The 72,089-nt window shown below is 45.3% G+C and overlaps 1 protein-coding gene across 4 annotated transcripts; it reads left to right on the forward strand.

Annotated features, from left to right (window-relative positions):
* Nucleotides 1-26,001: 26,001 nt before the first annotated feature.
* LOC144109452 (uncharacterized) lies at nt 26,002-49,505 on the forward strand. 4 transcript variants are annotated; one of them, XM_077642249.1, is made up of 9 exons: nt 26,002-26,252; nt 28,730-28,919; nt 29,490-29,564; nt 32,725-32,789; nt 33,079-33,237; nt 43,639-43,822; nt 44,358-44,509; nt 47,292-47,406; nt 48,477-49,505. In XM_077642249.1, exons 1-5 carry the CDS (start codon nt 26,211-26,213, stop codon nt 33,205-33,207), a joined length of 501 nt encoding a protein of 166 aa, XP_077498375.1. In that variant the 5' UTR covers nt 26,002-26,210; the 3' UTR covers nt 33,208-33,237; nt 43,639-43,822; nt 44,358-44,509; nt 47,292-47,406; nt 48,477-49,505. The 4 variants fall into 4 exon arrangements, with proteins under 4 accessions (XP_077498375.1, XP_077498377.1, XP_077498376.1 ...); XM_077642250.1 differs by lacking the exon at nt 26,002-26,252 and having other exon boundaries at nt 28,642-28,919; nt 47,295-47,406; XM_077642252.1 differs by lacking the exon at nt 26,002-26,252 and having other exon boundaries at nt 28,781-28,919; nt 47,295-47,406.
* The last annotated feature ends 22,584 nt before the right edge of the window (nt 49,506-72,089 follow it).

The following is a 72,089-nucleotide window of genomic DNA, read 5'->3' on the forward strand; positions in this document are numbered from 1 at the left end:
AGAACTTTTTTGGCGCGCGAGCGATAGTTATGTTGCTTATGTATTTGATTTCACTGTCCTGCAATGGCTGTGATGTTGATGCGCATGTCCTGTGAGCCGTACTGGGAAAGTGTCCAGTTCAATAAAGCACAGTTGCTAGTCCAGTCGTTGCCTTGTGAACTCCTCCTCTTGTCTCTAGTCTGTGTTTGACTGGTTTTGACGGGAAGTGAGACGGCATTTGTTTATGGTTTATTGGTGTTCAACGTCCCAAAGCGACTCAGGCTATGAGGGACGCCGAAGTGAAGGGCTCCGGAAATTTCGACCACCTGGGGTTAATTAACGTGCACTCACATCGCACAGTACACGGGCCTCTAGAATTTCACCTCCATTGAAATTCGACCGCCGCGGCCGGGATCGAACCCGAGTCTTTCGGGTCAGCAGACGAGCGCCATAACCACTGAGCCACCGCGGCGGCTCATATAGCATTTGTGTCGATGGCATTGTTGTCACGATACATACTACCCTGTAGCCAATTTCTTCCAGTCCACATATTTTTTCTCTAGGCAACTGCTGCAGATACTCTCATTCGGTTTTTGGACCAAGACGATGTGAGCGACTTTCTTAAATTGGAACAACATGATTTATGCTTGTTTCTTTCACAACTGTTATTGCTTGCTGGGGACGTAGAGACTAACCCGGGTCCCGACATGTCACAGCTTTCTAGGCAGCTGCAGAAAAGCAAATCGCAGACGACCTAAAGGTTATTAAAGAAGATAGGCTCACTTCCATTGACACCAAATTAGAAAGGCTTTCATTTCTAGATGACAAAGTTTCCACTTGCGTAAAGCAAGTTTCTGCCTTACAGGAAACAGTAGCGTCCCTTGAAAAGAAAATTGATGGACTAGAAAACTACTCGAGAAGAAATAACTTATCGTGTATGGCATTCCTGAGGACCCTGAGGAAAATAACACATCACTTGAAAATCTAGTTAACGAAGAGATATTCAGGGACACACTAAAAATTGAGCAGGTTGCAATTGAAAGAATTTATTGGCTAGGCAAACCAGAAGCTAGCAAATGCAGACCAGTAATACTGAAGCTTCTGGATTTTCGAGACAAACCTATAATTCTAAGTAACTGTACCAAACTAAAAACGACTGATTACTCGATTGGTGAAGATTTTTCAGCTCGAGTACGTGATATCAGAAGGAAGCTCTGGAAAGTTGGTAAGGAAAAAAATAATTCAGGACAGAAAGTGCCTCTTGTTTTTGATAAGCTACGCGTCAACAATGATCTGTACCGATGAGACGACGAGACAGACAGTATTGCTTTGATACGATCATATCCTCAGGCTGCTAACCAAAGAAATGAGATAGACAGCAATGCTTCGTCTGAGCCAGGTGATCAGACTAGAAACGACAAAAACGACCCAGCCGAAACTCGCTTGCTACGTCCTCGCCACCCAAATCAGCGCCCGAAATAACATTCGCCAACATGAACGTTCGTAGCTTAGTCAGCAAAACAACCAAGCTTGAATCATTCCTCCTTTCCGTCAGCCCAGACTTCATTTCAGTCACGGAAATATGGTTATCAAGCAATATTAAAGATTGCGAGGTAACTCTCCCCAACTACGCAATAGTCCGAAAAGATAGGTTAACACGTGGCGGGGGAGTTGCTATCCTGATAAAAAGGAAAATTCCATTCGTGGTTCTTCCTGAAGTCAAGGAGGTTGAAGCAATATTTTGCAAACTTTCGTATTCATCGCGATCAGTCTTTATCGGCTGCGTTTATCGCAGCCCATCTTCAAGCATCAACGCACTGCAGTCATTACATGCCTACATGCTTCGGCACTTCCTTGGAGTCAGATTAATCATGATGGGAGATTTCAATCTACCTGATATTGACTGGGATACTATGCAGCATCGTTCTAAACACGCAGATGTACTCTTTGATATCATGCTAACGTTCAATTTGAATCAGATAACAAATCAGCCAACGCGTGTACAAGGTAGCAGTTCAAACATAGTAGATCTAGTTTTTCTTAGTGATCACTATCCTACAGACAAAGCAAAGCTACAGCTTCTAGATGGTATGTCAGATCACAAAATAACACTCTGCAATATCGCCATTCATGGCCTGCCAACGCCCCCAAAATCATTCCTATCATTTCCGGATTTTTACAGAGCAGACGACACCAGCATACTCGACCACCAATCCTACGAATTCTCTTATTTTGAACAGCTTGCACTAGACAGTAGCATTTACACTGAAACACTGTGGCAAAGATTCAAACGAATTATAGCTTTTTGCATAACTAACTACGTACCAGTTAAAACTAATAATAATTGGTTTTTCGGGGAAAGGAAATGGCGCAGTATCTGTCTCATATATCGTTGGACACCTGAACCGCGCCGTAAGGGAAGGAATAAGGAGGGAGTGAAAGAAGAAAGGAATAGGTGCCGTAGTGGAGGGCTCCGGAATAATTTCGACCACCTGGGGACCTTTAACGTGCACTGACATCGCACAGCACACGGGCGCCTTAGCGTTTTTCCTCCATAAAAACGCAGCAGCCGCGGTCGGGTTCGAACCCGGGAACTCCGGATCAGTAGTCAAGCGCCCTAACCACTGAGCCACCGCGGCGGGTCCAGTTAAAACTAAGAAATTGAATACACACAACCCGTGGATAAATCGCGACATCATTCATGCCAAGCGAAAAGTCAAACAAGGCTGAGAAAATCTTTGAAGACAAAACCCAGTGTCAAAGGAAGTTCTATTCTCTCAGGTGCAATCAGTAATATGAAATCAAAAATAAGAGTCACCAAAGCGAACTTTTTTTCTTGCAATCTAAGTATTTTCCTGCAAGATTCTCCGCGAAAATTTTGGCAATATTTAAACCCTAAAAAACAAGATACTAAGGTGATGAGTACTGAATAAAGCAAATCCAGAGCAAACTTACTGAATAACTACTTTCAGTCGATCTTCACTACAGATGACGGAAACCTACCACACTTGCCAGCTCCCAACACGTGCCTCCAGCCCCTTACAGTTGACGAGGCTGGTGTACTCAACCTCTTGCTAAAATTAGATTCCAAAAAGAGATCTGGAGCCGACAGTATACCCAATGCATTTCTAACAATATATGCAGAATGGATGGCGAAATACTTATCCCTTATTTTCAACAAATCGTTATATTAATCTTCCCTTCCAACCGACTGGAAATTGGCCAAAATAATTCCTATCCATAAATCTGGAGATGAAGATCAAGTCTGTAACTTTAGGCCCATTTCACTTACTAGTTCTGCTTACAAACTACTGGAACACATAATATTTAATCATATAACATCCTTCCTTGTATGTAATCAAATTATATCGCCGTTTCAGCACGGATTTCGCAAAATAACTATCTACCGTCACGCAGCTCGTCGAACTTATACATAAGGTTTCTCTAAGCATCGACCATCAAAAACAAATTGACCTCATTTTACTAGACTTTTCTAAAGCATTCGATCGTGTATCCCATAAAAAACTAATCCTAAAGTTGGAATCTGCAGTTGGCGAAGGACCAATCATTAACAGAATTAAAAACTACTTAGCTAATAGATCACAATCTGTAGAATTTAACCATGAAAAGTCTAACATAACTGAAGTTACGTCCGGTGTGCCCCAGGGGAGTGTTGTTTCGCCTATTTTATTCATTATCTTCATCAATGATTTACCTGCTATCATTCCTATTCGAATGAGGCTTTTTGCTGACGATTGCATACTGTACCATGAAATTAACGCTCCAGATGACCATGTAACACTTAACAATGCACTACAGTCTGTATCTGATTGGTGCGCTAAATGGCAAATGAGTATTAATATCGAAAAATCAGCCATCTTGCGAATTACCAGGAGACATAACGTATCGGACTTTTCATACACACTGAACAATATCCCGCTTCCCGCAGTTACACAGCATAAATACCTTGGTTTAATTTTATCATCTGATCTGAAATGGAACTTGCACGTGAACTTCATTACGTCATCTGCATTGAAACGACTTTTCTTTCTCGAGAGGCGCTTCCGAGACGCGCCGTCAGACATTAAATTACTTTCCTACAGTACTTTTGTGAGACCTGTACTTGGATATGAGAATATAGCCTGGTTTCCGTTTACAGATAAACTATTAAAGAAACTAGAGGGAGTTGAAAGGAAAGCTGTAAGATTTATCTACAACAAATACAGACAAACTGAATCACCCACAGAACTCATAAACAACGCTGGAATACTAACGTTACAAAACCGCGCCAGGCTTGCACGACAGAAACTACTTTATCAACTTATTCACAATATGGTGAACATAGATTGTACAAGGTATATTTCAAAATCAGAAAAAAGAAAAACGAGACATAATCACTCACAAACATTGGAAGAATATCGATTCAACACAGACTGTTTTAGACATTCTTTTTTCCGTCAGCCATTCGAGAATGGAATAACCTACAATCAAGTGTAACCAGCTCATCTTAGAAAAAATTTTAGAGACATATGAAGCGCACCTACTAGCTTTACAATGTGCATTATAAACACCATTTCGTCAGCTCCAGTGCTCTGTTTGAAGTAATGAAAATTGTTTTTTCTAATGTGTAATGCATTTATGTAGTTCTTGTTTCTTTTCCCTTGTAATGTTGCTCCTATGTTATTTCTCAGCGATTATTATTATTGCTATCAAACCTAACAGCCTCTGTCCACATATAGTTGCAACGATGTGTTTCATGTACCTGCTTTGTTGAATACTTTTTTTGCCCTTCCTGCGATGATCCCGATTGGGATTGGCAGTATTTCTAAATAAATAAATAAAAGGGTATGCACCATAAAGAGAGGTTCGACGGTTGCTGCATCTGAGCTGTTCAGAGCAGCGCCTGCAATACTGCCTCCTTTATGGTCGAAATAAGGCTGGATGTGAATTACGTCCTCCATCAGTGTCCCAAAATAACTCGGTGATTCTTCCTACCATGTACCGGACGAACGATTCACTCTGATGTTCGATTTGAGGATTCATGCCGTACGATGAGCATATTGAGCGAATGGTCACTGGGTGCAGCAGAGTCATGATTCCACATCCGCGGATATATTTTTATGCGTGAAGCGCGCGGAGTTTTAATTAGGGCGATAAATATGTTCTTACACTTAATCGCTACTGACAGTTCAACAACGCCCGGACCCCACCCCGTGATCGCGTACGCTACTGAGCGCACGCCGACCACGGCGGGCCTCGCTGTGGGGGGAACAAAGGAACGACACATCGGCTGACACAAACAGGCATTTATTGCTACAGCAACAATAAAGGAATCGAGATCGTCCAACTCACCAGCAAGGTTACGAGCTAATGTTCGCCTGCGCTAGGGCAAGGGATACTCCGAAGCCGGAAGGGACGAGATACGGGAGCATGTCTCCTCGCCACTTCCTCGCCCCGCCGGCGAAGGGCGGAGCCGCGAACGACACGTCCGCTAGCGCCGACGGTCCTAGCCGAAGAGAGTGCTAAGTAGAACGTTCATTTGGGCAAGGTGGTATAGATGCATCTTTAGTAAAACAGAGCGAACAACGTAGGACAAGATGAAGGAGGACACAGGACGGGCGCTGTTGCCAACCTGTGTGCACAGCCGTTCAAGGCCAAGGTTGTTGAGAAGCGTCACGGCTTGCTTCTTGGTCTCCGCTTCCTTCAATGGTGATACCTCGAAGTTCTTGACCACTGCTGCTAACGCTTTTTCTTGGGATTGCTGTTCAGAAAAAACAGCAAAGCCGCCTTCTTTATCCGATTGAACCGCCCTTAAGTCATTCGAACACATCCACTTGGCAATGGCATATACCGGACTAGGCTTCTTCTTTTCCTCCTTCATGCGGTCAAGGACTTTCACACACTCTGTGATACATCGATGCCTTTCATTATCCTCCACCTGTCTTGCAATTGATCTTGACAATGAAAGTTTTTCCGCCTTGTCTAGTCTAGGCTCGAAGGCATGCTTGGGGCCGAGCTTCAGAACGTCAGTTAAGTCCGGCGGGACCTGTTCATCGCAAAAGATGAAAACCTTGCCTTCTTGGGGGTAGTTCCTTTTCTTCTTGGGCGGCAGTCGGGGACGCACTGTACTCCAAATGAACTCGATGAGCCGGTCCGACGTTGCGCACCATCCACGGAACGATCTCCCTGCTCTTTGTCCGTCCGTAAGCCCGCAGCTTACCCGCAAGCAATCCTTGAAATGTCGAGCCTGTCGCCAGTACTCCGAGGCCAAGATACGGCACAACCTTCTGCTGTGTCCGGCGGATGGTTGCAAAAACCCACATGCGGCAAGGGCTTCCGGGGGAGCCACTCGTAGCTTCCCGTACCAAGATGCTTTCCTGGCTTGGCAGGCACAAACGGCGATGAGCGGCGCGATCACTGCCGGGTTGTAGAAAGGTAAGTTCCCACAAATAACAGAGCCCGTTGCACAAGAAATATGGCTAAGTAGAACGTTCATTTGGGCGAGTTGGTATAGATGCATCTTTAGTAAAACAGCGCGAACAACGTAGGACAAGATGAAGGAGGACACAGGACGGGCCCTGTTGCCAACCTGTGTACACAGCCGTTCAAGGCCAAGGTTGTTGAGAAGCGTCACGGCTTGCTTCTTGGTCTCCGCTTCCTTCAATGGTGATACCTCGAAGTTCTTGACCACTGCTGCTAACGCTTTTTCTTGGAATTGCTGTTCAGAAAAAACAGCAAAGCCGCCTTCTTTATCCGATTGAACCGCCCTTAAGTCATTCGAACACATCCACTTGGCAATGGCATGTACCGGACTAGGCTTCTTCTTTTCCTCCTTCATGCGGTCAAGGACTTTCACACACTCTGTGATACATCGATGTCTTTCATTATCCTCCACCTGTCTTGCAATTGATCTTGACAATGAAAGTTTTTCCGCCTTGTCTAGTCTAGGCTCGAAGGCATGCTTGGGGCCGAGCTTCAGAACGTCATTTAAGGGCGGTTCAATCGGATAAAGAAGGCGGCTTTGCTGTTTTTTCTGAACAGCAATTCCAAGAAAAAGCGTTAGCAGCAGTGGTCAAGAACTTCGAGGTATCACCATTGAAGGAAGCGGAGACCAAGAAGCAAGCCGTGACGCTTCTCAACAACCTTGGCCTTGAACGGCTGTGCACACAGGTTGGCAACAGCGCACGTCCTGTGTCCTCCTTCATCTTGTCCTACGTTGTTCGCGCTGTTTTACTAAAGATGCATCTATACCAACTCGCCCAAATGAACGTTCTACTTAGCCATATTTCTTGTGCAACGGGCTCTGTTATTTGTGGGAACTTACCTTTCTACAACCTGGCAGTGATCGCGCCGCTCATCGCCGTTTGTGTCTGCCAAGCCAGGAAAGCATCTTGGTACGGGAAGCTAGAAGTGGCTCCCCCGGAAGCCCTTGCCGCATGTGGGTTTTTGCAACCATCCGCCGGACACAGCAGAAGGTTGTGCCGTATCTTGGCCTCGGAGTACTGGCGACAGGCTCGACATTTCAAGGATTGCTTGCGGGTAACCTGCGGGCTTACAGACGGACAAAGAGCAGGGAGATCGTTCCGTGGATGGTGCGCAACGTCGGACCGGCTCACCGAGTTCCTTTGGAGTACAGTGCGTCCCCGACTGCCGCCCAAGAAGAAAAGGAACTACCCCCAAGAAGGCAAGGTTTTCATCTTTTGCGATGAACAGGTCCCGCCGGACTTAACTGACGTTCTGAAGCTCGGCACCAAGCATGCCTTCGAGCCTAGACTAGACAAGGCGGAAAAACTTTCATTGTCAAGATCAATTGCAAGACAGGTGGAGGATAATGAAAGACATCGATGTATCACAGAGTGTGTGCAAGTCCTTGACCGCATGAAGGAGGAAAAGAAGAAGCCTAGTCCGGTGCATGCCATTGCCAAGTGGATGTGTTCGAATGACTTAAGGGCGGTTCAATCGGATAAAGAAGGCGGCTTTGCTGTTTTTTCTGAACAGCAATTCCAAGAAAAAGCGTTAGCAGCAGTGGTCAAGAACTTCGAGGTATCACCATTGAAGGAAGCGGAGACCAAGAAGAAAGCCGTGACGCTTCTCAACAACCTTGGCCTTGAACGGCTGTGCACACAGGTTGGCAACAGCGCCCGTCCTGTGTCCTCCTTCATCTTGTCCTACGTTGTTCGCGCTGTTTTGCTAAAGACGAAGAGAGTGCGCTCTCCCGCGAGCGCAGCAACGTCGTCAGTCGCGCTCGTGTCGCCCTCTCTTGTCAGTTACGTGAACCAGAGAGAGCCACGAGGCGCGCCCCGCATCGATGCGAAGCCGTTGCTACAGGGTGCATCGCGGGAAAGCCAAGAAAGAGGGGACCACGGGACGAGTCCCCACATCCCCCAACCTTAAGTAGACCTACGCGCCTGAAAGTACATGCTATGGAGGAGTCTCCTGGTTTTCATGTCCTTGATGCACGTCTTGCCGCGGAGGTCACGCCGACAGCGTCCACGTAGACTTCCGCGGTGTTCCGAAGGCGGCGTGAAGGTCTCTGCTCGGACGACTCACATGGTCCGCGGTTTACCGTGTCCGCAGGCCCGCGAAGAGAAGGCCGGCTGAAAACTACAGGCCAGGATTCTGCAGTAGTAGCCAGAATAACAGCAGCCAGAGGTGACTGCTGACTGGTCACGCCACAGCTGCCCCGGATCGATGCGGCGAACAAGATACGGGCCGCTCCGTCGCAGCAGGCGGAAGCCAGACGATGTCTACAGGCCAGCAAGTGTGGATGGCTCCACTGGATCTGCAAGATTGTCGAAACGCCCTCGGCGTGCCTTTAACGTTGGTCACGGTAGGGGAAACAGCGTCCGCAAGGGCCTCGTGTCACAATGCTTAACTCGTTAGCAAAACTTGTCGGGCGGCTGTGCAAACACAAAGTTCGAGTGAACAAAGCTCTTCTTGGGTTGAACGAGACTGCTCAGTTCGTCGGAGGTCACAAAGAAGACGGATGGGCAGCAAAGTGCGCCCCCTCTCAACAACAGGGTCCAGTGGTCGTGTCTCTTCTGACATGGTGCAGGCAGCTCCGAAATGTCTTAGGCCTCACTACCACTGACAACGACCGTGAACCAAGGAAAGACCTGACAAGGGTTACGTGCGCGCAGCCGCGAGGAGATATCAGCTTTGTGGGGTAGTCCTACCCAACACCCTCTAGAGAATTTGAGAACGCCTGAGTACTCCTCCCGTGACGTCACGAAAAGAGGCCCACAGTCGCCGCCACTTATAGTGGAGTTTGTGAAATCGCGGCTGGGACCACCTAGTAGAAATAAGCTTCCATCAATCAATCCACACTTTTTCTTCTGCTAACCGCTGGAATAATGAGCAGACACTTTACGGGGCATTTATTCAGGGGCATTAGCCATTAGCCAGCTTTGTAAAGGTTTTTTATAGGTACTAATATCAGCAACTCTGTCGCGTTCTCGTATTTTTCAGTAAACGTTTATCTTCGTACATTTCTGTAAATAAATTTACCTCTGTTTTAAAACCTCTAATAGTTCATAGAGCGCAGCTATAATGAGAAAGGAAACACACTCGATTAGCTTCACAGCTGCGTATGTAGTTTTATTGGGGACACATGTATTTATTATAATTTTGCTCTCAAGACAAATATATACACTTCCGCCGTCCACCTAATCACAACACAGCAAGCAGATGTCTTCGTCTGCGGATTTGGGACTTCGACTGGGGTCGACGCAGCTGTTCTCAATGCTCACAATTAAGTAGCTCCACCGCCCATTTCTTGCTGTTTTGCTACAGATGGAACAGAAAAATTGGTGCCAACTTTCACAATCGTCGTCTTTACAAAGTGAATTGTCATGATAAAGTCAGCATTAACTGCAACTGGATATTTGATGTCTGGAGCTTGGTCTTCAATAAGTGCAGTAAGTAAGACGTTCATTTCCTTAGATAATATGCCAGAATGTATCTTGCTGGTTACATATTCTCTCAAGTTTAGAATCTTATCCAGTTCCTACTCTTTTCGGAATACTTCGCCAGACTCTTAAGCGCTTTTTTTTCAAAACAGCAGAATCAAGACACGTTCACTTCAAGTCGAGGACATCCCTTGAAGTGCATGGCCTAGAAAGATCAGACGGGCATTCTGGAAACATTGTTGGGATTGTGACTGTGCGAAAGCGGCGCAGTTGTGATGCTCTCTGTAAGCTCGTCGATGTGGTAGGCCTCTCGCACGAGTGAAGTTCGCAAACCTAGACGGAAGTTCAATTTTGTTTAAATAACAGCTGTAACTTGGCTGAGAGCTCTCTCTTGAAGTGCTGGATTCGCTGCTTACAACTATAACAAGTTTCCTGGCTTACAGACAATTTACAGACACTTTTCTATAATAAAGCGTTAAGTCTATCCTGCTTTTAAGAGACTATTATTTGGAGACGTTCCAAACATCTTACCTTGGAGTGCGGCGACACAACGAAATTTGCTCGTGGTATAGCCCTAACCCAGGCATTCTGTTCTTCACCCCGAGGAAACTTCAAAACGTGGTTTTCGGGCCCTGATTTGCAATTAATCCGGCAATTGGGCACGCAGCACTTGTTAGGCATATCCTGGCAGGAAGGTAATCCACATTCCGCTCCAATGAAGGCACTGGCACATCACCTCGAAGGACACACAACCGCAAGCGCAGCGCAAGGCGTAGACACTGCATGCACGGGCAGCATACAGAAAAGAAGTGCATTCGGAAGCCTAGCATGTCGCGACGTGCCACGACTTTGCTTTCCCCGAGGCAATCAATCAAAGCAGTGTCACGTGTTTGGGGAACCGATTGCATTGCCGTCGCCATCATCCCCCACTCCCACCTCTCCGAATAGGCGGGTTTCACCATTGTACAACTTCCTGGCCTCATCTGCAACACCCTTACATTGCTCGTAGCTTCTAAACGTGCTGCGCGGAACTTCTATGTAGGCCTCTTTTGCGTGACGTAGCTCGGGGGGGGGGGGGGGGGGGGGGAGGAAGAGCCAGCAGGATTTAAGTTCTTTAGAGGGTGTTGTCCTCATTGCGCGAAGCAGCTTCTGAGCGGTCGGCGCTGTTAGGATGGGGTAGCATGGTCGTGCCGGAGAAGGGACGAGGAGCGTCGGAGACGTGGTTGGGAAGGGAAAGGCAAGGACAACTTTGTACAAAAACTACTCACTACATTTTGTACAGGTGAGAGCAACTGACAGTGCTTCTCAGGAAAGGGAGCCTCTTAGCGGTCGGGAGTCTCTCCCAGCAAAGAGTCTCTCTCAAGAGGGGGGCTCTTCTTGGTACCAAACCAGCAACTCGTTAAATACCCTTCGTATTCCCTAGATGCCTGGCTGGGGAATGCAGTTCGAAGAACGATGTCCAATCAGATGATGACACTGATGGTACCGCCCACGGAAGGGTAGTCTTGATGTTCTCTCCCAGTTCGGTCGATGTTTCGAAAGGGACACGGTCACGTTGTCGTCAACACAGCTTCCACGTGGGCGATCGCGTGGGTCCGGACTGCACCCATGTGGCCCAGGAATGCGCGTGCGTGACACAGGAATGTCAGGCTGTTTCCCAGCAAGGATTAAAAGACCTCGAACTTTCTCGTCTGATGACCGGAACGCGGATATCGTTCGTGCAGGCGCGCAACAGCGGTGGAGGCAGCCCCACTGAGCACCGAATATCTTGTAGACGTCTTGAAACGCCTATATTGGTGTCACAAAATTAGCCGCATATTCGAAAAATTCAATAATTATGGCAGGTATCAAAGTGTTACAATGGAATTGCCGTTCCGTCTTGTCTTCTCTTCCAGATCTAGACATACTTATTCACAAGCAAAAGCCTGATATTGTACTTTTACAAGAAACGTGGTTATCACCGTATAAATCATTTTCAATGAGAAACTTTCGAGTTTTCAGGTCAGATCGAAATGTTGGCAGGGGAGGTGGATTGGTAACCATGCTATCTAAAAATTTATGTCATATCTATCTCTAAGCAAATTCTTCTCCCTGACTGTGAGCTTTTAGCGATCAAAATTTCATTTCCGCATTGTGCTGATATTACAATTGCTAATGTCTATTTTCCTTTAGGTGTACACAGGATAGACTGTTTGGACAGCTTGGTGACTGGCACAAACAGTGCAGTCATCGCAGGAGATTTTAATTTTCACCATAGTCACTGGGGAAGCCGTACTGATTCCTGCAGCCAGCTTCTCCTGTCGTGGCTGTCTGCAAATGCTGCACGCTGCTAGAGAAATAACCTTTATGCGAGGGGTTGCTCGCTCAGCCATTGACTTAACATTATCAGCAGGTAGGCTAGATGTGACTGATTGGTCGAAAGTGGATTCGGGTACGTCTAGTGATCACTTTCCTATAACTTTCACTATCCGGTTATGTCCTCTTAAAACTTGTTGTGTAACCCATAAATTTGTCAACCACAAAATTTATAAAAATCTGATGTCTGCCTCACTTGCCTCTATAGTTAATAAAAGCCGGGATGACAGAGCTCAGCAGACGGTTTCATTTTTGCAAAATGCAATAGACCACTCAATATTCGCTGTGCCCGCAGCAGCCTCTAATAAACAGCCGTCTCCTTGGTGGACAGAAGAATGTGAGAAGGCCTATCGTCGCAGAAAAGCGGCCTGGAAGAGGCTGTCCTGCAACCAGAGTCCGGCTAATTGGTTAAATTACAAATTCTTCTCTGCATCTTTCAAAAGAACACTTGCAAAAGCCAACGAGGAGTACAACCAAAATTTAAACACATATCTTTCAAATCCTCGTCATCGGAAAGCCCTGTATAGATTCATGGAACGTAACAAGAGTTCTGCCGTCCCTCTTCTCACTAGTTCAACAGTGTTATCACCACAAAAGGCTCAGGAGAGCCTGGAGTGTATTGCTCAGGGATTGGCGTTACGCTTCCAGACGCAGAGAAACGTCCCTTTGCGCACAATCTCACCCTCTTCGGATTATACCGAGGTTGACGCATCAGAGCTCCTCTCAGTCCTGGCAATATTGCATCCTGCAGCTCCTGGACCAGATGGTGTCACTGTTGGTATGATTAAACTTTTAGCCCAGGAGTTTACAAGCGCCCTCTAAGATATGGTCAATGCTTCTCTGGAAAATGCATAGATTCCAAGCATTTGGAAGACGGCGAAAATTATTTTATTAATGAAAGATGTAGGAAAAGGATACGTCTTAGATAATATTCGGCCAATTGCGCTGACTTCAAGTTTAGTCAAATTAATAGAAAGAATAGTGCACAGTCGCCTCCCAAAACATGTTCAAGACATCAACGGTCTCAGCTCAGCCCAGATTGGCTCTCGTAGCGGATGCTCTATATGGTCCGCGCATGTGGATCTAGAGAGCAGAATCCGGCTCTCGCTGCGCAGAAGAGAAGTTTCAGCTTTGGTCACTCTTGATGTAGCAAAGGCCTATGACAGTGTAGAGCATACTATTTCACTTAACAGACTTGCTCAGTTACATCCTCCAACCTACATTTATGCGTGGATCTCTGAATTTCTGAAGGACAGATTCTTTAATTGCGCCGAGGGAACCCTATGTTCAAATACATATTATAAATCAAGAGGTATGCCGCAAGGATCGGTGCTATACCCTCTGCTCTTTAATATTTTGGTCAGTGGCATCCCCATTCGTCCTGATATAACAGTTTTTGTGTATGCAGATGACATAGCTTTTTTCGCCTAGCCCAGGGATATCCACTCTCTTTACCACATTCTGCAGGGATATTTGGATGTGCTTGGAGTATGGTTGCAGGGTATTAATTTATCCCTGAATGTAGACAAATGCGGAGTTTTGGTGTTTCCTCCAGACAGGCCTTTGCACATTTCATTAGTCCATCGCTCTCTCCAGATTCCACAAGTGGAATCCGTAAAATATCTGGGTGTTACTTATCACCCAGCATTAGATTGGAGCCTTCTTATAAAGAACAATGCGTTTAAAGGAGAACGCGCTCTAGGCCGGCTGACAAAAATCGCCAATAAAACGTTTTGGATGCGCCGCGACACGTTATTGTTACTATACAAAGCCTACGTAAGACCTATACTTGAATTTGGTTGCATTCTGTTCTCTGGTAGCGCAAGCTACAAGATTCAACCCTTAATCTTACTGGAAAGGCGCGCTCTCCGCCTCTGCCTTGGTCTCCCAAAATCAGTTTCAAACGCCCTGCTTTATCTGGAAGCCCGTATCCCTGATCTAACTTCCCGTTTTCAAATACTCACGGTGCGAACTTTCCTCAGGTCGATGGACCCAGTGAGTGATGTCAGTACTCCTATTTTTGTGTCTCAGCCGGCCTTATTCTTTTCTCATCATTGGCCACGGTATCAAATGCCCCATATTATGTTAACGCAGAACCTTTTAACACCGATTGGTGTTTATCTCAGTTCTTTGCAGTGGGTTGTTGACACGCCGAGAGCAGTGGAATTCCATTTCTACCACATCTTCCCATCTCATGCGAAACACATGCCCGCAAATATTTTAAACGGTATTCTCTCGGATCACATAGAGGAATACCCCCATCATACGGTGCTTGCTACCGATGCCTCCGTCAACTGCCAAAAAGCTGCAGTTGGCATCTTTTCGCAGGATTTGGCATGGAGCTATTCTGTCCGCATCCCAGATTATATTTCTATATTCTTTGCGGAATTTTTGGCTCTTGGAATGGCCCTTCACAAAATTCCATGCCATGTGTCTCATGTTATTATTCTCGCTGATTGTTTGTCAGTGTTAGTCTCCCTTGACACTTCACAAGAAGATTTCTTTAGCCGTATCCGGCGATCTTTTGTCCCATGCACTTTGAAGGTGGTCCGTTTTGTCTGGGTCCCTGGCCATGCAGGTATTCATTCAAATGAGGTGGCTAATTACTTAGCAAGGTCGGCTCTTGACGGGTCAGTGACACATCCCGTCCCGAATTTCAGCCTGCTGGCGATTTCCAGGTTTCAGCGGTTTCAGCCAGGTTACGAGATCCCTTACTAAATACCACTATCAGCACTTAGCATATAATTGGAACGTCCGTTCGTATAAATTCGGGCTGTGTGAGGTAACAATGACGCGGTTGCGGTGCAGGATTCCAAGTTTGAACTTATATCTATGCAGGTTTGAGTTGACACCGACGAACCTATGTGACGCATATGGGAAAGTTGAATCTTCAGACCATTTTCTCCTCTACTACCCAAAGTTGGCACTCCAGAGAAAGATTTACCTGGAGGTCCCTCTCTCCAGGTTAGGGCTCCCTTTATCTTTGCCAGTATTATTATCGTTTGGTGCGAACGCCAAGGGATTTGCATTGGGTTCTATTTGTGGGTTTCTCCACGATTACATAATTGCAACTGGTAGGTTGATGTGCTAATTCTTTTAAAGTTCTTCGAGCTCTTCTTTTTTCACCAAAATGCTGCCTGTTATTTAACTGTCAATATTGTTCTGTTGTTTTTATTCATTGATTTTTCAAAATTCACGATTGGTGCTACAATTTTGTCGTCATTGTCATGTCTGGCATCCAAGAACTGGGCGGCGTAGACGTAGCATCGAAAGAACGTTTATTCCTGCTACTTGGCAGGAAGCCAACAGGTTACATACTGAGCGATACATACGCGAGGTTACATACGCGATAACACGCGTGCTTGGTTTCGCGCGCACACAACATCTCCTTCCTCCTAATGAGCGCAAAGTCCTTTTGCTACATTATACAATGCAACTAATGCTATGGCTGATATCGATCAGGAGGTCGCCGGTCCCTCTGTGGATAGCGTCGCTCCCCTGGGGGGTCGTTCGTTGCCGCAGGGGCCGCAGCGGGAAGTGGCTCGGTGTCGCTCTCAGGATCCCTGAAATCTGGAATAATATCTTCCATGATGCTCTGCTTTGAGCTGTCGATGCTGAGCAGTAGCTGGTCTTGATGACGACGCCAAATGAGCACCCCACGATTCGTCCTAACTCGAACCTTGAATGAAACGGGGCGAGACTGCTGAATGATAGTGCCAGGGACCCATTTCTCAGGACCTCTGTAATTCCTCACGAGGACCTCATCGTTGATGTTGAAAAGTCGCTCACGTGCCTTGCGTCGCAACACATCGGAGAGCTGTTGCTGAGCCACTCTTCCCCCTACAGAAGGCTTGACTGCGTCGAGTCTCGTGCGCAGTCGTCTACCTACGAAAAGGTTTGCTGGAGTTTCTCTTGTAGTCGCATGCGGCGTGTTGCGGTACGTCATCAGGAACGTCTGTAAGGTTGCGTGCAAGGAGTCTTGGGGTCGTCCTTTCCGCAACGCAGATTTCATTGTCTGTACAAATCTCTCCGCAAGGCCATTCGTGCTTGGATGGTACGCTGCACTCACGATATGACGACCACCGAAGCCTTTGACGAAGCTCTTGAATTCTTCGGAAACGAACTGTGGTCAGTTGTCGGTCACTATGGTCTCGGGTACGCCAAAACGAGAGAACAGGTCTTGGAGACACTGAATTGTGTGGTACGCCGTAGTCTTCTGCATGACATAAACATCCGGCCATTTTGAGTGTGCGTCCACAGCAACAAGGAACATTTTGTCTTTCATGGGTCCAGCAAAGTCCAAGTGAACTCTTTGCCACGGCGAAGTCGGCCATGACCATGGATGAAGCGGAGCCGGTGCTGGTTCGTTCCGTTGCTGCTGACACTGCACATTTCTTCACGTGTTGCTCTAGGTCCGCGTCGATACCAGGCCACCAGACGTAGCTCCTCGCGAGTTCTTTGCATCTTACGATACCGGGATGACCCTGATGAAGTTCCTCAAGCAAGAAGGCTCGGTGTTTTGGAGGCACGACTATATGCCATACATTAAACACCCTTGATGAACTGTGAGCTCCAAACGCTTGTCGAAGAAAAGTTTCAACTCCTTTTCAGCGACATGCGACGGCCAGCCAGCACTTGTGAAGTTCAGTACCTCGCTTCGTAAAGGATCACGCCTCGTTTCACGAGCGATGTCTTGGCCTGTGACAGGCAGCGTTTCAAAACGAAGCGAATAAAAAGTTTCGCTTTCTTCTGCCGATTGCTTTTCGCTGCTGTCGAGCGGCAAGCGCGATAGACAGTCTGCTTCCGCATTATCAGTAGATTTCTTGAACTCAAGAGCATAGCTGTAGGCTGACAGCGTCAGCGCCCAACGCTGCATGCGGGCAGCTGCCATCGCGGGAATGTCTGTTTTCGGGCCGAAAATTGTTTGCAGTGGTTTATGGTCAGTCACAAGCGTGAAGAACCTTCCGTAGACGTAGAAGTGAAACTTTTTTATGCCGAATACGAGGGCAAGGGCTTCTTTCTCGATCTGACTGTAGTTCTTTTCGGCACTTGACAATGTGCGGGATGCGTAGGCAACCGGTCGAACTGATCCATTTGTCATTTTCTGCGAAAGAACTGCGCCTGTGCCGTACTGAGATGCGTCGCAGGCAAGTTGAAGCGGTCGCTTCGGATCATAGTGGGCAAGAACTGGAAGGGAAGCCATAGCTGCTTTTATCTCCGTGAAAGCAAGCTGGCATGACGCATCCCACGTCCACTCCTTTGTTTGCTGTACAACGGCTGTGCCAAAGTCGAGAGACGCTGAACAAACTTGCCGTAATAATTCACCATCCCAAGGAATGACTGCAGTTGCTGCTTGTCTTTTGGAGCAGGCGCATTTAGCAGTGCCAATACCTTTTCAGGCGATGCGCAAACACCCTCGGCGTTGATGACGTGGCCCAGATAACGGAGCTCTCGTTGAAAGAACGAGCACTTATCGCGCCGGATGCGCACACCGCGTTCCTGCAATCTTGACAAGACGGCTTCCACGTTATGGAAATGCTCTTGCTTGGTCTTGCCTGTGACCAGGATGTACTCAAGGTAGCAACTGACTCCTTCCAACCCTTTCAGCATGTTGTCCATAATTCTTTGAAATATGCTTGGGGCGGACGAAATGCCGAAAGCCAGACGGTTCATAGTATACAAGCCCTTATGTGTGTTTATCGTCAGTAGTTTCCGGGAGCTTTCCGCCATAACTACCTGCTGGTAGGCCCTACTCAGGTCGATCTTCGAAAATTCCTCTCCTCCTGCAAGCGCTAGTAGAAGGTCATCTATCCGAGGTAGCGGGTAGCGGTCTACTTCCAGACAGGGATTGACGGTGGTTTTATGATTTTATAATCTGTAATTTCTCACGAGGACCTCATCGTTGATGTTGAAAAGTCACTCACGTGCCTTGCGTCGCCACACAGTCGGAGGCTTCCATCCCTCTTCACCACCGGTACCAAGGGCGTCGCGTATTCGCGTGTAGCAACAGGCGTTATGATGCCAAGCTTCTCCATTTTCGCAAGTTCAGCTTCTACTGCACCTTGCAGAGCAAAGGGAACGCTTCTTGCCTTTACAAACTTCGGCTGTGACCCTTCGCGAAGGACAAGCTCGGCCTGCTCTTCCGTGATGGTACCTAGCTCATCCTTGAAAAGTTCGGAATGGCTGTCTAGCATGGCTTCCAGCTTTTCTTGCCAGTGTTTTGACATTTCTCGAGAGGGACCAAGGTGCTTCAAAAAAAACTAGGTTCTTCCAATCCAGACGAATATCTTGCAACCATTCTCTGCCGAGGAGTGCCGGTCCTGTAGTGTGCACGACGTACAGGGGAAGCTCCACGCTCTGGCCGTTGAGGTGCGCGACGACTTTCGCCATACCCTTCGGTGTTACTATGGCCCCAGTATACGCGCGCAGCTTTAACGTAGCTGGCTGAAGTCGCTTACGTGGAAACAACCTCTGGAATTCGCGCCATGATATGACGGATACGGCTGCGCCGGTGTCAAGCTCCATCGTCAGTAGGACACCGTCAACGTTCACGGGTACAGTAAACGGGTCTGCGTTGACTGACTGAAGTGGGACAGACGACTCGTTTCGGACGGACGTGAGCATCTTCACACGTTTCCGAGGCTTTGCCTCCCTAGCTTTCTTTCCTTTCGAGCAGGCGCGTTGAATATGCCCTTTCCGGTTACAATTATAACATGTATTGCCGATATGAGGGCACGCTTCACTAGAGTGATTGGGTGACCCGCAACGGAAACAGCTTGGCGACATCACAGACTGCTTTTTGCCTCGAACCTTATTCACTTCGTACGCCGGGGATACGCTGTTATGCGTGAACGCCGCGCTTTTCGTTGCAGTTTCCATGGCAAGAGATCTATATACGGCCTTCTGGAAGGTTAGATTTTTGTCTTCCGTGAACAACACACGCTGAATGTCCTCGCGGAGCAGGCCGCAAACGAAACAGTCCCGGAGCGCTTCATCCAAGAAACTTCCAAATTCGCAACTCTGCACCAGCCTTCGAAGTTCCGCGACAAATTCGGCAATGGACTCACCGCTTCGCTGTGACGGCCTGTAAAATTTCGCACGCACTGCGATGACGGACGACTGCGGCGCCAGGTGATCGCTGAGGAGTTTCAGAAGACTGTCAAACTCTCGTGACGACGGTGCGTCCGGTGCCGTCAGCGACTTGAGCAGCGCGTAGGTCTTCGCGCCGATGAGACTTAGAAAAGCAGGAACCTTCTTTGCTACTGGAACATCGTTGACCGAAAGATAGGCCTTCAACCTTTCCTCGTACGAGCGCCAGTAGCTCGTGGTCTCGTCGAAAGGTTCAATGTAGTAGTGTTGAAATCTGGGTCAGTTGGTACATGTTCAGGAGTAAAACCAGTCAAAAAACGGGACACAGCGAAGAGACGAGGCACACACACGACGACTGGACTAGCAACTGTGCTTGTTAGAAAAAAACAGACTTCCAGGAAAAATGGCAAAGTTTGCGCAGCTCAGTTAACAGCAACCTACATCAAAAGATAAGCTGTAATCTAACGCCGTTGCGAAAGGAAGCTAAGTTCCTTCTGCATGAGGTAGATAGAAGGACTGCTGATACAATCATCTCCTTGAATACTAATGAAGAACGCTTCGAGGATTTCGCGCTCAACTTTTCCCTTGCCTCTGCCGACAATACTAACATTGGAAATTAGCGGGTAGCAACCGCATTCCCGGCAATGTCGAGGCAAGTTAGCGCCGTCAGTAGGGGACAGAGAGTTGTGGTGTTCTCTTAGTCTGTCATTAATACATCGGCCTGTTTGCCCAATGTACACTTTTTCGCAGGTCAACGGAATTTTGTAAACAACACCTGTGGCACAGTTGACGTAGCGGTTTTCATGTTGCGTCGAACAAACCGGCCGATAAGTCCCGCCAAGTGCAACACGTGAACACAGGCGTGAAAGCTTGCAGGGAGCTGAAAACACAACATTGACGCCCTGCTTTCCGGCGACCTTTTTAATGGTGTGGGCGACTTTATGCACATAAGGCATGACTTCAAAATTTCTCTTTTCCACTGTCTTTGGGTAAACCCTTTTGACGTCTCGATCCTTTATCTTTTGCAGCAGCGTTTCGGCCACTGCCCTCAGAAGTTCTTTTGGAAAACCGGCCGCCTCCAAACGTTCATACTGGTTATAGAAGCTAGTCTTCATGCTGTGGTGGCAACTCTTTTGCAGTGCATTACGGAAGCAGTTAGTAGCAATCCCCCTCTTGACAATCTTGGAATGAGCTGACGAATACGGTAATAAGGACTTTTTAGTTCTAGGCATGAAGCACCAGCAAACATGGCCATCGTCACGAAATGTTAATTGAAGTTCTAAAAATCTAATCGAGTGGTTAGCGGGTAGTTCATATGTAAAACTGAGGGCACTCGAGCAAGCTTTAAAAACGGTCAAAATCTGGTTTACAACCACATGCAATGAGTCACTGGGTGAAAGATTCAAAAGATTCAGGAAATCATCAACATATCTAAAAATTCTGCACACGTTTGTCAAAAAGAACGCCTTGCAACGTGTTGTCAAACTTTGCTAAAAATATATGGCACAATACAGGTGCTACGCTTGCCCCAATACAGATTCCTTTTTTCTGCACGTACATGCTATCCTTAAAATCAACAACTGTGGAAGAAAGATAAATCGTTAACAGCTCAAGGAACGTATCCACAGAAACGCCACAAGCATTTTGAAAGGCGACTTGACCCTGCTGTTCAATCAGCTCACGCACCGCAACAAATAGATCACCATGGGGGATGCTGTAAAACAAGTCCTCAATGTCAATGGAAAACGCACTGTTGGCTCCAGGGATGCCTTTGTCCAGAACTTCAATCACTGCAGCCGTGCTCGCAACACAGTAAGGGTCCTGAACAGTGATGGACTGTAGATGTCTCTGCAAATACTGGCCCACTAACTTCTGCCACGTGCCTGCCTCTGTCACAACGGCTCTCAAAGGGCAGTCAGCCTTGTGCGTTTTTGCAGAGAAAAACACGCGGAGGCGATTCCCTTTGCAATTCTTCACCCTTTGAGACAGGCTGTCCAGGTTGTTGGCCAACAGAAGTCTCATAGCTGCGGACTTCAATTTCGAGGAGTTGCGCTTCGCAGGCTGGAAGTTCCTGTCAATGGCCGCCAAGGCCTTCTCACCAAACGCGCCCGTGGGAAGCACCACAAAACCGCCTTCTTTATCCGCCTGAAGAAGTGTCAACTCGTTTTCTGTGAAGTAGTCCACAACTCGGTGAAGAATGTGGTTACTGTGCCGTTTCTGCTGTCCATCTGCATTGCAAACGGCGTCTATACCTTCAGAAAGGCACCTCTGCTTCTCATCTTTGTCGGCTTTCTCTGCTACACGGTGTGCAGTAGCAAGAAGTTCGTGGCTGCTGACACTTGGTTCCAAACTGTACTTAGGCCCTTTCTGTAGAAGCTGATCGATTTCTTCGGGCACTGATGCTCCATTGAGGTAAGTGACAGAACCTCTGTGCACCTTAGGCCATTCCTTTTTAGGCAAGAGCCTTCGCACCTGATTCCAGTAAGCCTCAGTTGCCTGGGCTGCCAAGCGTCGGTGTTCCTGAAGGCAGCGAACGCCGGGGAGTTCACCACGTCCAGTGAAGCACAAAACACGAAGCCAATCATGCAATAGTCTCACCTGCCTCCAACACTCGGATTTCCAAATCTTGACTATCCGCTTCCAATGCCCCGACGATGGTTCCAAGAGGCCGAAGAACGCGACGAGCTCTTTGGGCGCCGAATTCACCCTGAGGCAATGGGACAGAGTCCGCGCTCGGCAAGTGATGATGGCAATTGCGCTGACACAAACCGTTGCCTGATTCTCGGGACCGTGCACACTTAGAAAGATACCCAGCGAAGAAGAAAGGCATTGCAGTAGTGTTGAAATCTGGGTCAGTTGGTACATGTTCAGGAGTAAAACCAGTCAAAAAACGGGACACAGCGAAGAGACGAGGCACACACACGACGGCTGGACTAGCAACTGTGCTTGTTAGAAGAAAACAGACTCCCAGGAAAAATGGCAAAGTTTGCGCAGCTCAGTTAACAGCAACCTACATCAAAAGATAAGCTGTAATCTAACGCCGTTGCGAAAGGAAGCTAAGTTCCTTCTGCATGAGGTAGATAGAAGGACTGCTGATACAATCATCTCCTTGTAGCCGATGGAGCCGATGTGACCCATGGCGCACTTGGAAGTTTCGGTTGCCGTGATGCCAGTTTCAGGAATTTCACCGCAGGGAAATCTTCGTGGCGGGAAGCTTTTTTACACAGAGGCCAGGTTCTTTACACTGCGAATTCCTCGTCCCATCCTCGTCGCCAATATGTCATGTCTGGCATCTAAGAACTGGGCGGCGTAGACGTAGCATCGAAAGAACGTTTATTCCTGCTACTTGCCAGGAAGCCAACAGGTTACATACTGAGCGCGGTGGGCCCGTGCGAGCGGTCTTTTAAAGCCAGCACGGGCTACCCGATAAGAGATAGCCGGGCAGTGAGCATGCGCAGGCAGTACGCGATAACACGCGTGCTTGGTTTCGCGCGCACACAACAGTCATCTTCCATGGAAACTTCTTTGTTTATTCAACTACACCTTGGCCAATCCCCCCGCGTGGGTATGTGCCATATACCTGGAGTGAAGAAGAAGAGGAAGAAGAACTAAAGAACGGCAAGAAGGTACCAGTCGTGAACGCCGTAGTGAACGCGCTACCGGGAGCCGAAATGAACAGAATGCCTGTCCTGAAAGGGAAGGTAGGAGAAAAAACAATTACAGTGTTGCGAGACACGGGAAGCAGCGCTGTAATCATAAAACGAATATTAGTGAGAGATAATGATCTCACTGGAACGAAGAGCCTTGTGCGGCTAGTGGACGGCTCGTTTCAGCGCTTGCCAGAAGCTGAAGTACATGTGCGGACTCCCTACTACAGCGGGAAACTAACTGCACTGTGCATGGAGCGCCCCATATACGACCTCATATTGAGAAATATAACGGGGGCAAAATTTCCAAAGGGCCCAGAAAGTAGCCACGAGGCAAAGATGTCCGAATCCTGCTCTTCGGAACGCCGCAGTGAACGCCAAGCGAAAAATAAGTGGCGAAGGAAGCGCGAGCGTGCTAGCTCAAGCAAAGGAGCAGTGAAGCAGAGAGTCAAGCATGAAGAACGGAAGAGTCCCGCGGAGGAACATTCCGAGGAAGAAAAAGCGTTTCCGCACGAAGGGACGGGCACTGCAGCAGAAAGCTGTGCGAAGCCGAAAGAAAGGCCACGGAATGGATACAAGGAATCAGCGAAACGCGGAAGAAAGACCGCTCAAGAGGGCAAGGTGTCTGAAACTCCGGCTAAGCTCAACTTAGGTCAGGTTGTGGACATGTTCATCGTGCTTTTGTGCACATTACTTCAGCTGCCTTTTGATCGCACAGGAAAATTCTGGAATATGACCAAGAGGGTATTCACACTGGTCAATGTTGTGAGCCTGCGTGCTTTCACGCAGGTGCCCTGGAATCCATCGATTGCCTTGTTTGTGTGTGCATACCTTAGCGCACAATCCTTTTCCGAGTCGGAAAATTTAGCTGGAGTGTTCAGGTTGGGCGAAACAGAAGCCCAGGTTGACCGAGAAAAAGACCCGCGAGTCGGATAGACTCTTGTAAACTGTGAAGGTCCTCACGCGCGCATTACGGAAGCGCAAGTAGGAAATGTATGTGGAAGTATCGGCTAAAGTATGCATCGTACTTGTGTGCTCCCTCTGTATTGTTATGCTAATGTGTAGCCGAGTTGCGGCATGAAGTGAATCTTGACAGCTGTCAGGTGTCATGTACGTGGAGACATCGTTATAGTGATGTGTGTTTTTTGGCATTCGCCATAGAGTTTGTGTGCGCAAGCATGTGCACACGAATTTTGTGTTTTGTGAATTTTGTTGCACAATAATCTTAAAGGAAGGGGCAGTGTCACAAAATTCGGCGCATATTCGAAAAAAAAAAAACCGGCGCTGCGCGTAAGCAATCCCGCACGCGCGCGGTAAAATAAAACAAAAACAGCGGAGAAGGATCCCCGGAGAGCGCGTAACTTTGCGTGCGCTGCTGCCCTTTCCACTCAGCACGCCGGCGCGGCGCCAACGTAAACAGCCACGCGCGGCGTCGACTTATCTAGAATATCGGAATAGTTTCTACTCATCGTCAACGGAGAGGGCGTGACCTTGATCGCGCTAAAGTGATACCCTCTCCCCTTCGCTCCCGCGCCGGCGACTCCGTATCCGAAGAAGGACGCAGAAAATTCTGGAAGGCTGTCTCCGCGCTCGACCAATGGGGTCGCGCGTCCGGCGCGAGAAGGAGCTTGTGCAGTTTATACTGCGTGTATGTACGCGCCTGCCTTGGCGGAAAGAACAAACAGACGCGGACTGCGCCTATAAGGAGGGACTTCAACCGCTGTCTGTTAGCCCGAGCCGCCGTTTAAGCTTCCGTGAAGCGCGCTCGCTCGACTCCCGGGAGAACACCACTCGCCCAGCCACGGACCAGCGAGGCAACGTGTGCCAGTATGCGGATCGGCCCCGTCGTGCTCCTCAGGTCGTCGGACTGTCGCAGTGCCCGGCGAACAAATTGTGTTTTGTTCATTTGTCTCTCTCTGTATTAGTGCACTTTAGGTGCAAACATTATGTTGAATTGTAATCTCTCTAAAGTGCTACTTTGCACGAGTTGCATTGCATTTGTAAGTCACTTTGTATGCGCTCGTACGAGTGATTGCGAAATCCTCTGTATTGTCTTTTTGCTGTGTAAACTGTTTTGTTTTGTGAACCTTTGGCTCCGACCCATTCTCTGGCTTGCGACCGGCGAAAGCTGGGCACCAAACGACCAACCCCCTTGTCACTTGGTAGCTGGTCTCCGGCTGAGCTTGCCACGCTGAGTCGAGGGCATCTCCTCTGTGACCGAGACCGCTACCCCCACACGCTCTAAGGGTGCCTGGGAGCGCACGCAAAAGTGCGCGAAGTGGTGACAAATGGTCATACATATCTTGAGCTACCAAAGACATCTACAAGACGTTGTTTTATGTTTGTCTAGAAGACATCTTAGCCATGACATCTGGAAGCTGTCTTATGAAGGATTTTTACGTTTTTTGACGGCTTATGCAAGTTGTCTTCTAGACGTCCTGCTTCAGAAATCGACTAGACTTCCTCACAAAACGTTTCACGGCTTCGGTTACATGGTCACGTATATGCACCTGCATTGCAGTATGTTTATACTCAAACAGGAGGGAACTAGAGTCGCGCGACCATCAGAAACTTAAGTGAAAACCGCAGTTCACAATGCACGGCAGTACGGCGGGAATATTCTATTGCCACGGGCCATTTTGTTTCCACGTGCGAGACAAACAGCCAGAGGAAGCCGAAACGACTGTGTAGCAATTGTCACGGCAGGCGTTCGATGCAAGCGCGCACGCGATGCGCAGGACCGGCAGGCATGGAGGAATGAACATGCGGGGAAGGGAGAATAGGAGAGGTGGAAAGACGGAAGGCCGAAAGAATTTTTCCTTCCTCCATGGCCGAAAGGCTTTGCAGCATTAGGACCACATTGTTTAATAACGCGATGTGATAAAGCTCAACTGTTAAATTTAAAATGTTTCATTTAATTGAACATGTGTATTTTTTATTAAATATGTTTTTAAAAGCTGAATTCAAATTTATATGTATTTTCTGCGGTCCGATTTGGCGCGGAAAGTGCAGAAAGTCACGCCAGCTCAAGAGCGGTAGCAAGGCGGTAGTACCCAGCGGGCCAGGCCATGCAGCATGAGAAGTTTCGATTGCCTGCTTTTGTTTCATCACCCTGGTCGCAAAGGTATCAACCGCAACTGTCAGTTGGCCCGAAGCTAATTGTTCAGCATGCAACGACGCAAGAAAACGTTTGAAGAGCTATCGCGATGGCAGAAATTGCGCCGACTGAACGATGAGGTTTCCGGCCTCATTGCTGGAGAGCGCCGTTCCAACGGTAATGGCGCTAGCATGTCCGTTTGTTCAACTGAAAGTGTAAGCGAACGCAGCGTGAACTTAGCAGGTGGAAGCGCTGTTCAAGTTGATCTTTTAGATGAATGGGCAATCATTTCATCTGAACAGGCAGCACTTGACAGGCACTCCGATGCATGCGATTTCCGTCCTAACGCGCGCGGCATAGCCGGGAGCGCTGACAGCATGCAAAAAGCTCGTGTTGCTCAATCTGGTAATGACCGTGATGTAATTGAAACAGTGCGTGCTGCTTCTATTTTCGACAGTGAGTCGAGTAGGCGGTCTGATGAGCTAAGTGATGCTCTCGGAAGCGACACGACCATATCCTCAGACGAAGCCGAGCTTCAGTATGAGAGGGTATACGTGTCAATGAGTGCTCCTCTGCTGAGCATGCAGAATACCATGAGGCTAGTGATTCAGAAGACCGTATGAGGCGTTTCTTGAGGCAGTGGGCTAGCACCCATAGGGTGACTCATGCCACGCTTTGTTCGTTGTTGAAGGAAATGAGGCAGCATCCATGCTATTCCGGCTTACCAAGTGACACAAGGGCATTATTGTCTACACCTCGTACAGCTGAACGTCAGAAGCGTGCCACCAGGATCTTACTGTCACTTTGGCTTTGTCGAATGCGTGCGTGCTGTGCTGTCACATGTAGACATGTCGTCAGCGCAGTCTCAAATCGGCATTTTGTTTTATGTTGATGGGCTGCCACTTACAAAGAGCTCACACAGCCAGTTCTGGCCAGTCCTTGGAAGAACGCTTGATATACCTGGCAGTAGTGTTTTCGTAATTGGCTGTTACCATGAGAATTCAGAGCCGGGTTCAGTTGACGAGTACCTCGCAGATTTCATTGCTGAACTTCAAACTGTTTTGTCAAATGGACTGACCTTTGCTGGAAAGCTGTTCACTGTGCATGTGAGAGAATTTATTTCCGATGGCCCTGCAAAGGCTTTCTTGTTGGGTGTCAAGTCTCACACAGGCTATTTTGGTTGTTGCAAATGCATACAGGAGGGTGAGTTTGTGGATGGTTCAGTAGTTTTTCCACAAACAGATGCACTTCCGCGAACTGATGAAAGTTTTGCGCAGAAGACTGAGAAAGAGTATCACGTCAGCAACACTCCCCTTAGGTCGCTGCCTATAGGACTTGTGTCCTAGTTTCCACTAGGTTACATGCATTTAGTCTGTATCTGAGTCACCAAAAAGTTGTTGGTTCTCTGGATGAAGGGTAGTAAATCGTACCGCCTCCCATTTGCAAGTGTACGTGAGATTTCGCAGCGTTTAGTTGACCTTGAGCATTTCTGCTGCACCGAATTAGCACGTTTTGCTGCGGCCATTGAAAGACCTAGCCTTCTGGAAGGCAACTGAACTTCATTCTTTTCTTTTGTACCTAGGTCCTGCAGTGGCGAAAGGTATCCTAGACCGAGCGAGATATGAGCATTTTCTTGTGTTTCATGTTGCAATCAGAATTCTTGCAAGTCATAGCATGTGCACCACATACAATGATTATGCCAAGGAGCTCCTTATCTTTTTTGTGCGTACCTTCAAATCATTATATGGTCTTGCCATGGTTTCGTACAATGTGCATAATATTGTTCATCTAGCTGATGATGTAGCGAACCATGGTGCACTTGATAGCTTTAGTGCGTATGCAGCCGAAAGCTTTATGTTTCAGCTCAAACGTCTCGTCAGAACTTCAACACAGCCTCTCGAGCAGCTGCACAGCCAAACAAACGAACTAAGTGCTAGTGGAGAGCTGTATGCCGTTCAGAACACACTGGAGCATCCAGTTACATATAAGCAGATGCACACTGGAGGACAGCTGCCACACTCATGTAATGATCCGCAGTTTAAAGCTGCTGTTTTTTCGCAGTTCATCTTGAAGTCCACTGACGGGGATAACTGCTGCCTTTGCGACTCCAGCATTGTGCTTGTATCAGGTTTCTGCTTTGATAAAGCCGGATCAAAAGTGCTTGTTGAGAGGCAGTTCACAGCATCGCGCGACTTCTACAGTGTACACTGCAGGTCCAGTGACTTGAATATTTTCATTGCTTCCCTGCTATCATCATACAAGGTGTGGCCCTTGTCTAGTGTCCACTGCAAGTGTGTATTGCTGTCATATTTGGGCCATCCAGTGAATATCTGGTCTTGCCACTACTTCATTCTGCTTAGTTTTGCTTTATAAATTCCCATTTCTTGTGTACATGTGCCGTCAAAAGTAACTGGAAGTGAACTCCGTGGGAAAAATTCGATTTCTTTGAATAGAAACAATAACAGTCAAAATTTATTGGTGCTTTATGTAATTTGTATGATCCCTACTAGTGTGCATATACCTATTCAAGGATGCGTGCAATTAAAGCATTAAAGCTGATTTTTTTTTGCTAATATTGCCTTCCATTTACTTTTAACAGCATCTGTAGTGTGAGCTGTGATATTTTTGTTGTTTTAAGTTTTTCCGTCTTGCAGAGAATGTTTGCTGTTGTAAGATTTTGTGAAGACGGCAGTGTAGACGTGGTGCCTACACACTGGCTTGAAAGGGACCAATGCCTTTGGCCCACAAGCCCCAAGGCTTCCAGGGCAATAAAAGCCATCAAAGACAGGGAAGTGCCCGACTCGACGTACAAAAAATATTGCGTCATCGTCTTAAGCATGGAAGGTAGGGTATCAACACTTCCTACACCTCCGTTCCGCTTTTGTGGTTGGTTGCGCATACTTGTTCTACGCAAGTTTTTGTTTTGTATTCGTGCATACTTCCATACTCTTTCATGGTCTTCCATTGAATAACTGGCAGTATACGTTATTGACATCTGAGAGCATGGAGTTGGTCTATTAAGGAATGTGATCTGTGAGAATATCTAATGAACTGAACAACGCTTCAAAGGCAGGGATCAAAGGAACAAAACGAGCAGTGGTAAGTATTGAGGCACTGCCAATATGACATCGTTTTTCAGTACGAAGACAGAAGAAAAGCAAGCACTGCAAATGAGTGCTATCAAGGAGTGTCTGGTGCACTTACCTGTGCTGTTGCCCACACCCTGCTTGAGCTTTCTATTTTGCATCACCAGCTTTCTCAGACTACAACAGTTGCCATAGAAGTGCCATCTTATAATTGTTTGCTACCAACTGGCTGGTCTGAAAACAAACGCTTCTATTTTGAAATAATTTGTTGTATCACTCAACGAGCTTACTGACTCTTGTGGTACAATCTTTGTTTTTATTTTCTTAGAAACCTATGACAAAGCCAGGAAAAAACTAACGAAAGCCGAAGATACTGACGATATTGCAACATCAACAGATCAAGGTATATATTTCTCATCAGACCTGCTCTGACCTATAACGGTTAAGTGACAATTACAAGTTGAAATGTTTATTTTTGTGGCGTACAAAAGTTGAATTTGAAATATGAAATGAGCTAGAAGTCATCCCCTTTTTCTATTTTTCTCTGATCAATTAAATTAAAAAGGCAATGCAAGCACAATCCGTGGATTACTCGAGAAGTAATCCACATGAAACGAAAAATTAATAGGCTAAGGCAACGGAATAGGCAACGAGGAAACTTAGAACTAAAGGTCAACATAAGTTCGCTAACAAAACAATTAAAGAGTAAAGTTTTCGAAGCTAGAAAACGATTTTGTGGCACTACACTTAATAACTTCATTAAAAATTCCCCGGCCAAGTTCTGGAGGTCTGTAAACAGAAAGAATGTTACTGCTAGTTCGCCTACAGGCGGGAAGCAGCAAGCTGACTCATTTAACAATTACTTCTAATCGATCTTCACCGCTGACAATGGTGTTTTAGGAACATTAGTGTGCCATAGTAATGAGTCAACACAACTTTCTGGCGCTCTGGTCGTAAGTGTACCTGGGATTATTTCTCTGTTGTTGAACCTTGATGAAAAGAAGAGTTGTGGTCCTGATGGAATTCCGAACTGCTTTCTTAGGCATTATGCCAAACCAATCAGTGAATATCTCTATCTCATATTTTCTTAGTCACTTCAGGACAGCTGTCTGCCCGCTGAATGGAAGATAGCCAAAATTGTCCCCATTCACAAATCAGGCGACGTAAAGTCCCCGTCAAATTACCGGCCTATATCCCTCACATGTACCTGTTGCAAAATTGTTGAGCACATCTTATTAAAATATCTTAAAGAACATACTGAGACTCAACACTTCATTCACCAAAACCAGCATGGCTTCAGAGCAGGTTTCTCCACTGTTACCCAACTGGCCGAAATATTTCATGACCTCGCACAGGGAATCAATGACCAAAGCCAAACTGATATAATTTTCCTTGATTACTCAAAGGCTTTCGATCATGTGGCACATGCTAAACTGAATTTCAAACTAAACAAAATACTTGGTCATGGTCCCGTTACGAGGTGGATAGCCAGCTACTTATCGGAATGCCGACAATATGTGCAATACAATAACCATGCCTCTGATATCGTTCTGGTCATTTCAGGTGTGCCGCAGGGCTCTGTTCTAGAACCATTTTTGCTCATTTTATACATAAACGACATAACATATCACGTTGATGTGAAGGTGCGTCTCTTTGCGGATGATTGCGTGCTATATCAAAAAATAAACACTCAAGCAGACCAGGTAAGGTTAAACAGAGCTTTGGGCAACGTCATACAGTGGTGAAATACATGGCAAATGGTAATCAATATGGAAAAAACTAGTGATGTCTGTCACAAATGAGAAAACAAAACTTAACTTCCCTTACGGCATGGGCAATGGCGTGCTCAAAACAGTAACTGAAAAGAAATGCCTTGGTAGGATTATTTCTGATAATCTGAGCTCTAAAGCCCAAGTACAAAACATTACCAAAAAAGCAATGAACAGTTTATACTTCCTTAAACGCACCTTGTGCTTTGCAACCTAAGATATCAAGTTACTCGCGTATAAAGTCCTTATCCGTCCAATCTTAGAATATGCGAACGTCGTCTGGTTTCCGTATGGTATGCAAAAAGACGAAAAGCTGTTCGGTTTATATACCACAGGTACCAGCGCACGGATTCTCCCGCAGAGCTGCTTTCCTGCGTAGGCCTAGACACCTTATCAAGCCACGTCACACTCCATAGACTAAAACTTCTTTATCAATTAATTCATAAAGCATTCAACATGGATCCTTCTACTTACATTAGTTTTAATGATTCTAGACAAACACGTCACAAGCATGAATTTACAATTAATGAATATTCTTGTGCTAACAACACATATTACTTTTCCTTTTTTCCCCCCGAGCCATAAGAGAATGGAACGGCCTGGATAAATCTATAACTGTGCACGCTTCATTTGAAAAGTTCGCTGAGCTCGCAGCCTCATCGGTCCTATCAACAAGCCAGACCTGATTATCATATTCAGTCTTTATTGGTTTTGTGTTCTTGCCTGCTCGTTGTGTACCTAGCTTGTTACTGTATGAAGGAATGCAACAGGATGGTTTCATCCTGGTCCTCTGTAGGGCCAGCCTTTGCCAATACGGTTCCAATGTTGAGCCAATTGCCTGTACTGCTTTGGATGTGTTCGAACGCATGCTTTGAAGACCAGAGTTGCGAACTATCTTCCGTCAACTATGCCGCACTTGGTGTGACCGTTTATTGATGCTTTAATATCTTGTTTCTTTAAACCTTACTGCTGACCTTTGTGTTACTGTCTGTTAATTTGTATCTTGCCTATAAATCCACTCCTGTAACAGTCCCAGTGGGACTAACAGTATGATAAATAAAAAAATAAAATTATTGTGTCTGCATGGTCCAACAACAGTTTTTTTGCTCTTAGTGGCATTTTTCTGAGTGTTCTATTGAATGCATTTTCTTAACATGCTTCTCAGCTCTTGTTGGCTGAAAGTGATGTTGAGTAATATCTGAAGCAAAGTTTAGTTTGCAGAAGCTAGCAATTTCTAAATGGCTGCACTGCAGTATAATCATTAAACCATACTCATGTAGCACCATTTTATGCTCCTTAATAATGTTTTCTACCCATGGCTTACAATCCCTTCCATGACGGTTTACTAGAAAAAGGCATTGGAAAGCGTAAGATGTAAATGGTGTGCTTATCATCTGATAGTTTAATGGTGATGACGATCAAGAAGGGCTAAGAAATTTGCCTTCATCACCCTTCAATCGTCAAATGCAAGGGAATTTTGCTTATTCTAGAACAGAACCTAAGCTATAGTTTGGAAGCATATACATTGCACTCATAGAAAGTATGATCCCACTGAGGCTGGAGTCCTCTGTATGCATTTTTATTAAGAGGACTTTGTTTGATTCAAAAAATTTGTCTTATTTTACAGGTAAGCTTGTTATTGATGTTACAAAGGTTTAGGACTTTAGTACATTACCTTAATGCCACTTTGGTCTAAACTGAAATGCAACCACATCAAAATAACTGAATGGCTATGAAAAAGATGGTTGTATGTAACAAGGCTCTAATGCATTTTATTTCTAACGTCTCATTCAGTGATTGCAGTGCAGCTATCTCTCGGGAAAAGAGTCATCCTGACATTCCGTCCTGCTCTCGTGATGGTAAGTGGATTTATCACAGTTTGGCTCCATGTGCTAGAATTTTTGCAGGGATTGGCTGATTGTATGTATGTATATCTTGTTGCTGTGGGTAGGTACCATGAAAAATAATGCAAGCAGTGTTTTAGGTTGGCAAAAAATTTCAAGGGTACCTGGTGCAGTTGTCGTGTAGCCTTTCACTAATTAATGATGCAGCTGCATTGATAAGCTCGGCATTTTGCACCTATATGCTATTAATCTATGTTCAAATAACTTAGTGGTTGTGTTTGTGCTTAAATCACCCGGCTTGCAGAGTACCATTCCTGCAGGCTTAGCAGTTCTGCGCAAGCTAGAAGAGTGGCCAAGTTTCAGTGGTGTACATATCTTCCGAGCAACAGATGTATGTACACCACTGCAGTGCCTGAGCAGTGTCCTCCAGTGAATCGGCAGGAGGCATCTTCAGTGACCATTGGTAACCAAAAGTTCATTGTATATTTTTCACTTTTAAAGACGTGCTAACAGTTTTTCTGTGCTTGTGTGAGTGAAAAGAGGTTAGTGTTTTACTCACAGTCATCTAAGAAGGGGATCAATCTTAGACTGAAAAAAAAACTGGTAAGGCCAATGCACTTGAATCATGCTGGTTCATTATGCTGCTGGAGTGCATTTAACCTTTCTGTTGTGATATCGCCGCATATGTTAAAGGGACAGAACACTGACCAAAATGTGCCATGAGATTATCGCAGAAATGAAAAGGTTGTGCCTCAAGCTATAATAATTGAGCTCTGCAAGATAAAAAACGAGGATTTATCATTTTAATTTGGCAGTGCAAGTTGCATAAAAACCCATCTTGCAGCGAAACCCACAATTATCACAGTAGTTAATCACATGGCCACATTTCAGTAAAATATCACTTATTTGTTTTAGTGCAGTGTTTTTCTTTCAGGAGTGTTCGTCATGATTTATTGTACTTTATACTCTCCAGTGCACCATTCGATCAAAAGCAACTCACCCTTCGCATCGTAACCATGCGCTTTTAGCTTTTGTAACTAGATGGTGCTACAATGTTTTGAATTTTTTGGATGGAGCAGAAGCCACAGCCTTCTAGAACTTTCATGGAAGAGGCGTATATCTCTGGCACATAACAGCTTCGGATATGGAAACTGAAATGGAGGCTAGTCCATATATTAAAAAAAATCTTATTACAGTCTGGCAGGTGATATTTACGAGGGTCTTTCAAATGAAAACCTTGAATGTGCTACAATTTTTTTAATTGTAACAGTGAACAAAAAACTTCCTTGTCATTTTTCGACGTAGTCTCCCTGATGTTGAATGCGCATATTCCACCGCATTGGAAGTGCATAGATATCACGATGAAAAAATTATTTTGGTCGTGTGTGTAACCAGTTGTGCACTGCGGTTTTCACCTCTTCATCACGTCTCAAATGCCTGCTTCCCATTGCTTCTTTGAGTGCACCGAACAGATGAACGTTACTAGGAGAGAGGTCTGGTGAATAAGGAGGATGTACCATCATGGAATCGCAGCGCTAGCAGACAAGGACACAGGGAGGACACAAACACACACTTGTGCTGATGTGTTTGTGTCCTCCCTGTGTCCTTGCCTGCTAGCGCTGCGATTCCATGATGTTCGATCACCACCAACTCGCCCAGCAACATACCCAGGATGTACCAGACAACGAAGTTTAATTTCCTGAATAGTCTCAACTGTCCTACAGGCTTTATACAGTCGAGCATTGTCATGCTGTAACAATACTCCAGAAGACAGAAGTCCTCGTTTTTTGCTCCTGATTGCAGGATGGAGGGGATTTTTTAGCATGTCTGAATAAAAATTACTGGCTACTGTCACTGCCCTATTCATGTACTTCTCCAAAATTACTCCACTTGCATCCCAGAAGAGAATGAGCATGACTTCCTGCAGGCGGTTGAGTGTGGAATCTTTTGGTTTCAGCGATGAGCTATGGCGCCATTCCTTGCTCGACCATATTGTTTCCAGTTGGTGATAGTGGACCCAAGCCTCATCGTCTATAACAATTTTTACAAATCACCATACTGTGCTGAAATTCAGCGGTGAATCTCGATTCTTTTGACACCTTCACTACACAAAAAACGCATCACAGATCGCTGCTCAATCATGGTGCATGTTGACAGTGGGGCAGCCATCTTGTTGCAGACGCTGCTGCCCTCTCCTGCATTATAGCAGCACTCTGCCACCTGACGGTTACTTTGTGAACCTCAAGGAACCACCTACCAACCTCATCACACAACTTTTCAAAATTTTATGGAACTTTTGTTAAGGTTTTCATTTGAACCACTCTCGTATATTTGTTTTTGTTTCAGCGCTTTTGCTGACTTGCAATCGCCATCACACTTGCTGTTTATAGTTTCCAGCATCAGGATACATAAAAGCGGGTGCAAGCACTGATTTAAAAATTATTGCCAAAAATTTCCTACAGCGTTTCCAATAAAAGTTGTTGCTGAATACAGCACCTTGACAGCAAGCTCTTTGTTGAGCCGAAAAAAAATTGGGCCCTTAAAATTCAGTGTTCTGCCCTTCAGTACAGTAGACTGCCTTTGGGATGAGCTTGAAGGGACCTGGAAATTTGTTTTTCTTATCGGTTAATCTTAAGAAAGAGCCCCCAAAAGGATATCTGAGCATGCTAGGTTTGTCCATACGCACGTACGTATGTGCACGTGCTGCATGAAAACAGTAAATAATATAGCCTTTCATCAAGACGACAGTTGCAAATAGAGCATTTACTCCACTATGCATGAAGTGAGCTGAAGAGAAATAAGCTCACATTATACTGCTTGAAAATGGCATTGGTCCCGTTGTCTTCTTTTCGTCTTTTTTTTTCCTTGCTGTATCCCACAGCAGCTGCTGTCTTTTTTTTTTCTTTGGATTTTTGTGTTCTGTCCTGCTCGAAGCATGCCAAAGGTGCCCACCAGGGTAGGCGTGAGGTTTTATCTTCCTTTTCCTGCGGCACAGCTGTTGCCATTTTCACAAGCAGACACTTACGTGTGTTTGCATGCACCCAGACAACGCGCAGCGATTGTGATTGTGATTGTTTATTGGTTTTCTTTCCAATACAAGGAAAAAAGCGAAGGGAAAGCTAAAGGCTATTGGCCTGACGAGGCTCTCCCTCCGCATGCAGTTTCGACAGCATTACAAAAAACACACATTTGTTGTTCCACTTTACACATTTCTAGGTCTTGCAGGATGCAGTACATATTGCTACGGACGCTGGGAGGACGACGAAGTGGTTGGTTTCGAAGACGACGCTGAGGTGTGCACTTGTGTGCTGAGAGTCTACTCCAAGCCATCGGTTCCTTGCGTAGCAGGTTACCTCTGCTCTTTCTACTGCTGCTTCTAGCCGCCACGTATCATTTGGTGGAGGTTGCTAAATTCAATCCCCGACCTCAAGCTGGCTCTCCGTCGTGGCCGCCGTCTCGCCAACATGTCTACCGAGTCCGAGCCATCTCCCTCTCCGTCAACACCGTCAGCGGTCGTCGTCGCCCACCACCACGAACCGGGCACGTTCTGCGGCACAGACGATGTTGATGTGGACGACTGGCTGGCCCTTTACGAACGCGTCAGCACGCACAACAGGTGGTATCCAACGCTGATGCTCGCTAATGTGATATTTTACCTGACCGGCACCGCGAGAGTGTGGTTCGAAACCCACGAAGATGACTTGGCCTCATGGGACATATGTAAGCAGAAGCTCCGCGACCTCTTCGGAAAACCCATCGGCCGCCAACTCGCCGCCAAGAAGGCACTCGCGTCCCGCTCCCAAACTTCCTCCGAGCCATACATAGCCTGCATACAAGACGTCCTCGCCTTGTGCCGTAAAGTTGATAAAGATATGTCCGAAGCAGATCGAGTTGGCCACATACTGAAAGGCATTGCCGACGATGCCTTTAATCTGCTTCTATGCAAAGACTGTTCCACGGTCGCTTCTGTTCTTGAGGTGTGCCGCCGTTTCGAGCAAGCCAAACACCGGCGCATTTCTCACCGTTATGACTGGTTGCCGAACACTGCTGCTAGCTCCTCCTGTGAAGATCTGCCAACATTGCGGCAGCCTTCCGACCCGGCTAACTTAACCCGTATCGTGCGCCGCGAACTGGAGGCGATGACGCCCGCTGTTTCTTCCTTGCCACTGCCAGACAACACCTTGGCCCTCATCCAAGCCGTCGTTCTCCAGGAGGTTGCGAACTTGGCCGTCCCTTCTCCTCGCGTCGCGGACAACGCTCATGCCAGTCCAGACCCTCCAGTGATCGTAGCTGCCACTTACAGTCGCAGCTTCTCGCCTCGGTACCGATATCGCTATCCTGCCGAATGGCGTACCTCTGATGACAGGCCGATCTGTTTTACCTGCTCTCGCGTCGGACACATCTCCCGTCACTGCCACAGCCGTTGGTCCCCGCCACCTCGCCCCTACTCCTTCGTCGACCGCCGCAATGGCTACGGCCCGCACCGCTTCACACCACGACCCGATCCGCTCCCTGACGAGCCCGCTCCGCACGCTCGTGGTTCCAGCCGCTCACCTTCCCCATTAGACCGCCGCTCCCGTTCTCCTTCCACACGCCGCAGCCCTTCTCCTTCGACCTCCCGCCATTTCTCGGAAAACTAGCCGATGCAGCCCCCGGAGGTGACGCTGCATCATTGACCCGGCCTGAAAATCCTCTCTTGACCCCCGCTGCCCAACGTAATCTCTTGAATGTTCTCGTGGATGGTGTCCCGGTCCTTGCCCTCATTGATACTGGCGCCCAAGTGTCTGTCCTGAGCTCTTCTTTGCGCCGCCGTCTGAAGAAAGTTTTAACGCCTGCCGCCATGTCCACGGTTCGCGTCGCCGATGGCAGCCCCGCTGCCGTGATTGGAATGTGCACTGCGAGAGTCAGCATTGCCGGGCGTCATATACCCGTTCTGTTCACCGTCCTGACCCGGTGCCCTCAGGACATAATCCTTGGCCTTGACTTTTTAACCGCCCATTCAGCTCTTATTGACTGTTCCTCAGGCCTTCTTCGATTGGATCTGCCCCTGTGCAATGACGACTCCACCAGCTCACCTCGCCTTCAATCCACCGAGTTTGCTCGTCTCCCGCCACAAACTGCTGTCTACATCCCTCTGTCGCCTTCTCCTCCCGTCCCTGATGGAGACTATGTCGCCTGCCCTATCACCGCTGTGATTCTGAATCGTAATGTCCTCTTTCCCCACACCATTGTCCACATCACCAACAACTGCACCTGCCTCCCTGTCCTCAACTTCAGCCTGTCCCCTCAGGTACTTCCGACCGGCATTTCCCTTGCTGATCTGTCCCCATTGACCGATTGCACAGTTTCTGTCCTGGCTCCTGACCCAACGACTGCCGTCTCCAATGTCCCTACATCGCAACCCTCCCGTGAGGACTCTATTTCCCGGATGATCGCGGCCGATCTGCCCTCTGCTGATTCTACAGCTCTTCACAGCCTTTTGTCCTCCTACAGTGATATTTTTGACTTTGGGGACCGTCCCTTGGGTCAAACCTCTGTTGTCGCCCACCACATTGACACCGACGAAGCCCGCCCTATTCACGGACGGCCCTATAGGGTCTCTCCCTCGCAGAGCGCCGTGTTATTCAGGCAGAGGTGGACAAGATGCTGGCCCGCAACATCATCGAGCCTTCGAGTAGTCCTTGGGCATCCCCTGTCGTGCTTGTTAAAAAGAAAGATCAGACCTGGCGATTCTGCGTCGATTACCGCCATCTGAATGCCGTCACAAAGAAAGACGTCTACCCTTTGCCCCGAATTGACGACGCTCTCGACTGCTTGCACGGCGCCAGTTACTTTTCCTCCATCGATCTTCGCTCAGGGTACTGGCAGATCGCTGTCGATGAACGGGATCGGGAGAAAACCGCCTTTGTAACCCCGGACGGCCTGTACCAATTTAAAGTCATGCCTTTCGGCCTGTGCAATGCCCCTGCGACCTTCGAGCGCATGATGGACTCCCTTCTGCGCGGTTTTAAGTGGACGACATGCCTCTGCTACTTAGATGACGTGATTGTTTTTTCGTCCAGATTCCAAAGCCACCTGCATCGCCTTTCAGCCATCCTTGCCGTCTTCCGCCGCGCTGGTCTTCAGCTGAACTCGAAGAAATGTACCTTCGGTCGCCGTCAGCTCAAGGTCCTTGGCCACCTGGTCGATTCCGCTGGGATCCAACCTGACCCCGACAAAGTCCGCGCCGTGCGTTCATTTCCTACTTCGCACTCCTCCGGTGATGTGCGCAGCTTTCTCGGCCTATGTTCCTATTTCCGCCGGTTCATCCAGAACTTTGAGGAAATAGCCCGACCTGTTACCACGCTCCTCAAGAGGGACATCGCGTTCTCTTGGGGACCCCCCCAAGCTGACGCCTTCCGAGCCCTTATCAGTGCCCTCACTGCTCCACCTGTGTTGGCGCACTTTGATCCTTCAGCCCCTACGGAACTTCGGACCGATGCGAGCGGCCATGGCATTGGTGCCCTACTTGTTCAGCGGCAACGCAACAAGCTTCGCGTTATTGCGTACACCAGCCGTCTCCTTTCTGGTTCAGAGCGCAACTATTCTATCACCGAGCGGGAATGCCTCGCTCTGGTTTGGGATATTGCAAAATTCCGCTCTTACTTGTTTGGGCACCCTTTCTCTGTTATCACGGATCACCACGCCTTATGCTGGCTTTCTTCGCTCAAAGACCCTACTGGCCGGCTGGGGCGCTGGGCTCTTCGCCTTCAAGAGTACACATTTTGTGTTGTCCACAAGTCCGGCCGCTTGCACCAGGACGCGGATTGCTTGTCCCGTTACCCTGTCGATCTGCCTTCCTCCAACGAATGCGAGGCTGACGCCTGCGTCTTATCTATCTCGGCCTTCCGCAACATTGCGCAAGAACAGCGCTTGGATTCGTCGCTACGTTCCCTTATCGACCGCCTCACTGCCAACCGCTGTGATGCGTCCCTCGCCCCGTTTGTGCTCCAAGAGAACGTCCTCTACCGGCGCAATATGCGACCTGACGACGCTGACCTCTTGCTCGTGGTCCCTCAACACCTGCGCAGCAGCGTCCTTGAACAGCTTCATGACGTTCCCACGGCCGGTCATCTTGGAGTCTCCCGCACCTATGACAGCGTGCGCCGCCGCTTCTTTTGGCCCGGTCTATACCGTTCTGTCCGCCGTTATGTGGCCGCTTGCGAACTGTGCCAATGGCGGAAGACGCCCTCGGTTCTCCCTCCCGGGCACCTTCAGCCAATTCCCATCCCCGTAGACCCGTTTTCTCGTGTCGGCCTCGACCTGCTCAGCCCTTTTCCGGTGTCTGCTATGGGAAACAGATGAATCGCGGTCGCGACGGACTACTCCACGCGCTACGCTATTACTCGAGCGATCCCAACCAGCTGCGCAACTGATGTCGCTGACTTTCTCCTGCACGACGTCATACTCCACCACGGTGCTCCCCGTCACCTGCTCACCGATCGCGGTCGCTGCTTTCTTTCCAAAGTGGTCGCCGAACTCCTCCGCTCCTGCTCCGTCCGTCATCAATTCGCCACGGCCTACCATCCGCAGACGAACAGCCTCACTGAACGTCTGAACCGTACCCTCACCTACATGATTTCTATGTACGTCTCCGACCATCACCGTGACTGGGATATTAGCCTCCCATTTGTTACATTCGCCTACAATTCTACGCGTCACGATACAGCCGGTTTCTCCCCTTTTTACCTTCTCTTTGGCCGCGATCCTTTGCTGCCCTTCGACAGTGTACTGCCCGCCACCGCCTCCACGAGTCCTTACGCTCGGGACGCCATCGCTCGCGCCGACGCTGCCTGTCTTGTCGCCCGCCAGCGGCTGTCGGCCTCCCAAGTCAATCAGAAACGACGTCATGACTGTCGCCGTCGTGAAGTCACCTACTCTCCTGGCTCCCTTGTGTTACTCTGGATCCCTTCCCGCCGTGTGGGCCTTTGTGAAAAACTGCTTCCCCGATATACAGGCCCTTATCGGGTCGTACGCCCGGTGACCGCGGTGACGTACGAGATCACCCCGCTACATCCGCCATTTCCGGCCGCTGCACCCCGCACCGACATCGTCCATGTGACCCGCCTCAAACCTTACAACTCGCCGTCTAGCTGGCCTGTGTAGTGCGCACCGGGACGGTGCTTTTGCCGCGAGGGGGGGTCATGCTACGGACGCTGGGAGGACGACGAAGTGGTTGGTTTCGAAGACGACGCTGAGGTGCGCGCGCGCTTGTGTGCTGAGAGTCTACTCTAAGCCATCGGTTCCTTGCGTAGCAGGTTACCTCTGCTCTTTTTACTGCTGCTTCTAGCCGCCACGTATCAATATGACTATACACAAATATAAACAACGAAGAGAATAAAATATTAACAAAGGTGCAAAGATCAGTCATCGCGGAGAACATATGTGCATATAAAAAAGAAGAAAAAAAAGCGGAAAAAAAGAAAGGCGATATCCTAAACACAGAGAAAAAAAAAACAGTACTGGTTTACAGACGCTACACATGATTTTAAGAGAAGTCACTGGTAACGAATTTCTTTCTCAATAACCAATGCTTTTACCGTTTTTTTCTTCATTGGTTTCTTTAGGTTAACATCATCAGGCAATTTGTTTAGAAGCACCGGAATTTGGTAATTTAAATGCTGTTTGCCATAATTCGTGCGCGTTCGAGGCTTTCTGCGCTCTTGCCTCTGAAGGGCGAGCGTATGTGTTTCGACAGTGCTACTACTTACGTGAAGTTTATGTTTTTGTACATACTGCAATAACTTGAAACAATAAACTTCATCAGCTCTTAGCAGAGAATACTTTACAAACAGTGGACCTGTTGGTAAGTCTTGTGGGTGTCCTGTATACCTTTCAAGCAACCGAAGTACGCGCTTCTGTAACTTGAGTATTCGCAGGTAATTTTTCTAGAGGTGGTACCCCAAGCCAAAGTACAGTAGGAAAGTCTGGAATAAAAGACAGTATAGTAAAGAGAAATTTTAAGCCACAAAGGTATAAGTGAACTTATTCTATATAGGCAGCCGAGCGATCTATTCAGCTCCAGAGCAAGGTTATCAATGTGGGTGTTCCAAGACAAGTTTTCTTGAAACCACACTCCCAGAAATTTTTGCTTCACCTCTTGTTTTAACTGAGTGCCCCGAAAGGTAATATGAATATTATTGTTCATTGGCTTATTAAGTGGAGCGAATATGACATATTTGGTTTTATTAGTATTCAACTGTAACCTGTTCGCATGTAACCAGTCGGAAAGTGACTCCATATATTTATTAACAATCTCCTGAAGCTCCGTAAAAGTGCGTGCAGTGAAGAAAATATTCGTGTCATCTGCGTACATTATTAATTTAGGAGAATTATGGATGGTACAAAGATCGTTAATATAGACCAGGAATAATAACGGTCCAAGTATAGAACCTTGAGGAACACCTTGTTTAATTAATATTTTTTCAGTCGTTTCTTGGTGGACGCTTACATATTGAAGCCTATTGCTTAAGTAACTTTCTATCAGTCTAAGCACAACGCCGCAAACACCGTATCTTTTGAGTTTAATTAGTAGCACATCGTGACACACCGAGTCAAAAGCTTTCCGTAAATCGACAAACAATCCTAGCATGTAAAACCTGTGCTCAAAGTTATGTATAATATCATGCTTAATACCGAGAAGCGCGTCCTCTGTAGATTTACCTTTTTGGAATCCGAACTGCATATCACTTATTACCCCATATTTTGCGAAAAATTTTTCTAATCTTATATTTATGACTCCTTCAAATATTTTCGATAGAACAGGCAGGACCGAGATTGGTCTATAGTTGCTTACGTCTCCTTCAGCACCACCCTTGTGAATAAGACAGATGCGAGCTATCTTGAGCGAGTCAGGAAAGATTCCAGTCTCAAACATTTTATTTACTATGTCTGCAATGATGGGCGATAAGATTTCAGACACATGTTTGATTGGCATTGCCTTAATTTCATCAGAACGAGAAGCAACGTCATTTCTAATCCCATTAATAAGTTTGTTGATTTCGTAAGGAGTCACTGGTGCGAGTACCATGGAGTTCTTTATCGTCACGCTGTTATCAACTAGGTTTTGTTTTTCATTGTCCTGATCGTACACTGGCCATCTGCACTGGGATAGTGCGCTGCGATTCCGTGTCACTTGAAATGGCGCGCCAGGGTACTCTAGTCTTGGGTCGATGAGCTGGTGCACACGTGCCTTTAATCTGTGTGGCGGTGATGTGCAGCCTGTGACGTGCTTGCAATGCTGAGATCTTTTTGACAGAGGCTTTGTCATTAGATGGGCTGTGCGTATTTGCTTTTCATTGGATTAATCCTGGTTAACTGCTTTCGGGCTTAATAAGAACGCTGCGAAATGTTTTGATTTCTTGGATTATTTCATTTTATTATTATATCATTATATTGTGGGAGGTACGAATAAGTACTTTTCTAAGTTGCCTATATTTTTATCAGGCAATTGACCCTAAGTGATTGTCTTAACAGGTGGGAAGTATTCATTTATTTGAGCATTTGTCATTTGCTCCATATAATATAGAATCATGCTTTTTACCATCTTTGCAGCCAGCAAGTGATGATGCCAAAATTTTTTGTCAATCCGTTTCTTGACTGGTTCTCCAGGAATACTTGGAAAATGTACAGTACATTGCAATTTATGTAAAACAGTGAGTCTTGGCTGCATTCACACACTGATGGGCAGCAATATTGATACAAAAGAACGCGTTTAGCAACAAACAGAATTGTGAGGCCTCTTTTCTTTATTTGCTATTGTGTGGAGAGCTGAGGTACGTTTAATTGGCAGGTTCATGCTCGGTTTATTTTTTCATGTTTTCAGAAAACTCTGTTCTCCTGCTGCGAGAAATTTGCTTTGTGAAGAAACAGCTGGCAACAGTAATAAAAATAAAAAAGGAAATTCAGAAACCGTTGCTGATGAGTGCATCTCGCTGCCACTGAAAACCGATGAACTTGAAGAAGTAGAAAGAAAGTTGCAAGGAAGCAGACAGTTGCAAACACAAATGGTAAGGTTATTTGAAAGTTGCAAAATTAAATTCCAGGTTCAAAGCTACTCGTATACAAGCAATGCAAGCAACCTGCTAAACCACGTTATAGCATTAGTTGCCTAGCCCTGGCTCTTTTGTATTCCAGATGCTGCACTGACGTAACTTGACACAGCAAGAAGGCCACAGCCAGAGTTCTAGCTTGTAAATGAGTCATGTTTGGCTTTACCTGCAGCTTGTGCCTATTTCCTGAAGGGCATTCGTCTGATTGGGCTGATGCCTCTTTAAAAAAGGCATTTTATAGAGCCACGGAAGATCAAACTAGCCTTTTGTAATTTTAATGCACTGTGCAATAGTTGCAGTTCATGGCTTTCATGTTTTTGTTTTTTTCCACACCTTGTGCTCTTGATGCTTTTATGCAAGAAAAGATAACTGGTTTCATTGAAGTACATAATATATGAAGACTTGTTATGCACAATCTTGCTTCAGTGCTGGAAAGCAGCTTTGTGGTTAGGCGAGTCACATATATAGTTCATGTTGCATCATTTTACCTCAGGCTCAACAGCTGGCTGGCATTGGGGGGAACACGCCCCAATCTGCGACCACTCGCATCCTGGCAAGAATGATGCACAACTCCCTTGGGCAGAAATACAGCCTGTATGGCAAAAAGGGCGTCATTCCGGCCCATTGCCCTACTGAGCTGCGTAGGTAAGCTCATGGAGCGCATGATCTGCAAGTGCATAACTTGGTTCCTAGAAAGCTGAAATGAGTTCCCCCAAGAAATGAGCGGGTTCCGTCAAAACAGGTCTGCGACTGACAATATCATCGCCCTCGTCTCATCAATTGAGGAGTACCTTCATGCTGGGTACATCCCAACAGCCGTTTTCCTAGACATCAAGGCCGCTTTTGACTCCGTCTTTCACCATGCAATTCTCGCAGCCTTTGGCAGTCTTGGCCTTGGAGGAAGGCTATACAAGTGGATTGGGCATTATTTAAAAGAACGACAAATTTTTATTACCACTCCAAACGGTCCAACACGCTTTCACGCAGTGGAGAGGGGCGTACCACAGGGAGCGGTGCTCAGCCCTCTCCTGTTCAATATTGTCCTTATTCACATAAGAAGACACCTTCCGCGAGGGGTCCGCATAACAATTTATGCTGATGATATCTGCATCTGGACCGCGTCACGTTCGCGCTATATTACCCAGCAACGTCTTCAGAGAGCACTATTGCACATTTCGATGTACCTGGCTTCCAGAGGTCATCGTCTCTCGCCAGAAAAGAGTGTTGCAATGGCGTTAACAAGAAAAACGATGACCCGATATCCGCTGCTCCTAGGCGGACGATCGCTGCCATATGTACGATCTCAGCGATTCCTGGATGTTGTAATCGACTATAATCTGTCATGGTCACCTCAGATCAAAAAACTCCGTGCGAGGATTACTGCAGCATCGCAAGTGTTCAGGTTCATGGCGGGAACAAGGTGGGGTAGCAACTGCCGATCAATGCTTCTGCTTGAAAAAGCCTACGTTGAAGGAACCTTGCGCTACTGTCTACCAGTGCTTCAAAGATTATCTACATCAAGCAATAAGACTCTCAATGCCGCACGGAGCAACTGCCTGCGAATATGTCTTGGCCTCCCAAAAAGTTCCTCTGCATCAGGAACAGTAGCGGAGGCAGGATGTCTCCCACTAGAGGTAATTGCCGCCCAGGAAACTATGCGTACCCATCTCCGCCATGTCCTGCAAGGGAAGAAGCACTTCCTACACCGTGTCCACCTAACTCACAGCAACTCTAGCTTTGGCCAGGCAGTGCAGCTCCTGCCCCTTCCTACTATTAATCAGCCTCAGAAACTACTACCTCTGGCCTTTCCTCCATGGACACTCTCTCCTCTAAAGGTGAAGAAGTCTGTTCCAGGTGTGAATGCAAAGAGCCGCATGCCACAGGCAGCACTTCTGCAAGCTACTCTCGCCTACTTAATCGAAGAATATACGCAGCACACCCATAACTTCACTGATGGTTCAACTACTAAAGAAATTTCTTCTTGTGGCCTTTATGTGCCCTCAACAGGCCAAGCCCTTTCTTACCGGCTGCAGCGGAGGACCTCCTCTACAACAGCTGAGCTTCACGGCATTAAGGAAGCCGTTTCTTACATCCTGCGCCGAACCGCCGGCCGTTGGGTTATCTTCACTGATTCAAAAGCATCTCTGCAGATCCTGGCCAACCTGCTGAAGAAAACGAATCACCAGCCAGTTTCCCTGGACATTGGGTATATCCATCATTTAGCTATTGCCGCAGGCCACTGCATAACATTTCAGTGGGTACCTGCTCACTGTGGCATTATGGCTAATGAAAAAGCAGATGAAGCGGCCCGTAAGGGCCATCAACATCAGATTCGAAGTTTTCTCACGAAATGTGATGCGTCCCAAATGGCTAAAAGTTTTGCGTACGAAGAAACGTATCAGCTTTGGAGTTTGCCGACACATCAGTACCAATTTCTTCACTCAATCGACCCACATCTTAGATCAAGACTCTCACCCAGAATTCCTCGACAACTCGAAACACTTTATCACCGACTTCGTCTGAATGCTGCATATACAAATGGCCTGCGATATCGTTTTGGACAAATGAACAGTCCGCATTGTGACAACTGTGCTTCGATAGAAACTGTGGAACATATCCTGCTTGAGTGCCCTGCGTATGCTAACGAGCGTGCGTACTATGAACATTGCATGCAGAAGCTCTGCCCAGTGCCCCTAACAATGGACAAAGTTTTAGGCCCCTTAGCCTGCTTCAGGCAACAGAGACTTGCAATGAACTTTCTTTTTACATATTTAAAAGACATTGGACATCTCGATAAGCTCTAAATTCACTTGCAGGTTACCTTCATGCATTCTTCTTGCAGTGAACTTCGTCAGCCCATTCGTCGGACTATGCACTCCATCATTCCATAGGTTACATCAATACTCGCCACTGCATCCTTAGTACCCATTTCATGGCTGCATTTTATCTTTGTTTTTTTTTTCTACCTCTTCCACGCTGCTCTCCTTCAGTCTTTATCTCCCAAATTCCCCTCCCTACGCAGAGTAGCATGCCAGCGATATTGAAACGCCGGCTAAATTCTCTGTTTCTTCATTAAAGAGTCTCTCTCTCTCTCTCTGGCGTCCTTTTTCAGAGCTGCAGCTCTTCATTGTATTGCAAAGTGAGTTTCAGTTAATTAGAACTGCAGAAAGTTGATTGAAAAATAACAGAATAACAGCGTGAAATGGCAAATCAGGGTTGTCGGCAGTGCATATAATTTTTCAAAGTGGACGTCAGAACAAAACTTTTTTTGTTCTTGGTCATAGAGATCGGAAAAACTTCTGCTAAGCATATGAAATGCTGGCACATCATCAACTATCTGTGTGGTAAATGGCTGAAAATACTTCGTGAATACAATTAAGCTGTCAGCACGCTGTTGTGATTTTAATGCTGTTTTTTTTTTAATCAGCAGAGGCTATCCGATTGATAAAAGGGCTTTCAAATGCAACCCTGGAACAAATTCAACAGGCCACAAAAGGTTGGCTCAAAAACTGTCCAGCACGGCTGCAGAATGCTGCTAAAAGGTACGGGCACAAGTAGAATGCAGTCCTTTCCTTTGTCATTTGTAATTTCTTGCAGTTGAGGTACTTACAGGAAATCATATTTTTAGAATAAAAATAAAATCTTTCCGCAAAGGTTGTCACTAATCTTTAGAAGTATGGTTTTAGAGGAAAAGAGAAGCTTATTGCGGGCATAGTAATACCTGTGTTGGCGGATGTCAGAAAACAGGCAAATCATGTTAACTAGTAATGTGAATAACTAATATCTAACAGTTGACTTTTTAACTATTAATGATAGGCACCTGATTACAACTAGATTTGTAGCTGGCCGTTAGTAATAGCCACATATAACAGAAAGGTGGTCTAGCTGGTGATTGGTATTAGAATGCAGCTTACAATCGCGCAAAAGGACAAGGGACAAGGAAGAAAACAACAGGACAGAACATGGAACTTCAAATTGAAGTCCTGCGCTCTGTCCTGCTAGTTTCTTTCTTGTCCTTTGTCCTTTTGCGTTATTGTAAGATGCAGTCTAGTAATAGCTTTATCAGTATTTAGAATTTCAATAACGCGATAACACTTGCCTCTGTGGCTCGACAAAATCTGGCTTATAATGACACACACTTTCAAATAATATGTTGTTTGCTTTTGCGGGAGATAGGAAAAGAAAGGCAAGCATTTCTCAGATTTATTGTGAACATTTTGACTGGAGCTCGGTTTTTCTGCATGTGTGTGTGTGTTTTAAAGCAGCACTTGTAATTGCGAAAGGAAACTAAATAAGTAAATCCTATGCAGCTTGCCTTTTTCACCCTAGCACTGGTTGTAATATTCTGGCTTTGATGCCTTGTTCAGTTTAGGTTACAAATTCAAAAATGTGTGGCTTCAACCTGATGAGTTGATCCTCAGTCTGTTGTCGTCCCTTCTCCTAGAAAGCTTGTGTGTGTTTTTTTAATGGGCTGACTGACTTGTATAGCTAGTAGAATGCACTGGTTAAGAAAATGCCTTTCGAATAAGTTTTTCGACGGCTACTGGGCACTGAAAAAATCCTTCAAATCATGTGGCTTGTACTAACTACAGAAAATGTCTTTTTTTCGCAGAAATGAGAAGACAACTGTTCAAGAAGAGGAGAGGTTACAGGGAAGCCCGTGAACCTTCACCCTCTTTTCATATTTTCATTCTTCCAGACCTGATGAGTACCCTCAGGCAGTGCTCTAGTCATTGAATTGTTCTGTGTAAATTTTTTGCATTCTTTGTTTGTATATCCTCATTGAATTATATGTTGTGTTTGAACTTCTTGGGCTCTTGGTTTTGTATTTTCTCAGGATGCTTCCTTACTGAATTGCACTCTGTATTTCAATTTCCGCATTCTTTTTTTATATGCTATATTTTTTCTATTTAAAGTTGGATGCCTTTGTACAAACTTTGTGGAAATTGTTTGTTTCCCCCTGCAGTGCGCACCTGTGCATACCTATCCCCGTTTATTATTAGTCATTTCACGTTGTTGATTTTTGTTGATTTTGGCTTTTTTGTATGTTTTCATGCTTAGGCAGAACTGCATTATTATTTTGTCATTTTAATGCGGAGTGCTTCCTTTCCTTTCTGTATTCTTTGTTTTTAATGTGTTTCTTCAATTTTTAGTCGTGCAGATCAAGCATTTTAACTCTGCAGTGTATGTTCAGAAAATTAAATGTGTAGTTTATGCATTTTGTTTCCTAACATTGTGTATTTTTATTGCTAACCTCCCAAAGAGTGCTTAACTAATGGCTGTTCACTGCAATGTGCTGTGCTTTGTAACCAGAAAAAAACTGATTTTGTACTCACCAACTAGTTGGTGGCTTTAATGCCTGGCAGACTGACCGACAGTGGTGCATCATTCCCATTTATTTCTAGTCATTTCATGTGTTTGAGTTGGGTGTTTTTCGTATGTTTTTATGCTTATTGTGAAGGGACAATTTTAAACTTGGGAGAACAGCATTATCTTGTCATTTTCATGCTATTGCTAGTAGCGTCCTTTGCTTTTTGCATTTGCTTTTAATACATATCTCCAATTTTTAGTTGTGCAAGTCGAGCATTTTAACTGTGCAGTGTACATTTTTGAGAAAAATAAAATGATCTGTAGTTTACGCATTTTGTTTCATAACATCATGTATTGCTATTCCTGAACCTCCCAAGGGGCCGCTAACTGATGGCTCTTCACTGTGCAGTGTGGCATGCTTTGTAATAAAAAAGAACTACAGTTCTTGCCAGCTAGGCGAAAACTCCTATTGATTGACATTGGTGCATCGATTTGGTTTGCACCATAGCACAGCAGCCACCAAACACTGCAGCACTCCCAAATTATTTTGTCACCTTTAAGGTTGTAAAGAAAAGGCACTGTAGGTATGTGAGGGCATTGCAGCTAATTGTACGAACATCTGATCGGTGAGGTGTTTCATATTTTTATATCTGATAGTGGTGTTTAAAGGGACTATGCAATAAATTAATTGACATTACATAAAGCAGACGAGAGATAGGCATTTCATCACTCGTCACCCCAGTGCAAGAATTTTTGAGCTAGCATCAATAACAACGAAGATATAGACGATTAAAAATTACGCTCCTCCTCTCCCCCTCAACTCGTACACGAGGAGCACAAGAAAAAAATTAAGAAACCAGCTCTGGGACTGGGCCCCGCCCATGAATACGTCATCCGCTGACGTTCATTTTGCAACTTCCGGTTGTCGCTCCTAGCCCCCCAGCAGCAGCGTCGGCGATGTGGCGGCATCTCTTCGGTCTCTTCTCCTTCCTGGATTGCGGCGCGCATCGGGTTTCTTTGCTTGTCATCTGTGCTAATTAGCAGTAATAAACCCGGACCTCGAGGTGCAACTGCTCGCTTTTACGGCCGCGATGGGCATCGAGCTATATGCGTGCGCACGAAGAGCCGAGCGAGTGGCTCCGGAACTCCCGACAGAAGGAGGCAGCAGAGGAAAATTGAAACCATATGTGCGAAGGCAATGCCCTGGCTCGTGCTTGCCCGAGAGGGTCGCGCGGCGCCACGAGCAGACGACTTTCACGGCTACCGAAAGTGTGCCCGTGACGTCGTGGCTGCCGTGGCTCCAGCGAATGAGAGCGTGTGGTGGCCTGGCGACGTCATGGGTAGAGTGACGTCTTTTTTCACGATTTTAGTTCCAAAATCGGTCACTACGAGTACAACAATCGGCCCGCGAATTTTGAAAAACACGGTTTTTAAAAGTTCATAATAAATTGCCGGCTCAGTTCTGAAGACTCATGCTTGGTGTGAATGCTTCTTAGCATCATTTCTAAGCATTGAAAACATTTACAAGTGACTTTTTATTCGTTGCATAGTCCCTTTAAAATGTCTACAAGTACACAAGCATTTCAGGCAATTCTGCAGAGAATAACAGCTAACAAACCGATAATTTTAATACCTGCAGGAGATTAGTAGTAGTGGTGTTATTAAATAATAAAAAAGAAAAAAGATTTTTGCTAGCCCCAACATCTGCCATCGATACTGAAGCACCTGAGCTGGGGCGGTGGAAGTAAAGGATAGCAGGCAGAATGGAGAAATTAAATGAAAGAGGTGAGGGGACAGAGAGAGAGGAGATTCCCGAGCCCATTTTAGGCATAGAATCCTTCATTCAGATTTCTACCAGATGTCTTGCAGTACACTGTGTACCTTAAAAAACTGGTTGCATTAGCTGAGCTAGAATACAGCTGCAAGATGTATCAAGACATATAGCAATGTCTTTCGTATGTTGTCAAGACATCTTGTAAACATCCAGCGATTGTCGGAAGGGGGGTGGGGGGGGTGGAGGGCAGTTCAGGCATCTATACGACGACTTGTTTTGGACAAGATGCCTTATAGACCTCTGGTAGACTGACTGATGTTTCGTAAAAAACCATTGAAATGTATAAGATTTGTCTTTTAGACTTCCACAAGCTGTCTTGCAAGACGTCTTATAGCTTAAAAAGGTGGGTGCATTAGCCGAGCCACAAGATGGCTACAAGATATATCAAGACATCTGAAAATGCCTTGCAGCTCTTGTCAAGACATCTTGTAAACGTTTAACAACTGTCTTGGAGGCCAGTTGAGATATCTATATAAGATGGCTTGCTTATCTTGACAAGACAGCTTATAGTTGTCCAGTAGATTGGTTGGTGTTCACTGGGAGCAACGATGCCTGTGGTGGTGTTGAGGGCAGCTAAGGCAAGAGCAGCCTTCTGAGAACTGCTGAAAGAGGCAGCTGAGGCCCATCCGTGTGACGGAACGACGCAGTGTCAACGCCGTGTGGCGGACGGCGATTGACGTCATTCACCATCGGCAAGGAGGAACATTACCACGGGGCGGGCGGCACAGCCCGGGGGCTGAACCACGGACCCGATTGATGAACACTGTGTAAATATGTTGTCTAACCCCGTAGGTTGTAACATTGGGCATCGGAAATTTTGTATTCGGACCTTTGATCATTAAAATTCTGACTTGTAACCCGATGCTTGTGTGGGAAGTTTTCTTCCATGTGCCAGCAGATAGAACCGATCGAATGATTTCGTTAAGGAATGAGTAATAAGTATTCGGCAAGGAGAATCCTCTTTGTTAGAAACTTAACTGCATCCCTCGTTCCTAGAAGAGTGCATCAAGCCGCCATGAGTATAGGTCAACACCCTGTGTTGTTTCCAAGAATAGATCTTTCCGGATAGCTGACGAGGTTTGCCCGAAACGACGGTGCTCGCCGCTTCAGCCCAAGCGCGTGGCTGTCTATAACCAGGCACCCACGAAAGCTGGCACCAATCCCCCCTTCCCCCTTTCGTTCTTGTTTTTACTGAGAAACCAAAAAGACGGGCTGCTGACTCTCGTCAGCAGACGCGCTGTGCAATGGACAACCAATGCAACTCCGCGTGACAGCTTTTCCGCAGGGCTTGTTTTCCAAACAAACTGTCTAGTTAGCCTAGTCGCATCCCCAGACAACACTGTGGAAACGAAGATAGGCTATGGTCCGCTTAGGACACATCCACACTTGAGAGTCGCGGACGCCCCGTCACATTCTCTTCCCTGCACGAGAGCCTCGATAAACCATGCAACTAAGAATGCCTGGCACGCACGCAGCAAGTAACCTTCCATCCTACAAACAATTTGGAGGTAACTAACCAACTTTTCGAACTATTTGAACTTGCAGCCGTTAGTGTGCATGTCAATATAGTTCCAACGCGGAAGGTGCAGGCCGTTCGGTGCAATCTTCGGATACCAATTAGTGGGTATGGTGCTACGCGGCAACTGGTAGTGATGGCGGTACATGCTTTGCTAAAGGTATGTTAATAAACAAAACACCGCGACAAAATTAAAATGCGTTTGCATTTTGTTCAGAAAGCGCCTGTCGAACTACAGTTTTTCGTGATCTAACTCTAATTTCCTCACAGCTAGCATTTTCTCTCAATATGAGAGCCCCGCAATAACTGAGGAATTGTACTTTTTTTTCTTAAGGAAGAAACACTTTTCCGCTTTCGTTATCATCCAATGTTGCCTGTCGCTCTCTCGTATTCTAACATCATAAATTCCCCGTCATAAATGCATACGCTCTGGTTGCTTATTGAAATCTTATGAAATAAACAAAAACCTTAAGTGTCATTCATTTTGTTGCGCTCCATTTGCAGTAGCGCGCTAAGTTAAATCATGCCTCTTAGCACAATATGTGGGCTACGGCCTGCCAAGAGAGTAGATGACATTTCTTGACATTATTGTTAAAACGATCTGCTTTCATAATTTACATACATTCCACGGCAGCCGATTAGTTTCCATGACCTCTCACCTCTTCAGCGCATTTTTTAAAAACTGCAGATTTACAATGCCGTTGCCTCGAAAGACAGTGTCTAGATCTCAAAACAAGATCAACAACTTCTTCGTGCCTAGGCCGAAACGTTTATACCTTGAAAGAGAGATTTCACAATATATATTGCATCACATTTTTTTGTCGCCATTTTGATTATTAATGTGTTTCTAATGTCCCTTTCTACTTGTATTTGGGCTGGCAGCACGAAACAACTCTCACACCTCTCATGAAAGTCAACCAGATCACCATGCGATAAGAGCAGCAAATATTGGCAGCAAGTTTTTGGCATATTTTGTTTCCATCATGCTCTTCATGTGCCTTTCATGAACATTTTGTGTGTCATGCATTTTTGCACTTCTCACTATTTTTTTTAATGGATAGTAAAGAAGGAATAGTAAACAAAATTCTTAAAAATCCCCAGCTCATTAATTGGATATCAGATTACGTTATTGCACGTAAGCCTTTGTTAGTTTCAAGTCATAAGACTCAGAAAACTTTCCGTTGAATCTGGCGTTCCCCAGGTATTGGTTCTTGGACCTCTTCTTTTCCTCTTCTATATCATAGATGTTGTTAAGGATGTTCCTGTAAAAATAAGATTACACGCAGGCGACTGTGTCCTATACTCAGAAATAGAAAATCCCTCGGATCAAGTGTTGTTAAATAATGCACTTCAGAAGGTTGTTGCTTGGTGTGAGGATTGGCAAATATCGGTAAATTTTGAGAATGGTTCTGGGAAAATAGCACAAAAGACGAGGACAGCAAAGAAAGGAAACAACAGGACCAGCGCTTTTCTAGAGAGAGGAAGGCCCTCAGTTCCCACGGAAGACGAGAGATTGGCTATGTATTGGGCGGCTGGTCCTGTTTTCCTTTTCTCCCAGTGCTTTTGCGCCTTTTGTCCTGTGTGGATAATACATGTGGTGAGTTTGTAAATCTGAGGTAATGTCTACGCAGTCTCCCAGCCATGGAAGGTCTCCTTGGTCGGCTTCCCTACCACCTGCAAAAAACGAACCTTGAACCTCATGAGATGCCTCTGGAAGCTTTTCAATGCTCCGGCATCTGCAGCATTCCTGTGGCACTAGTGCCACAGGGTGGTGTGCTATCAAAATTAACAATCCAGGGCCTCTCCGAGCTGCTCTGCAGGCGGCCACTTCTCTTTATGAGGCAATCACTGAGGTAAGGCAGTTTGGACGTGGTGAGATTCTGTGCCGTTCACCAGACCTGTCGTACGTAAAGGATCTTCTAAACTGCTCTTCTTTTGGGTCTCTTTCGGTACACAGCTTCATTCCGTCTCATCTGACCTGCACGAAAGGTTTGGTTCGCGGTGTGGACTCTTGCTTGTCTCCAGTTGAGACCCTCGACCTTCTCTCTGCAGCGGGTGCTTTTGCAGTGTATTGCTGTAGCCGGGAGGTGAACAATGTGCGGCTGCCAACGGAAACGGTTATTGCCACTTTTGCAGGTACTGCCTGCCCCTCAGAAATAAAAGCATGGCCCTTAATCTTCCGCGTAGATCCCCTTCCGTCTATCCACTGCAGTGCAGCAATTGCTGGCGATATAGCCACAGTGCTCATGGCTGCAACTCCACCTTGCGGTGTTGCAAATGCGCAATGAATATCCATCAAATTTATGCTCTCATCAAAACGAAAAGTGTTGCCTTTGTGGTGGATCTCACGCTGTGAATTCAACAGATTGTCCTCCTCAGAATCATGAATTGCAAATTCTAGACATAACTGACTGCAAACGCTGTTCTCAGCGCGAGGCAATATCAGAAATTAAAGAGAGAGCTCACTGCTATGCAGGTGTGTCAGCCCGTTCAGGAGTGACACTAGACTCATCTATCTCTCAGGCAGTAGTGACTGCTGTGGAAGCCTCTATGGCTAAGACAGTTGACAGGATAGTGTCCACTGTAACAGAGTGCATATCTAATGATCTGGCAACGCAGATTACCCAGGCCATGCAAACTGGAACGACTTCTACCATGTCAGCCATGCCTTCGGTAATGACCCAACATTCCTTGCCTATGCTGTATCAGCCCCAGGAACAAGCTACTGCTGTTTCTCCACTTCCTCGGTCCTCTAATTCAGATAATGTTCAAATTATTCATGATGAAGAGATGGTGGATTCAGATACACGAATTCTCAAATGCAGTGGATCCCCCATATCTAACCCTTCTTCTCCTTATCCTCAGCCGAAATCAAAGAAGCAACAGATTGGCTCTAAGCCAAAAGAAACTATTTTGGGGCAGGCAGTTGCTGCTGCCCGGAACTGTCGGTCACTTCTTTCAGCTTCAACAGACTTACTGTACCTTATATCCCAACATAATCCAGACATAATTATTTTACAAGAAACTCGGCTTACATCTGAAAAACATTTCCATTTGCAAAATTATTCATTTCGACAAGATCGACAGTCAAGAGGAGGAGGCTTACTCATACTGCTTTCTTCTAAATTTTGTCACAGGGCTAAGATTACTTGTCAGTCCTCTACTATAGACTGTGAGTTATTGGCTTTAGACTTTGAAATTCAAGGGTGCTATCCCTTTTCATTAGTAAACGTTTATTTTTCTTGCGGTGTGCAGGATACCAGGCTGCTAGATCTCCTGCTACTTAATTGTCAGAAGTCAGTTCTCTTGACTGCCGACTTTAATTCTAATCATGTGTCGTGGGGCTTTAAGACAGAGTTCTGTGGTAAGCGCCTTTAGGATTGGCTTACTGATAACAACCTTTCGTGCATGAATTTTTGTTCGGCCACATTTCTACGCGCACAAATCCAATCTGTGCTAGACTCAACTTTCACCAGCTCTTGTGTTCCTGTACCCAATTTGTCAACTGTGGATTGTGGTACATCTAGCGATCACACGCCTATCGTTTTTTATGTTAATTGCCGCTTAACTCCGGCGTGCTCTCAGTTGAGGTCACATATAGACTACGACCAGTTTCAGTCCACTTTGCGCTGCACTCTTGCTTCAGCGGTTAATTCTGCTGAAGAGCATACAGCAAAAGGCATATGCTTGGCTATTGAGGAATGACGAAAGAAGTCCAAATTCTTGGTACGTACATAAATAGGGATCACTTCAGCTAGATGGTGCAATGCAGATTGCTCGCGGGATTACAGATGCAGAAAGGCTGCATGGAAGAAGCTCCTACACAATCAGTACCCGAAAAATTGGCATGATTATAAGTTCATCGTGGCTACATTTAAAAGCACAATCTCGTAAGCGAAAGAAAATTATGAATCTGAGCATTTCGATTTCCTAACAAAATCAGGAAATCGTCGCACACTTTTCGGATTCTTAAGATCGCGGAAAAAGATTCCGGTTTCAGAAAATTCATCCTCATGCGTTTTGACCCCGCAAGACACAATAGAAACAATTGCCAAAGAATTACAGCATTTCTCGTCTGTACTTCCTTTGCACTCCGCGTTTGTGGCGTCAGTGGACCAGGTTCAGCATGTCCCCCCTATTACCCTTCCTGAGCTTTCTCCGATAGTGTTGACGTTACCAACTGCTGCTCCTGGCCCTGATAGGGTAACATCAAAAATGTTAAGGATCCTCTTTGAGGAGTCCCCTACCTCCTTATTGCAGCTGGTTATTTTTCCATCAAACATGCATGGATGCCTCCCGAGTGGAAAATCGCTAAAGTGATCTCTTTACCTAAAAACAATGGTGGTGGCTATTCTCTGGATAATATTAGACCCAATTCATGGGCACCAATTGTGGTTAAGTTAATTGAAAGGGCCATACTTCTACGTGTTTCGGAGTTTGTGGACTGTAATAATATCCTTAGTCCCTGTCAAATTGGTTTCGTTAAAAGTTTCTTATGGAATGCTCACACCGACCTTGAGAGTCGTATTCTTCTTGTGAGGCACCAAAAAATGCATGCTGCATTGGTGACATTAGATGTAGCCAAAGCTTATGACAGCGTGGAACATTACATATTATTGCAAGGATTACATACTTGCAGTTTCCGTACTACTTACTTGCGTGGATATCTGCGTTAATCGAAAACAGACAGTTTTTTTTTGTATACTAGATGATGTCAACTCTGGAAGATAAAAACAATTCAGAGGTGTTCCACAAGGGGCAGTCCTGTCGCCTGTGCTCTTTAATATTCTAATGAGCTGCATTCCCAGCCATCAACACAATCGCACGTGCGCCTATGTGGACGAAATTGCATTTTCCACTGCTGCAGCTGACATTCAATCTCTTTATGTGCGCCTGTAATCGTACCTGAATTTGCTTGAAAGTTGGTTCTGTGACTTACGCCTCACTTTAAATGTAAACAAGTGCGCTGTACTTGTTTTTCAAGTGAAAGATCCTGTCCATCAGTCTCTCATTTACCAGTGACAAATATTCCTCAAGTTAAGTCATTAAAATATCTTGGTGTAATTTATGATGACAGCCTCGCATGGTGCGCTCAAATTGACCGCGTTGCAGCGAAAGGGGCTCGCGCTGCGGACATGTTGCACAGATTAAGTAATCCCCAGTCTGGAATGCGGAGAGATGCACTTTTGCCGATTTATTTTTTGTATGTCTGACCAATTTTAGAATTTGGATCTGTGCTGTTTTCTGATACAGCTGCTTACAAAATTCGCTCGCTCGTTCTTTTGAAGCGGGAAGCGCTTCGGTTGTGCCTTGGCCTCCCCAAATTTGCGGCCAATAACATGCTTTATCTTGAAGCCCGTATTTCTCCTTTATTATCTAGATTTCAATTCCTAACTGTTCAGACGTACCTAAGGATATATCAATCAGATTTACACTGCTCCTTGTCTGTTTTTTTGTTGCCAGCCGATTTCTTTTTTTGGAGTCCACTGGCCTAGATTTCATACCCCGCAGGTAGTTATGGTACAAAATTTGCTTGATCCTTTAAATGTTCTTTTCTATAACAACCTTCCAACAAAAAAAAGTGGGTCCTCTGTTGAAATTGTCTATGATGACATTTTCCCGAAAAACGGTAAGCATTTACCACCCCGCATTTTAAATGGATTATTACAAGACCGCTTACAAAGCCTACCTATTAGCTTAACAATAGCTACTGACACCTCCCAATGTGATGAAAAGGCAGGGGTGGAAATATATTGCCCGCTTCTAGATTGGTTCTTTTTCTGTGTGGCTTCCCGACTACACCCCAATTTTCCAAGCGGAGTTTCTGGCGGTGGTGCTTGCTCTTTGCAAACTAGAGCCATCTTTCTCTTGAGTGGCTGTCATTACAGACTCTCTTTCTTTGTGTTCGTCCCTTGCTTCGGCTGTCGATTCGCCAATCTTGAACACCTGCCATTCATTACTCCCTCCGTATTTGAGCCTTGTTGACATGTTGTGGACTGCCTGGCAAACAAAGGCAGTCTACCTATCGTTCCCTGGTACAGCGTACATCACAGCAGCAAGGTTTCGAAGACAGAATTAGTTAAGGATGACAACTGGATCTCTTTTAAGATCTGATGATTACCTGCACCTGAGGTATTCGTGGAGCAGGAAGTCATGCAGGAAGTCATGCCATTCATGGCAGCTTGAGGTATCTCTATCAAGGCTCCGCTGCTGGATCCCATCCTTAAATTTTTATTTGCACAGGCCTGGGTTGGCCCTTAATCCATGAGGGCACCTAACGCTACAGACAGAATAGAACTAGCAGGGCTATCAAAGTTAATAAATAAGCGCAAGGTAGCCAACATAAGGAAGTTCAATATGGAGAGGATAGAGCATGCTCTACAGAAAGGAGGTAGCCTGAAAGCAGTGAAGAGGAAACTAGGCATTGGTAAAAATCAGATGTATGCGTTAAGAGACAAGAAGGGCAATGTCGTTACAATATGGATAAGATAGTTAAAGTAGAAGAAGAGTTCCACAAAAATCTGTACAGTAGGCAATGTAATCAGAACGTTAATGAGAGAGACAGTAGCGCACAGCAATGTGTCATCCCACCAGTAACGAATAAGGAAGTAAAGAAAGCCTTATAAGCAATGCAAAGAGGAAAAGTAGCTGGTGAAGATCAGGTAACAGCAGATCTGTTGAAGGATGGAGGGAACTTGTGCTAGAAAAACTAGCCACCCTGTATATGCAATGCCTTATGACCTCGGCCGTACCAGAACCTGGGAAGAACGCATTGTTTTAATTCATAAGAAAAGAGATGTCAAGGACTTGAAAAATTACAGACTGATCAGCTTACTATCCGTTGCCTACAAGGTTACTATCCGTTGCCTAAGGTAATCGCTAATAGAGTCAGGGCAACCTTCGGCTTTAATCAACCAAATGATCAGGCAGGCTTTCGTAAAGGGTATTCAACAATAGATCATATTCACACTATCAATCAGGTGATAGAGAAATGCGTTGAATATAACCAACCCCTATATATAGCCTTCATTGATTACGAGAAAGCATTCGACTTTGTGGAAACCTCAGCTGTCATACAGGCACTGCGGAATCAGGGTGTAGAAGAGCCTTATGTGAATATACTGGATGATATATATAGGAATTGTACAGCTACCATAGTCCTCCTTAAAGTCAGCAATAAAATTCCATTAAGGAAGGGCATCTGGCAAGGAGATACGATCTCGCCAATGCTATTCACCGCCTGTTTACAGCAGGTATTCAGAGGCCTGAATTGGGAACAGTTGGGGTTAAGAGTAAATGGAGAATACCTAAATAATCTGCGATCCGCTGATGACAATGCCTTGCTGAGTCATTCAGGAGATGAACTGCAGTGCATGATCAATGAGTTAGATAGACAGAGCAGAACAGTGGGTCTAAAATTAACATGCAGAAAACCAAAGTAATGTTCAAGAGTTTAGCAAGGGAACAGCAGTTCACAGTTGGCAGCGAGGTGCTGGAAGTGGTAAAAAAATACGTCTACTTAGGGCAGGTAGTGACAGCTGATCTGAATCATGAGAGGGAAATAACTAGAAGGATAAGAATGGGGTGGAGCGTATATGGCAGGTTCTCTCAGATCATGAATAGCAGTTTCCCAATATCCCTCAAGAGAAAAGCGTACAACAGTTGCAACTTGCCGGCGCTCACCTACGGGGCAGAAACGTGGAGGCTAACGAAAAGGGAGAAACGTGGAGGCTTAACTTAAGGACAATGCAGCGAGCCATGGAAAAAAAAATGATAGGTGTAATGTTAACACTAGAAACGGGCAGAGGGGGTGAGGAGACAAACTCGGTTTAATGGCATTTTATTCGAAATCAAGAGGAAGAAATGGGCTTGGGCAGGGCTTGTGATGCGAAGGCAAGACAACCGCTGGTCCTTAAGGGTAACGGAGTGGATTCCAAGAGAAAGTAAGCGGAGCAGGGGGTGGCAGAAGGTTAGGTGGGCGGATGAGATTAGGAAGTTCGCAGGCATAAAGTGGGCGCAGCTGACAAAGGACCGGGTTAATTGGAGAGACATGGGAGAGGCCTTTGCCCTGCAGTGGGTGTAGTCAGGCTGACGATGATGATGGTGATGATGGGTTGGCGCTTAATCCCGTCTGCGTATTCTGTGGTGAGCACGAAACCATACACCATTTTTGTCGCCACTACACCATGATGAGAAGACGGTTTTCAGAGAAGCCACTACAACAGCTTGGCCTTTGCTTGAGCAGCCCAGTCATATTGTCGTTTGGAGCCACCATACCTGGGTACAGCCAGAAGTCTGTTTTTACTGCCGCCCAAAATTTTATGATGGAATCAAATCGGCTACCTAGGTAACTTTTTTTTCAATATTATTTTTGTTCTAACAATTATCATTTAACCACTCGGCTATAAACCTTAGTGTCGATCTCCTGCGTGCGTTATGCATTTCCCGCTTCACTTCACTGTTCCTTTTTGTTTACTTCTTCCTTCCTCAGCATTAATTTTAATTTCGTCCAGGAAATATTTATCTGAAAAACTCTCTGTGCCCCCAAATTCTTGGCCAATCGCCCTATGTGGGCATGTGCCATTGTATGAGGGTAACAACAACAACAACACCACTAGCTCACCAACTAAAGGTTTGTTCACAGGAAGCAAGGAATGTAAAGAGGGCAAACAATCAAGAAAGCAAAGTAAACACACATTGGACCGAGGAAATGAAGCTCACTACCATGCATGCATACAGACTGGCTGCTAACGCACAATCTGTTTTTTTTTCTTGATGTAAAAAGCCTGCATAATCTCTCTGGTTAACTGCGTTGGGTGACTGTACAATACATTACTGTGATGCAAAGTAGGGAAGCAAGATTTGCAGTCTCTAACATGTTCGACAAGATTAGTAGATTTATTAGCCTCCAAGGCATAAGCATGCTTAGTTAGGCGCGTGTTAATACAACGACCCGTCTGACCAGTGTAGACTTGTCCACAGGAAAAAAGGAATTGTATAAGCAACTCCTTCAGAGCATGGAACATACTTAGTTTTATGTTTAATCCCACAGGTACTTTGGGATTCATTTTGTTTTTCAGCCTTTCTTTCCACCATAGCACACATCCTTTTAAGTTTTTTAGGCGCTGAAAAGACAACCCCTACTTTATACCTGTTTGCCAACTTTTTCAAGTAATGCGAAAGGCGGTGTATGCACGGGAGAACTGCAACCTTGTTCCTTTCCTTCACTCTGTCTGACAAGCACAGCAACCAAAGCCTTAAGTTTTTTGCCTATCCTGTTGCAGCCCAACAAGATGGCATCATCTGGGTAACCTGCTTCTCTTACTCTTTTAGCCCGTTCGTTGAAGCTCTGATTAATCATGTGGTCACATGATTTCGACAAAGTAGAAAACAACGATATAACAACAATTCCGGTTTTTACTGTTTCAGAATGATGACGGCACGACACCGTTATGGCCGTGCCCTCACACCCGTTCTATGCACATGTTTTGGTGCTGTCCCTGCTGGCAGCTTCCTTGGAGGACTTAACCCAGCCAGCCATTGCACTTCCGCTGGTGCCTGACTTGGCGAGCTTTAGCGAAAGTACGCAGTCTCCGCTTCATCATTTCCTGGCATTTCATCATCCACACCGAAGGCTGTCTGCTGCATCTAAACTCATCTGGCAACAAGGGCCCACTACCGGCACACTACGTGAGAGGCGGCTATTTAGGCAGCATGCCTCTGCTTGGCTTCCGGGACACGACATCGCTATGGCCGTGCGCTTACACCCGTTCTACGCACAGGTCAGTTATGTAAAACCTGTTAAATGTTACCGCAGTTCGAATCGCTTTGTAATAGCGGCGTCATGCCCCGCTGATTTGTTCCATTACATGCGAAAATGCCGCGCTAAGTTGAATTCTATTTTTGCTACCCTGCATAATGTTTTGTTGATGCTTTCTGGAGATATTGAGAGTAACCCTGGTCCTTATCCCGCAGTAAACATGACATGTACCAATTCCAAAAGTGCCAATATTTCCAAAATTTACACAGTGGTTAAACGTTAGGAACTGAGTCAGGTGGCATACCTTCAAGAACTTGAAGCTGTAAAAGAATAACAAAATGCACTGAATACACCGCTGCAAGCTATTGCTCGCAGAGTGTCTGTCCTATAGTAGGATACAACTTAAAAAACAGCAATTGTTAACACTGGGCCACGGTCCGCGGCGTCCTGTATTACTTCGCTAGCCAGTCACAAAAGTAAAAAAATAAACGAAAATCAGCTTTTAATGTTTGACTTCATTAAACAAGCCAGATAAGAAAATTGTAGAGCTTATAATTTTTTGTTTTGTGGCTAGTTTCTTTTTAGGCAACTAGAAAAGTTTTAACAACGAACTACTTTTTTGTAATGCAGGAATTCTGTGCAGCGATCCTTAATGTGGGCGGAGCTTCACTGCAGACTTAAGTTGTATCCAAGTATAGAAAGGGATATCCATTCGTCGAGACAGATTGAATCCGATATGGCACACTCCGCTGCATGTTCTGTTGACGTCTTGTGTCAGGATTTGGTCAAACTTAGGGTGTCGCTTGATGATGTGAACAACAGATCTAGAAGAAACAACTTGCTTATATTTGGCCTGGACGATTCTTTAAACAAAACTTGGTGTGAATCAGAACAAAAGATACTGGCCTTCTGCCAAACCCAACTAGGCGAACAGATTCCTTCTGAATGCATAGAGCGTGCTCACCAACTAGGCAAGCTCAAAGAGAACAAAAACTGCCCTATCATTATAAAGTTCTGCAGTTTCAAGGATAAGGAGCGCATTCTATCACGCGGTATCAAGCTTAAGGATACAAGTTTTGCAATTCGTGACCTGATCTAAGCTTGCGCAAAAGCCATGAAATGCCCTTTTAAACTGCGGCACGATAAGCTACTTACAGGTAAGAAATGCTTCACAAACGATTCTGCTCTGGAAATAATTGATGAGTTAAAGGAATAGCAAAAAGAGAGGCACCTGCGCAATTGGCCTGTGGGGCAAGGTGAGCATAAAATCCGTCCAGCCTGCTATATTTCTGACCTTACATTTTTGGTCATAAACTGTAGGAACATAAAAAACAACACCGATGAATTCGCTACTCTTGTCTCTTCCGTTAAACAATATGTGGTGGTTACAGGCACAGAATTATGGCTCAATGATTCCATTTTTAGTTCCGAAGTTTTTCCACTTGGTTTTGACGTGTTCTATTTCGACCGCCATCTACATGGCGGTGGTGTTTTTTTCTCGTTGATCCATCTCCTCCTGTAGTTCCAGCTCAAGGTGCAGAATCTGTCTGGTGCAATATCCGTCTTAGCAATGGGCATCTACTAACAGCAATTGGCTCTTTTTACCGTCCCCCCGCTCTCACTTCACCTGATTCTTACAGATTATTGTCCGACTCTCTGTCTACAATAAATAATGACTATATTATCAGCGGTGACTTCAATATGCCTGAAGTTAAGTGGTTGAACAATAAGCCTGTCCTTAGTAATTTATCAGCACTTTCCTTAGCTTTTTGCGACTTAATATTGGCAAATGATCTCTGCCAGTTTGTTACTGAGCCTACTAGGCTTGGTCCCAGCTGGTTTTCTGTTCTGGACCTGCTTTTATCAAACCAGGCTTCGCTGGTATCTGATAACTCTGTCATTCCAGGTAATAGTGACCACGAATGCATTGTTGCCCATGCTCGAATCATGCAATTTTCGTGTCCTCGCCACCTACCGAGGAAGGTTTACTTTTTTGATAAGGGCGATTATGCTTCACTCTCAGATGAGCTTGCCAATTTTCTGCTAGAATTCAGCCACTTAAATCAGTCCTTAGAGCGTAATGATTTGTGGAAAACATTCGGCTGCACCCTGAAACAACTTACAAACACGTCCCTTCCAAAATTCTGACAGCAAAAAAAACACAGACAAACTTAGGGTTACTCAAGAGGTCAGGCAACTGGTTAATAAGAGACATCGTCTCCTAAACACTTACAGGAGGCATCGTAATCCTAGAGTACATGACATGTTACATTGTTTTGGAAAGGATATCAAAATAGCAAACAAGGTTGCAAAAGAAAAGTATTTCTTAGAACTAGAGCCTAAGTTAAAGAACAATCAGAAAGAAATGTGGAAGTGTTTAAAAACAAACGGTAGAGAATCAATTGGCATTCCGAGCCTAAACAATGGCAATGTATTAGTTACAGATGAATATGAGAAGGCCTGCTACTTTAATACTTATTTCCAGTCTGCTTTCAAGACATGATTCCACATGAACTGCCTGTTACTTATGACGTTGTGTTAGAGCCTATGATCGAACTCGTTGTGACCTACAATGGCGTTGCCAAATTGCTTGCCAATATAGAGGTTTCCTCGGCAAATGGACCTGACTTGCTCTGACATGAGTGCCTATTTTCTGGTTTTGATATTTGAAAAATCCTTGGGTTCTCCATTTTTATCTCAAGAATGAAAAACTGCAAATGTAATTCCAATTCATAAAAGTGGCCCAAAAAACATTGTATCCAATTACAGACCGATTTCGCTCACAAGTGTATGCAGTAAAACGATGGAACACATAGCGTACAGTGCTGTAATAAAGCATTTAGAAAACAATAGTTTTTTCACCGAATCCCAGCATGGTTTTAGATCTCGCCATTCGTGTTTAATACAGCTCTTGGAATACAGTCATGATCGTTTTGTTTCATTTGACCTTGGTGTACAGATTGACTGGATATTTCTGGACTTTAAAAAAGCATTTGATTCTGTTCCCCATGTTTTGTTGTTGCATAAATTATCTTTTCTACGTCTTCCCCCTTTGCTAATTGACTGGATTCAGTGCTACTATCTACAGGATTGCAAGCAACGCGTTTTAATTAATAACTCATGATCTGATTATGTTGCAGTCACCTCTGTAATCCCTCAGGGATCTGTTTTGGGGCGCTTGCTGTTTTTGATATATATCAATGATATTGTTCATGATCTGTTATGCAAAAAAGGTCTGTATGCAGATGATTTCATCATTTATCACAGCATCAAGTGTTCCTGTGACCATGATTATCTCCAGAGAAATTTGGACTGTATACAGTGCTGGTGTATTAAATGGCAGATGTCTCTTAACCCCACCAAGTGTCAATTTGTCTCATTTACACATAAACACAACCCATCTCTGTTTAAATATACTTTAGACGCTGTACAGCTGTCGCGAGTGAGCAGATACAAATATATGGGGGTTTATTTTTTACCTAAACTAACCTGGAATAAACACGTCGAATTCATATCAGCAAGGGCTTGCAAAATGGTAAATTTCATCAAACGTAATTCCAGAAAAGCGCCTGCCAAAATTATAGAAATACTTTGCTTTACTAACGTAAGATCTATTTTGGAGTATGCCTGTACAGTTTGGGACCCCCATACTTCTTTTTGGCATGCTTCAAAGGATACAAAATCGTGCAGCTCGATTTGTCTGCAATAATTATAACTTCACGTCTAGCATTACATTACTTAGGGATAGGTTAGAATGGGAACTATTAAGCAGCCGCAGAAAAAACTTGCACTTAGAAGTGCTCTACAGAATGTATTTCGGAACAGTTAGAGGAGACAGAAAAGCTTACTTTTTACCTCCTCATTTTGTGTCTAAGAGATGCGATCACCAACTCAAAATAAGAGAATTTAATTGTCGGACCAATGCCTTTCGTTACTCATTTTTTCCACACACTGTCAGCGAATGGAATCAACTTCCACAGAAAATTTCTGAATGTCATAGTGAAACATTGTTTCGGGCTTTGTTGTCAGATGTGTAGCTGCTTACGTGGTGCCTTCGTTTAATTTGCTTGTTCATTCCTTTCAGTTTCTTTTTCTCTTGTTTGTTACTGTGGCGCCATTCTGCTCTTTTCTCGTCTTTTTTTTTTTCACACAATGGCCTCTTGCAAACAATATGTATTTCCCTTCTGCAATAATGCCTTCAGGCGCTGCAGGTATTTTAAATGAATAAATAAATAAAAAACACAAGCGCTGACTTGTGTCAGCGCTTGTGTTTGTCTTTCTTCTGTCATCCGTGCGGTTTTTTGCGCTGCATATTTCCTCTTCTTCTCCAGAAACAGTAGCGGGTTGCAAGAATAAGGTAAATTTCGGTTTTACCCAAAAATGAGGAGCCCCAATCACAGCCAAATGACAAATGCGTTTCAAATTAATCTTACTGTCCTCATAATTTCCTTTTCTCATCATTCGGACCTTTAGTCACTGCCAGATCTAGATGTTTTTCCTACTGCTTCCAATTATGAACTGCCGTTTCCGCCCTGCACTGTTGATCATTATTTTTGCATCTTACATGCAAGTTGTTCCTGCTAAATGTAACAGTTTTGAAAAACCGAGTATTCTAGGCGAGTCAAACAGACTCATTACTCTTAAAAGTTGTGGCCTAGTTTGCAGTATTTTTTTCATTCTACAGAGTGAGTTACTTCAGACTAACTAGCTACCTTTCTAAACATTATCTTCCAGAAAAAGTGTCAATTCGATTACCTTGAAAACAATTGGCTGAAATTTTTGCAACAAGGTATCATTTGTATAGCTTTTTTTATACCAGCTATATAAGAAAGCACGCAAAATTCAAAATGTAGCACTTGATAGTGGTGCTGCTACTTGAACACCTTAGATGCCCTCCCAGAAGGAAAGGTCCCCTATCCTGCGCCCGGTGCAAATGGAAATGCTTGTCACGGACAGCAATGCAGAGATAAGCGAATATATGTTTCTCTGACAGCACGTCTTTGGACATCCAGTAGCACCACTGTCAAGAAGTAGAATTTGATTTTCGCACATTTTCTTTTAGGGCTCGTAAAAAAAGCTACATAAATTAGTTGTGTTGGGTTTTATGGCACATAGGCAACCATGGCCATCATGCACCAAGCTAAAGGTATAGGAAAATTTTTCTGCAAAGTTTATTGATATGTGAAAAATCATTGATGGTGTAGAGGACCTAAATGTTAGTTTGTACTACATGGTGATTACAAAGGAAAAAAATTTGAGAAATGGCTACTAGTGAAAACTTTAAAGAGAGCCGAGTAACCTCAGTGAACACCTTTGGCTCGGCAAGGATCTCGAGGCTCCCAACAAAATAAATAAAAGACCTCAGCCTTCTTCTCAGGAATGAGAAAGTGGCTGAGGTGTATCAAAAATGAAACAAACAGTGGGTCAAAATTTACTTTCTCGAGAAAACCTGCTTCTCTTAAAAAGCTAAAAACACAGAACATGTCAACAATTGTATAATAACCTAAGAGTATTGTTGGATGAAAAGGAATGCATTCATTATAAAATTGAGTAAAGTAATTTTTTCATAGTTTTTCCAGTTTTGCACATAAGAAGAAAATGTGATTAAGTGTAAGTTCATCTCCACATTCTTTGCAAACAGGTTTTTTTTGTTTTTTTGGAAGCAAGTTGTGTGTAAGGTGTGTGTGGCCTATTCGGAGATGGCAGATAATCACTTCCTTGAAACGTTCGTGGTGCACACATGACTTCCACTCACCTAAAACTGACTTTACCAAGCTCACTTGTCATTACAAAACCGACAGGGAGCAGAACCAGAACAGGGTGATACAAAACATAGTAAATGCTTTTCTACAACAAACAGCCAGCAGTTAACACGCTAGAACGATTTAATCAAAAATTATTTCATAAAAACAGGACCGACATGTTGAAACCAAACAAGAACATAGAGCTAAAAAACACATGAACACATAAAGGATGGTAAATGGCACAAAGGCATAAAAGTTGGTTAGGATGACCAGGGACATAAACAAAAAAATTTGCATGGGTAGCAATGGAAGAGCCAACAGTTGAATTCAACACTAAAAATATTGGGTGCATAAACAAAGAAAAATGCACAAGGGTAACAAAGGTGAAGGCAACAATTAACATGGCTAAATGGTAAAAAAATGAGGTGCAATAAATGCTAAAAGCATAAAAATGCTAAAATATATACATTTGACAAGGTTTGCAAGGCTGAAAGCTAAACGAAAAGTGGACGGTAAAATAAGGAACGTAAAAAGATCTATTTTATTCCATACCTCAAGATGACCTCATAAGGTGTGTTTGTGATTCTATCGATGAACACGGCGCCATTGTCTTGCAGCGATGGTTTCCTAGAATTGATTTCTGTTTATTTGAAATCAACGTTCACAGATTCAAATGGTTCTCGTTTCATCCAAAAGCAAGGGTTCTGCATATCATGCATTGCCTCTGTGCTCAGTGATCTTTTCCTAGCGATACACAACAAAACTCATAGGAACAGCTTCGAACAATCTCTCATTCTAAAAATTTTTCGCTTCGTGGATAACTTCCTCGTCCTTTTAGACTGCGACAAGGAAACCTTTTTTTCACGAAGTGCCTCAAATATTGAGTGTTTTTAAGCATGCACTAGCAGCACTCAAATGAACACACCTTGACCTCGAATGAACACATCCATTAACCTTGAATCATTAGCTCATCGAAGGAAGATTTCACGGCTGTGCCTATTTCATAATCTGTATTACAATCGCCCTGACCTGAGAACCTTCCTTTTAGGATCGCCTGTAAGAACACTGCGTCATCTTTTCAATTCTATGAGTGTGCAGCGCATAACTGGTTCAACAAACGCACTTAATAAGTCGTTCTTACCCTTGGCCATTGAAGAATGGAACTCGATTTCTGAACCAATAGTTCATGAACGTGACAACTCTGAATTCAGGCAGCTAATATCAGCTCACTATGCCAAATAATCTCCTTATCAGTAAACATTTCCTGCTCTACTCATATCAAACACGAATTTTGCTTTGTAGCTCTTCCCTAAGCCCATGTATATGTCATATTTTCTGCTTTGTCTTGTAAATTTTTTCTTTGTCTTTGTAATAATTATGCATGCAAACCATTGTATTGAATTGCAAACATATGCGGAAATCAATCGCATGGGCGTTCTTTTCGGATTTTGTTTGTATTGCCCTTTCAATAACCACGGTTTCATCAGAATGTATAACATTACCTTGCCTCTCTGCTTTATAAATATACATAAATATATAACCTTTATAAATATATCACCACATGAATATTTAACTTGTTACCCCCCTTATGTAATACCCAACCCAGGGCCCTTAAGGGATAATAAATGATGATGATGAAATGCTGGACTACAATTCTTTGTGCTTCCTCGAACTAAGAATCTTCACTCCCAATCACGTGCGCTGGCCATTCGGACTGAGGGGCAACAAGCCCATTCTGCCATATAACTCCGCTCACTCAAAACTTGTAAAAATTAATGCCTTGAACAAGTCATGTGAGCAAAAGCTTCAGGAAAGCTTTACAAACCAGGTATGAAGGTTCACACAATCATATACCTGCAAGAACTTCTCTCTTCTGTTGCAGAAGTAATGCTAAAAAGTACTAAGTACAAAAAAAGTGACCTGTCAGCTGGAGTGCACAAACAATACAAGGTCACTGTTCTTCCATACATGCACCAAGTTTCCCATGATATCCTTTAAAAAAACTGGAATGAAAGCAAAAGAAGACGTTGTCTTTTCTGCCCCTCAGCGCCTATCTGAACTCAGTTGGAAGATAAACAAAACAGAACAAAGAAACACCGGTTGCACCGCGTGGCATTGAAAATCGTTAGCGGCATGCGTGGAAGGAGTTGTCTATTTTATCCCGTTATCTTGCGGTGAGGCATACATTGGCCAAACAGGCTAATTTATCAATGAAAGGCTATTGGACCATAGAAATGATTTATTAGGGACATCCCTGAGGAACCTGCCAGTTCACTGTCGAAATTGTGACCCCAAAAAGCTCTGCTGCCCGAAGTTCAGAGAGACCAGTTTTAAAAAAATGCCGGAACAAACTGACACGCGAAATAGTGGAAGCCGCCAAAATTTTGACTCTCAAGAGTGAATGCGTAAGCACACACTCAGTTTCAGTTTCGGATACAGAGATTGCTTTTCTCTCTGGTTCTGTTTCACTTTGCCATGGCTTCACCGACGGCCTTTTATATTCCTTATTTTACTGCCAACTTTCTGTTTAGCTTCTAGCCTTCACAACCTTGTCAATTGTACATATTTTAGCTTCGTTTTTATACTTTGTGTTGAATGCACCTTACCTATTGCTGTTTAGCCGTGTTATTTGTTGGTTTCTCAATGGCTGCCCATGCATGTTTTTTTTTTTGCTTATGTACCTGGATATCCTAACCACTTTTTATGTCTTCGTGCCATTCCATGCATTTGCTATCCTTTATGCATTCATGTGTTTTTCAGCTTTATGTTCTTGTTTGGTTTTAACATGTCGGTTCCGTTTTAATGAAAGAATTCTTGGTCAAATCATTCTGCCATGTTAGCTACTGGCTGTTGTAAATAAGCATTTACTGTTTTTTATCACCTTGTTCTGGTTCCTCTCCCTGTCGGTTTTGCTTGCCGTTCAATCCAGTGTAGGATCCCAGAAAGATCTTACAATTTTAAGAGCATTAAGTCCTACTACTTACATTTTTCAAGGATGCGTTTGTCTGCAGTGACAGTCAAATTGACCAAAACAGTAACCACGTGACCACAGTACATCACATAGCAACAGTGGGTGTATAACGCCTCATTTGATACTATACTTACAATCCGTTATACATGTGCCAGTATAGCGGCCGTCGAAGTGGGACCCCCCTTGGACCACCATTTGCATAAATTTTGGGGGCCGCCCGTTTGACGCAGAATGTTCAAAGTGGTATCAAATGACTTGGCATATTCCTGAGGATAAAATTACTAATTGAAATGAAGCCCAATATACGTGTGGGATTCGCAACGACGACCTTTCCGCCCCGAACAGTGTATTCCGAGAACCTTCAGACGGCCATTATGGCCAAACCGTTTGTCGCAGGGAGTTCCGGATGGTGTCAATCGATTTTTGGTGATGTGATGCACACACTTATAACATTTATAAACTGATATAATGAGCAATTATACCCGATATAGAGAAGGTGGCTGTAAATCCCAACAGTAGTGCAAAATCCACGAGGTAGATGGCGCTGCTTGTGTCTTGGGAAGGGAAACATCCGCGGATGTTTGGATTTGGTCTTCTCTACATTTGCCAAGCACACCGATGTAAACACTTGAGGCTCCTGCGGCTAATGCTCTTAAGTCAAACACTGAGGCAGTGATGGCGGAGAATTTTTGTTTTGTTTTTACATTTGCCGTGTCACCCCTTGCCGCCACGTGTTAAATTTCTTCTCCCAGGTGCGCGTTTTTCTTGAGGGCATATAAGCAGTGGTTTGGTGGCCTTCTAGAATAAAATTGGAGTAAGTGCACATGTCGTTGTGTTTTGTGTTCCGTTACTGTGCCTACGTGCTGTTGACCAACATGATGCACTGTGGAAGTCTTACTGTTTCTTCCGGATTCCTTCAGACCGCTGTGCTTCCTACGTAAACATCCGTTTCTGAGCCATCAGTGTAAAAGTGCATAAAGCTACTGTATTTTTCTTCAAGTGCAAGAAATTTTTGTATGATATGTTGTTGTGGAGTTTGTTTTTCTTTTACGGAACTGTGTAAGAGTGAAATGGTAGGTTGCAGGGAAAT

This window comes from Amblyomma americanum, chromosome 11 (assembly GCF_052857255.1).
Source record: "Amblyomma americanum isolate KBUSLIRL-KWMA chromosome 11, ASM5285725v1, whole genome shotgun sequence".
In the NCBI taxonomy this organism is placed as follows: Eukaryota; Metazoa; Arthropoda; class Arachnida; order Ixodida; family Ixodidae; genus Amblyomma; species Amblyomma americanum.

Coding starts and splice junctions, on each gene's coding strand:
- LOC144109452 (XM_077642249.1), top strand. CDS start 26,211: ATGAGGTTTCCGGCCTCATTGCTGGAGAGCGCCGTTCCAACG. Junction 26,253..28,729: donor TGGAGAGCGCCGTTCCAACG/GTAATGGCGCTA, acceptor TCCGTCTTGCAG/AGAATGTTTGCTGTTGTAAG. Junction 28,920..29,489: donor CATCGTCTTAAGCATGGAAG/GTAGGGTATCAA, acceptor TTATTTTCTTAG/AAACCTATGACAAAGCCAGG.